This window comes from Trachinotus anak, unplaced genomic scaffold, assembly GCF_046630095.1.
Source record: "Trachinotus anak isolate AG129_WGS33_773 ecotype Australia unplaced genomic scaffold, CSIRO_AGI_Tana_v1 ptg000009l, whole genome shotgun sequence".
Classification (NCBI taxonomy): Eukaryota; Metazoa; Chordata; class Actinopteri; order Carangiformes; family Carangidae; genus Trachinotus; species Trachinotus anak.
In genome coordinates, this window is record NW_027273860.1 from 7,289,710 (window position 1) to 7,361,215 (window position 71,506).

The 71,506-nt window shown below is 39.7% G+C and overlaps 5 protein-coding genes across 5 annotated transcripts in view; 2 read left to right on the plus strand and 3 right to left on the minus strand.

Moving 5' to 3' along the window:
* Positions 1-6,980: 6,980 nt before the first annotated feature.
* sox32 (SRY-box transcription factor 32) lies at positions 6,981-9,005 on the minus strand. Its single transcript, XM_071485893.1, has 2 exons — positions 8,019-9,005; positions 6,981-7,780 (listed from the first exon to the last, which is right to left on the minus strand). Exons 1-2 carry the CDS (start codon positions 8,326-8,328, stop codon positions 7,113-7,115), a joined length of 978 nt encoding a protein of 325 aa, XP_071341994.1. The 5' UTR covers positions 8,329-9,005; the 3' UTR covers positions 6,981-7,112.
* A 5,720-nt stretch (positions 9,006-14,725) lies between these two features.
* Positions 14,726-17,243, minus strand: mrpl15 (mitochondrial ribosomal protein L15). The gene is made up of 5 exons (XM_071484910.1): positions 17,064-17,243; positions 16,772-16,929; positions 15,921-16,086; positions 15,344-15,467; positions 14,726-15,248 (listed from the first exon to the last, which is right to left on the minus strand). Exons 1-5 carry the CDS (start codon positions 17,166-17,168, stop codon positions 14,911-14,913), a joined length of 891 nt encoding a protein of 296 aa, XP_071341011.1. The 5' UTR covers positions 17,169-17,243; the 3' UTR covers positions 14,726-14,910.
* A 451-nt stretch (positions 17,244-17,694) lies between these two features.
* Positions 17,695-23,076, plus strand: lypla1 (lysophospholipase 1). Its single transcript, XM_071484911.1, has 9 exons — positions 17,695-18,042; positions 18,191-18,222; positions 18,695-18,760; positions 18,992-19,039; positions 19,128-19,198; positions 19,308-19,381; positions 20,530-20,631; positions 20,903-21,079; positions 21,159-23,076. The coding sequence occupies exons 1-9, from the start codon at positions 17,974-17,976 to the stop codon at positions 21,216-21,218; spliced, it is 699 nt and encodes a 232-aa protein (XP_071341012.1). The 5' UTR covers positions 17,695-17,973; the 3' UTR covers positions 21,219-23,076.
* Positions 22,472-28,387, minus strand: LOC139625178 (regulator of G-protein signaling 20-like). Its single transcript, XM_071484913.1, has 5 exons — positions 28,253-28,387; positions 26,923-27,083; positions 24,352-24,435; positions 24,001-24,235; positions 22,472-23,395 (listed from the first exon to the last, which is right to left on the minus strand). The coding sequence occupies exons 2-5, from the start codon at positions 27,078-27,080 to the stop codon at positions 23,207-23,209; spliced, it is 666 nt and encodes a 221-aa protein (XP_071341014.1). The 5' UTR covers positions 27,081-27,083; positions 28,253-28,387; the 3' UTR covers positions 22,472-23,206.
* Positions 28,388-69,798: 41,411 nt separating this feature from the next.
* LOC139625180 (delta-type opioid receptor-like) overlaps positions 69,799-71,506 on the plus strand; it is a 6,554-nt gene continuing 4,846 nt past the window's right edge. Inside the window, exons 1-2 of the mRNA XM_071484916.1 lie at positions 69,799-69,994; positions 70,328-70,592. Of these exons, the coding sequence (XP_071341017.1) occupies positions 70,348-70,592 (245 nt within the window). The 5' untranslated portion in view covers positions 69,799-69,994; positions 70,328-70,347. The remainder of the gene's footprint in view (positions 69,995-70,327; positions 70,593-71,506) is intronic.

Here is a 71,506-nt window from a genome sequence, read left to right on the forward strand (position 1 = left end):
GTGGTGGAGAGATTAAAGAAAGAAATTGAAAGTTGTGGAGATTTGTGGCCACCTCAGGCTGCCTGGTGGAGCTTCCTCTCCAGTTTCTCCACAGGAAGAGTGCTGACAGGGCTGCACGGACTCACACAGTTCCTTGCATGGAAGCAGAAGCGAGGCCTTGAGTGAGGAGGGGTGCGCAGCGTCGTCCCCCTGGGACAGCATTATTCAGGCCTGCCCCGGCCCCCACGGGCCCGGGCATGAGGCTGCCAATACCAGGCACAGGCGGGCGCTGCCGTCCTGTAATCACCGATGACATACATGAAGTAGTTTTCCAGATCGGTTTTCCTGTCCTTCCAGCTGCGAGTGGGGCAAACAGCACAGGAAGAATAACACAAGTTGCAGCCAGGCTCAGGGAATGTGGCCTTTACAAACACAGCACAAATAAAAAAGTTAAAAGGCACACTGCTCTCCTCCTGAGAGCCTCTGAGCGAGGGAAGTGAGGCTACGTCCTGAGAGAAGGTCCAACCTTCCCCAACACCCCCACAGACTCAACAATAACCTGCCAATCAAACAAAATAGTGTTTACTCTGGGGTACCTGCCAGAGCTGGGGCTTGAATCAAGACCACTTTTCTGACATGTTGGGCTTGTCTTGTATGTATTTTGTCTGAGATTTATCTTTATCTCAGACATTTCTGAGTGTTGAATCAGCTTTTTCCTGCTCATTTTAATATTTGCAAAGAAAACTTTAACCACCAGTGATGCTATGGGAACAACCATTATAACCAAAGTGATTTTACTGCAGCAGCTTAGCACACAATGCATTACCCTCAGGTGCTACCAGCTTGTTGCATGCACACAGTCCACTGCCTGCTGAGAGGCCTGGTGTGCTGTTATTCTTTGACCAGGCTAAGTCAATCAGCAGAGGTGTTGAAGACACCACGTTGAACTAACAGGTGCCCGCTGACAAGGCAGAGGAAGAGACTGAGGGAATGGTTAAGGCTTCAATACAGTGCCACCAGTGTTGTCATTGTATGGAAATGCTACGTAGATGCAAACACGCACAGGCTCTCGTTACATGTACATTTAAAACAGCTGAATGTAGGTCAGTATGTGTTTTTGCGTGAATAAAAAGCAGCTTTTCTTATTTCACCTTCTCCATAGCAGGAGAGTTAAAGAATGGTGGTGCGTCTTACACAGTAGACTCTCCAACACCAAACAAACACAAGAGCATAAATGTAAGCAATGGATTAAACTTTGTGTTTATCTACTCTAATGTAAATTGCACTTGTTTACACACTAAGCAACCCCATCCAACGTTATCTGAGATTAGTCCTCATCCCAAAAGCCTCATCTCATAATGTTAAAAGTGAGAACAGCTTGAAAATCATTCCTTTAACAATAGGCTCTGCACTGCAATGCTGATTCTTTATTTCCATGTCTTCTACATGAATTATCAACTGTTGAGGATGCAGATTTTTTTGCAGTCTTGTCCTCAGTCCTTTTAGTGTGAAATCATGTATATACATATGTATATGTACTGTATGTATATCAAGTGTATATTTAGAACAATTTTCATTTCAAACAGCAAGATTGGCCGTTGCTGGCTAAATGAGAAGCTGCTTTTGTCTGGCATATGTGTTGTGTGAAACAGAAAGTTTGGCAGGAGGAATTACTTTGCCGACTATTAGCCGACATATCAAGAGTGTATATAAGTATATAAATAGGAAATATAAATAGCACAGTGTTTAATTCCATTGTTGTTTTGTTCCAGTTAAAACAACAAATGTATTTGATATAATATTAAAATACAGTCATGTATTGTACAATCATGTAAGCACTGTGTCTAAAATCTCATTTACTCAGTATATCCAAAAACACACTCATCACGCATAACACACACACACACACACACACTTTGCAGATACAGTCATGAACATACTCATAGACTGACTCATAAAATAGCAGCAGACACTGAGGAAGAAGGTGTGACGTTATTTCCATACTGGTAGGAGTGACACTGAACAACACCACATTACATTCCAGTGAAGGTGTCTGAAGTAAATATCCGTTTTACAAGGTTCATTCGAAGTTAAAATGTGCAGTAGATATATCATCAATATGAATTGTGATATATAGTCGACCTATAGTGAAACAGAAATATGAAAACAGGCCAGACACAAACAAACACACACACTTCCGGCCGGTTTGAGGACCGTGTTTGTGTTAATCATCCTCTGAGTGTTTGTTGACTGTGTCTTTGCTAAGAGACTCTGATGGAGTATTGTATCTTCTCAGCAGGTCGGAGGGACACACCCAGCTGCTCTATTCTCTTCAGTGTGTCTGTCGGACACGTTACAAATCATCTGTCTGGCGGCCACCGACTGTCTTTCTCTTGCCTGGAAACATGACTGAGGTCATAATAAGGGTTGTTCTCCGTGGCTTTTCTGCACACCTCAGTGAAACCTTCTTATCCTCACTTGGGACTTAAATTCATGAGAAGAATAGCACAAATGACTCTTAAACATTTTCTTACCAAACTTATATCATTTTATGCCTTTTTAGGCTGATTACGTATCCATGATAGGACCTAAATAATGTTGGTACTGCATTGTCAGGGGAAAACTCGCTATCTTGGTTTAAAATAATTTCATTATTCATAGTAAATATGGATTCATTGTATCAGTTTTCTAATATTTATTGAATGTACACTAGCCATTAATATTATACATATAGTATATCAAAATCAATAATACATTAATTGAATATGTTGAAATACATGATTTAGAAGCAGCTTAATCACACCAAATAACATGAGTTACACAAGTCAAAAGCTGAAATGCCACTTGTTGCTCCACTAATCTAATGTTACCATTAGCATGAGTTTGTGGTTTTTTTTCCCCATCATGCTTAAATTTAGCTACTGCCTCATTTCGTCACACGGAATAACAAACTAAATTACCAAGATATTTTCTTAAAAGTGGATGTATTCAAATTACATATTATGACTGTATGTAAATTAGTTTTAGTTTTGGTTAGCTAGCTTACACTTGATAGGGTACATCTCTTTAGCTCAATTTTCATGCTGTGTCATGAAAATGATACATTTCTGTTGCTTTTTTAATCCTAAAACAGGTGCCAAAAGGTCATATTCAGGTCTGAACTCTTTTTAACCACACATGTAGCTAGTTAATGCACTTTGTAGCGTGGTTGCTAGTTACTTTGAGGATTATACAAAGCATGACTATCTCATAAAATATGGTGCGATATTCTATCTGCAAACAAACTAGTACGTTTGATTAGCTTCAATATTGAGCAAAAATTCTAACTAACGCAACAGTAAAGTGGAGAAGAGTCTTTAAGTCAGCAAACTTAAGGTGCTGGTGCCAGACCAAGAAAGCTTGTTTAGTAATGAAACTTTTCAAGGACAATTCCTTTTGTAGAAATTAGTTCCAATGCGAGCTGTTCATAGAAATACATGTGGATTATTCAGTGTAACTGGGACTTTGTTTCTGGGGACAGATATTAGTTTTTTGTCCTTTTTTTTGATGCTTTCAGGCCCACAAATCAAATTCATTTTACTTGTGCTGTCATGGGCTGCAGACAGAAATGTCTGACATCTGACGGACTCACATCTCAAGATTTGGACAAATAAAACCAAATACATGCAGCCACAAATGGAGGTGAAAAAAATATGTTCAAACTTGGGTGAACTGATGCGTTAAAGGTTTTAAGACGGCCCTGGCAAGAAAGAATATTTACAAAAAAATGTTTCGGTCAAGATGCAAACATACTGAACACTTTTGTCAGCTGTTGCTTTTGGTGGAGAGCACTGCATGGTTTACTAATCAGACACACTTTTATGTTGTTTTTCATGTTGTTGTGAATGATTCATTCTGTATACTGCAATCAAAGACAGATTTCCACTGTGGTGGCCATTAAAGTTGTTTAGTATTGTATTGTCCTTAATCTACAGACTGCATGAAAGCAGTGTGTTGTTATTATCTGAAGTGACACAACTGTTGAAGACACAAACCTGTGAGGCATAGAGGTGAAAAGCTGCTGAAACTCCAATGCAGGACTGGTCTGATGAGGTTATAGTAATCTGATAGGCCCAATTAGTGCTTGATTAGACTAACACATAATTAAATGAACAGACAGACACTTTAAATTCATCCCAGAAATTTCTGTTCTTATGAGTCTGAGCCTATGGGAACACCTGAAAGTTGCTGAATTACATTTTCCACTTTTCGAGGGGAAATAATGAAGCCCTCTCCTTACTTTATAATTTCTTTAGGAGAAGAAACTGTCAGGTATGTCACTTCAGGGCTCTTCCTGTTTGAGTTTCCTCCTCAGCTCAAGACAGAGCAGTCGTCCCTGCAGGATAATACTCGGATGAGCATTATCTGCAGACAGCAGCCTCGAATTTACCCAAACTGCAGTCAGGACAGGAAACTATTGATGACCTTCATGTGGGAGGTAAGACAAGAAAAACCTCAATATGGCTCACAAAATCTCAAGAATGCTACAGGTTAGTAAACGCAAATCTATTTTTAGGTTTGATATAAACTCCAGTCAATACTGGACACACAGAGCTGGCATATTTATATATTTAATCTCTAACCAGGAAGGTACTCTATGGTTGAGGAATGTTTGTTGCATGTTTGACAGGTTGAGATTTCTCACATACTTCACCGGTGATAAGATCAAATATTTCTCTGTGAGCTGTCCAGCAGTTTTTCTAACACGAGCATCAATTCTTGGAATACTTACGTACAAAAATAACTCCAGATGGAGATGACATAACTGTTTCTATGTCATTTATGAGCAATGTGTCCTCTGCAGGTATTGCCCTTAAAATAACTGGAAAAGAACCTGAGATATGTGGTTTTTTCATCAGTAACAATGAGATCTAAGTAAAATGCAGCTGAAGAATGCTAAATTTACAGCTGAAATTCTGGCGTATTTCATGTGTAAACTTTACATAACAAAATCACAGCCTGTTAAAAACATAACACCGTAAATATTTGACAAATGATAAGTTTCATAAATGAAACAAACATATCTGGTTTGTCCAGTGGCCATTTCCACCACTGTTTATTGTTGATGATATTTTCACCTGAAACAGTGATATCATCCAGTTGTTTTTCCTTCAGGAAGTTCCTGCAACTGCTCATTAATTGTTGCTGAGGGGCCAAAGTTTGAGAAAAACAAGTTGAACTGAAAGGCTTTGAGTTCAAGTTAATAAAACAAGCAAAAAATAAAGACAGAATAGGTTTTATTGTCATATTATTCTACCTCCACTGCACCAAATATTTTGCAGGACATTCTGCATTTCACATTGCATCGTGTTTTGCAATATTGTCCTGGGAGTTGAACTGACGTCAGATTTCTTCCGCTCATTCAGGTGGCGCTGGGTTCCAGCATGTCTTCACTTTCCTAATCAGCTCTTCTGCTCTCTCCTCCAAAGCAAGGTCATCCTTCCCTCAGTCACTGTGCCCGTCCATTTCCTTCCAGCACTTTAAGATCTGCTTTCCATCACTGACTCACAACATTTCCCTCTGCAGACTCATTTCTAAAGGACGCAGGCTGACTCCACTGTAATGTTTGGTGGAGCACATTTTAAGTTGTCACATCTTGTTGTTATAATTAGTTGCGCTTAACCCGACAGAGCCATAGCTGCAGCTCCAGTGAAGAGTGCTGAAGTGTTTTTAGAACCAATGCATTTTCCATGGGTAACAGCAGACAGATCACTCGTTGCATGTGATATGTTTACACTGGAGTTTTCGTATGTATTTATATTTTTTGAATTAGTTTCATTTCAGAGGGTTTACTGGATATAATGATGTAAATGCATACCCTGCTGAAAGCTGAAAATGTCACTGAATGCAAAGCTTTCTGATTATAAATCATCAGTGTGATAAAAACTGATGTGATTCCCCTTTACATTTGTTGAAATGAATACATGTTTCATTTATTGATATTTTTAAGAGGTTTTAATGAAAAATTCAGGGTGATAATTATAATATTAATTAAAAGGCTAAATTACACATTTATCACTGGTCTAGTTCTACAGACATGGCACTGCATATTATATGACATTTTTTTAATGTAATGATTCGTTCTTTTGTTTTTTTCTTTTTCATCAGTCACTATAAATGCCCCACACTTCAGAAAGTCTTATGGACATGTGTCAGATAATAAACTCTGACTTTAAAATAAACAAGTAATCCAACACACTCACTTTATAAATAAGTACAGTTTTGTAAATAAATGTTTCATATTCATATTATATGTGAAGGTGAATACTTATTATTTAGGTGTGCTCTTGTGTGTAAATAAAAAATCTATTTCTCTACAAGTCTGTGCACATTTTTGAAGTGTGTAGCTACTCTTGGGTGGAGGGTCATAATTTAAAAACTGAAAACTGATTGGTCCTTGCAGCACCTGACATTTAGGAGGGTCCCAGTCTTGTGTCTGTCCAGGACACAGAAAAGGCTCTGACACAGAAAATATGGGACATGGAAGTAAACATTTTCCTAAATGGGTAAACATTTGGCAGCCAAAGTCAAATGAGTTTGGAGATATGTCGATTTTTGGGCATATTTTTAGAGCCTTTGTCAAATGTTTTAAAATGAAACAGGAAGTTGGGAAGTTTATGCCCCTGACGCCCTATTTCACTCTCCGAGCCAAGAAAGACGTGTGGATGGAGATAAAAGAGTGTGTCAACAGTTTGGCTTCTGCCAAAGACCCAACAATGATTGATGTAACAGATATTTACAGTCATGTCAAGTCTTGAGCCATTCTAGGACCCAAAAATCGTTCGAGTTTTTTGGCCCTTGATGCATCAGTTTTGACCGTTTAGTATACTGGGGTGCTCTTCTAACACCTACTACTGGTAGATACAGAGCCAATAGGGCTTTTTCATTGTTTGAGTCTATTAATTATCTATTAATCTCACCAGACATAGAGGTTGAATTAGAGTTATTTATTGCTACATTACAATTACATTGGAAGACATCACACTTTTCATTTAAGAACTTGTCAAAAACTAAATGCACAATATACATTTTCAGCAGTCATCATCATGTGATACGCTGAAATAATTTAAATAAATACACCATTTGCGTCAGTTTTATGACAGTGAGCGTCCCTCTCTGTGGCTGCTCTGCTGGTGGTAGCTGCCGGGATCCACTGACTCAGGCCTGTGTGGAGGAGGACCCAGGTACTGTTCGAACTCGCTGCGGTCCAGATCGTACAGCATGTCCAGCTGAACCTGTTCCAAGTAAAACTCCAGGGAGGGCCCAGCAGGACTCAGCAGGCCCCCGTAAACCCTGGACTCCCCCTGCTCTATGTGCGGCCCTGCAGAGAAACTATGCATGTGCCCGTGGTGACTGCCAAAATACAGCTGGTGCTCTGAGGGGTATGAAGGTGGATTTGAATACACAACAGGCTTATTTGTGAAGGCTTCTGCTGCTGCTGCTGCGTCTGGAAACACTGGCGTGTTTTGGTAGCTGCTGTGCAGAGGGGGGAGGTTTGCTGGGAAAGTGGGCATATTTGGGAAGCTCTGCTGCTGGTTCTGGAGCAGGTAGGTGAGGTTGTAGGGCACTGTAAGGCCTGAGCTGCAAAGGGAAGGGAGAGAGGCCTCTGTGGTCTGTGGCTTGGAGCTCTTCTTCAGCTGCTTCCTCCTGCGGGGTCGGTACTTGTAGTTGGGATAATCGATGGTGTGCTGGACCCTCAGACGCTCAGCCTCCTGCATGTAGGGGCGCTTCTCAGCCAAGGACATGGCCTTCCAGGTCTTTCCTGCAGGAACACAGTGAGGTTAATGATCAGATAACAGATAATAAAAACTTAAATCTGAGCCTTACTTATCTATTTGGGGGCTTTGTTTTAAACATACCCTGCTACTGAATCGTTCTTAGACTCATTGAGACATTTTTTAGGAGGGAACACTTAAAAAAAAAAAAGCCCTGGGGCATTTTAAACTTAGCAACTTCTGGTCTTGTCAGTAACATTTTGACACTTTAAATCAAAGTCTTACCGAGTATCTTGCTCAGGTCCGTGTTCTCCAGGTCCGGGTTGAGCTGCGCCAGCCGCCTGCGCTCCTCTTTGGTCCAGATGATGAAGGCGTTCAGGGGCCTCCTGACCCTCTTATCCGTGGACGCAGACTTGGCCTCAGGGCTGGTGCAGCTGGAGTCCGAGTTGACGGACAGCGGGCTGGAGGGCCCTGAACTCGGGCAGCGGATCTCGATCATCTGCTCGGCGTCTGCAGATGAGCCGCAGTCCTCGCTTTCGTACATGGAGCTGTTTGCGCAAAGCTGGAGGGTTGCCTGGTCGTGGCTGAAACGCATGGCTGTACCGACTTGTGATGATGCTTTCGGCTCAGCTGCAGGCCGCTGTCATACTCCTGGTGATGCAGGGTGACGGATATATGCTGCAGCTCCACCAATAGGAGGCCGGGAGGAGTGGATTTAAGGTGTGAATTCCAGGTGTTTTCTCGGGTCGGTGATAGGCCCATCTGACGCCCCAGTCAACAACCTCACGAAACTTCAGATGGGAGTCGTGAGTCTGTTATAAACCACAATTAGGCCATTATGCATATGCCATAATTCTGTCTCCTGATTAAAGATACGGATAAACCCAAAGTCATGAATAAATACATTTTTATCTTTTGCCCTTTTTATGGTCGAATAAATGAAAAACAAAATGCAAAACTGATAAATATGTTTTTAATAGCTTGTGTGTAAATAGAGACACTTCCTGACATGTGGGACTGACATCTTAACTGGAGGAAAAGTACAAGAAACATTTTCCTTCACTCCTCTTGCTGAGGCCATATTAAGAAAATCAAATTACAAAGAAATGGAATCTAATCAATAGGTCCTGAAAGGCGGGCAGAGTATTGATGGGTGAACATCAAAGTTTTCAGGAGGCAGGGCTGGTTACTAATTACATTGTGGCTCTCAGCTCTTATCGCCCATCCACTGTCTCTATCAAAGTACATCTTACACGACTGAAACAAACATGATCAAGGCGCGTTTATTACACGATTACCGCGCACAAATATTTGCCCCACACAAAAACTGATAGGTGTGCACAGAGGGGGCGTGATCAGCTCCCCTCAGGATCCATTTGCTCTGCTGCAGATGTCATTTTTCATTAAAAGATGAGAGGGGGAAATACCAAAATAGACTGGGTGACCTCCCTAAGGGAAACACTGGAGCGGGTCCTGGCGCCAAATCCAAGACACAAAAGTGTATTGAAATCAGTCAAAACTCCAGCAGAAACTGCCAGAGGATGGCTGCAGCGCGCACTTTCTCTTTCAGCCCCGAGTGTGGCCCAGATCTGGGGCATTTCCTGACGTTTTGAAGAATCAAAAAAAAAAAAACAACAACAAAAAGAAAAAAGCATTTAAAAATTTAAGTTAGACTATCAATATGATAAGAAATAAAAGTGAGACAGGCAAGCACCCGCTCTCTACCCACACAGACACACTTTAGGAGGAGTTGCTCATATTATAGGGATGTTTTAGCTGTGGGAAATTGAGAATAAATACAATGCAGATCATAAACTCATCTCTGTAGCACCAATGACACTTTATTATGGTGGCACAGTAGGCTATAAATCCCTCTGACTTCTGTGGCCTGCTTTATAAATATTGTCCATACAGTTTGTGCCTCCACTTGAACATGACTGGACGCCTTCGCAGGTGCTGGCTTCCTCCGTGCGGTTTCAATGACCGTGTGTCTTCAGCACTGACGGCAAACATCATCCAGACAATAGATGCCATTATGCAGACAGCGGCGGCGTTAAACCTGCAATACACGGCCCGGCTGGCCTCCAGTGGTACCTGCACCTGCCCTGCTTTGTCCCGGCGGATGAGTCACTAATGCAGCGTCTTTACACTGTTAATACTGAGCACAGAGGGTTAATGCACAAGGGAAACCAGCCCAATTGGACAAATACTACCAGACACTTGCAGGCAAGATGCAGCCTTTAAAGCGGTGTCCATCTAAACTCATGCACACTTCATGACTGCAGGTCTAATCCTGTTAAGGGAGCATTTTGGACTTTGTCTTAACCCTGCCAAATAAGTAAATCACGCCTAATGGTTCCTGATATGTCAATCAGAGAGCCGGATCAAGACTGTGGCAAATTCGATAACAGGAGTGATTGAGGCATGTTCTTTAAACTGTGCTCCTCACCCCTCTCTGACCACTGTATCACTCCGCGCTGATAAGCAGATATGCGGCTTTTATTGATCTCAGGAGATCAATAAAAGCCTGAGAAATTCATTTCTCTATAAATTCTATAGTTTGTCTATAGTTTGTTGGAATTTGGGTGGTGGGTGTTTTGGGGTGTGTGTGTGTGTGTGTGTGTGGGGGGGGGGGGGGGGGGGGGGCTTTTTTCACAGGTTGTCAGAATTAGAGGTTGAATCCACATCCCCGGTGTCACACGGGACGCACACGCCAACGCGCTGTGAACGGCGTTAATGGATTTAATCAATCAGCTTGAAGGACGCAGCGTGAATACAATAACGTTAGTTTCGGCTGAGCTTCCCTGTGAATTGAGTCGGCTAAATATTAGACAATGTTTGTGTGTGTGTGTGTGTGTGTGTGTGTGTGTGTGTGAGTGGGATTATGTAGTTTTAATCATGTCATTAACTTATTTTTATGTCTTCACTTGTTTCTGTGTGTTGTCTATAGAATATCATTTTGCTCATTTGTGCTTTACTCTGGCCCTCCTAATGAATCCTAATCTGTGAGCTGACAGTAGGGTATCATTGCATTGTCTCATAGCCAAACAAGCAGAGTGCTGCAGCTGAATGGGCACTATGCTTTCTGAATAGGGATTGTTCTCTGTAGCTTTGTGATCACAATGTGCCATTGTATTGGACAGAACTCATATATGGGACACTCCTCTCTGTCTTCACTTTGGATCACTGATGGCCGAGCTGGCACAGGTAGAGCTGTGCACAGAGGACCTGCAGGACTACTTCCTTGTGAGGGGACAACGCAGCAGGATTTACACAGACGCTTGTGGATTCTTGGCTGTTCTGGATGATGTCTGGGTTGAATATTGGCTGGATGTGGAGCACCTTTTCCATGGTCTCACACCGTATGTAAATGTGAAGGATGTTTTGCTCTCGTGGTGGATCCTCATTTTTAGGTGTGACGTGGAACACTGTGCCAGTGAAATGATGCATATTCCCTCGGGGCTGCTGGACACTTGACTTTCCACTTCTGTTGATACGGATGCTGTTTTTGGATGTTTGGTGCAGGATTCACCGACTTGAAGACAGATGTCTACCCCAAGATAAAGTGGAAGAAAAGCAAAGGGTCAGTGTCTTGACCTCTGATAATGAAGCACTGTGTCCCGACCTGCTGTCAGTGCCATCCCGCCAACTTACCTTACAGTGGCTCATCCATATAGAGCTGCATTGTTTCATAGCTGGAAGGTGTGAAGGGGATATAATACTGTTGTCTCAGGTGACCATGATCTTCGCAGCGAGGGACTGTACTGCATTGTGTTGTATTGTATGGGCACAGCAGGCCAGCATCAAGATATACTCTGTCAAGACTCAGACACCATTCTATGCAGTGGTCTGTGACCCCCCCCCAACCCCAACCCCATGCTCCCCCCTCCACCTCCACTTCTTAATCACTTGTTTGAGCAGATTCAGCAGTAGACCGAGGCCCACGGGGTCCTGGGTGCTAGCCTCCACACTTGCCGTGTAAACAGTGCCCTGCCCAGCCCTACGTCAGGCCAGCTGAGAGGATTACATGCCCCCTGGTGTAGACAGGCTTAATGTAGCCTCATTAGCCGAACACAATGATGCCCCCACCTCTGAGCCGAGATAACAGGCCCGGCTCAGCCAGACTTCAAACACAGCTAAGACTCAGACTTACAAGCCCAGGTGGCACAATGTGCAGGGTGCAGCATGGGAACGGGCGAAGCCACAAGAGCCGAGGCAGTGGAGTCCTGAGGATTTATCCATCTTACATCACTCAATTAGCGACTGTAATCAGTTTTGATAATAAATTAATCATTTAAGTTATTCATGAGGCAAAAATGTCAAACACTTGCCATGTCCAGATTTACTGCTTTTCTCAGTTTGACATCACTGTAAAATTCATGTCTGTGTGGTTTTTACTGTTACCAAGACAAAACAAACAATTTGAACAAGTGACCTGTGTTTCTTTGGATGATCTTTTTTTTGTTTGTTTGTATGTATGTATACCCGGGGTAAAATTGGCATCATAAAAGATTATGTTAATTGATTACATTACGACAGAGAACATGATAGATCAAATCAAATAAGATGTAAAATATAGAAAACACATACAAATTACAAAATAACATATAAGATATGGGAGTTACTTAATATACATTTCGAAGGGGCCAGGTAGTTTTAATGACTTTAGAAAGAGGGAAGATTCATAGATCTTTGAACTTGTGATTGGCACTTTTTAAAAATTATTTCTTAACCTGCCACTTCACTGGTTTTAGATCATTTTGTCAAAGGGCTACAGATGAAAATTCAGCAGCCGGCTATTTATAGAAATGCTGATGAATGTGCATTGAGCAAATCACCTCTTCAGCCCGTCTTTCTGTCACTGAAGTGTAATCAAATTCTAACTTTATTTCAATTGTCTACCCCGCAGACTGAGACTGGCTAATGAGGCGAAGCTCCACTCATGCAGAAAAACAGCACTATTCTTTGTAAATTAGGAACTGTATTCCACAGTGGCTGCTGATAAGAGTCTTATCTGAGGAACTGAATAAGTCTTCCAAGTATTTTATTGTCCGGGCAGCTCAGCTTTGGATGTAAGTCAGTCCTTTTGTAACATTCATGTTTTTGGACACGAATTGTCTTCAAGTTCCCTTTCAGGGTATGTGTAAGTCTGACCTTGATCCAGACCTCTGCCACACGTCTCTCCTCAGCAGACAGAAGAGAGAGAGAGGCCTGTATTTAGCTGTAATTAGCCCTAATTATTAACTGGAACTAGACTGAGACCTGTGAGACACCATGATATCTGTGTCTGTCTTAAACGGCTCATTCAAGGCAGCAGATAACCAAAACAATCTGGCCTGCTCAACTCCAGCAGCAATGCTTGAATGTTTAATTAAATAGTGTGAACTGGTTAGACTCAGACATTAGATTATTTGGAGCAGAAACCTGAGATTAAATGCCTGCTTAAAACAGACTAACAAATCTTTTTAGCCAAAGTGAATGACTGATTTCTTCCCTGTAACTGATACCTGATTGAATTGCTTTATTCTTTTATGCCAGCTTTCTGCAGCCACACATTCAAAGAGTTGATGTTTGTGCCTCGCTACAAACTTTCAGCTCCCTCTTTCTCTCTCTTTTGCTGAGACCTGATACAAATTCAAAAGGATCTGCTGCTTTGAAGATAAGCACTGTAGTTCTGCCATAAACAATGATTGTGCTGTTTCTTTCCTGTGGCGTGATTTATTTAAAGTATTATGCTGTAAGGATTTGGGCTGGTTTTCCTGGCAGGGCCGGCTGTGTATGTATCCCCTACTTGTGTAGTTTATTGGATACTTGAGAATAAGGAAAACACTCAGGGAACCACAAGCAAAGTCATCAAAGTGTAACCTTTGACTCAGATGTTAACAAATTATGAAATGTGCAAATGCTGTAAGAAATGTATCTTTGAAGTGTTGCTTTTTAATTGGGTGCAGAAGCTGACTTATTAAAATACATCATATTTAGTTCGGAGTTCGGTGCATCGCTTATTCTTATCACTTTTTTTTTTATTCCTGCGTAATTTAGACCTGCTTACCAGAAACTAACGTGGCAAATGGGACTTTGCATAGAAACACAATGCTCGTGATCTTGCACACACACACACACACACACACACACACACACACACACACAGACACAAACATATGCTTCCTTTGATAAAATGTTTTTATACCAGCACAAATTCTATGGCAGCGTCCCTTAAGACAATATCTGCGTAAAATACCAAGTTATTTATAGTGAGTGTGCCATTTAGACTTCAAAAAATAAACACGAGCATAATGGAGAGTTCAAATAGAGGGGGGGACATTATCCACCCAAAGCCTGTGACACTATATTTTGATGGAGGCAGGGCGTAAATTGCTACAAACAGTTGAGAGTAAAATCATGAAAATCCTAATGAGATTTTGTATTACAAAAAAAACATGGTCTGAAATTTTTTAACCTCACTGTTGAATGATGGGAGCATCCTTCAGTAATAAACACAACATTAAGAATAATTCACAGTAATTTAATTAGCTATCAAAGCATAAACATTTCTTTGTGTCATTTTATGTCCCTAAAGCATAACTGGGCAAAGTTGTATGTGTTTGCCTGTGATTGTATTCCAAGAGGGGGGGTAGAGATCTTTTGAACGTCCACACACCAGGATACAGCTGCCTATGACTAATTTCAAACTCCCCTTCTAGGGCCTAGGCAACCCCTTTCACAAGTAACACACATCACCAGGCATCTGTTTCCTGTTTTCATTCTTTGAGTTATCTTATTTTCCTTATTTCCCCCTCACCTGTTACAGTTCATGTTCCTTCCATCATGCAATATGGGCCGATTATGCTTCGACATGAGGTTGTCAGATGATGTTAGCTACTCAAGATAAAAGGAATACTCACAACTGTGACATTTAACATATTGCAAATATACTGTATAGAACTTATAACGCCAAAATGTAATCCTTTCAAATAACGTATATAGGGAAATGCAGTTTTTAAGATAGAGTTTAATGACAGCACTTCGCTCTCAGACACAGAATGGTTTTTCCACATTTTTTAAAATATAAAATCGGGCTGTATCCCACAGTTTTTTTATACACATTTTTCAACATCAAAGACTTTCCCTTGACTTTTTCCACGTGATAATGTAATTTATTTTTTACACCTCACATCTATGAACTGTAATATTTAAGGAGTTTCTCATCAGTGGGTTTCAGTATCTTCTTCTCCGGCATGTTAACGACCCAGCCTGGAGCAAGGCCAAAGAAGATCTGTCGAACATCCTTCCTCATGGAGAGCATGTGATACAGTTCATCTTTTGAAATGTCTGGCAAAATATATCCATACTTTCGTGCCAGGGCTAGCCGGGCCTGCTGGATTTTCTCTGGGTCTGCCAAGTAACCGCGGTTTTCAGCATCTGTGTAGTACGGTACCATATCCTGTCCTGGTAACATTCGCTTTGGAATCGGCTGCCCACGCAAGAAAAACGGGACTGGCTTGATGACGATCCCTGAAAAAAATGAGAATACATCTTTAAGCTTTTTACTTGAAATGCAAAAGATTAAAAGAGGAGCGAGTGCAGAAGAATGATCATTCATTAATTACCAAGACTTATGGGATCATAGAAACTTGTCGTGATGACGCCTCCGTTCTTCTCAATAGCAGCTATGGCTCCTTCAGAAGCTCTCTGAACCTCAATGTTGATTTTTGCAGCAAAAACATCAGCACCCTGGAACAGAACAAAAAGAAGAAAGGTGAGCTTGAGGCAGAGCAGGGTGAAAAAACAGGGGTCAGCGACAACATTTTGATCTGTCTGTCACAGGAGCAACACTGTCATGTGGTGCCACCTGCTGGTACAAGATGATCAAAGAGCCACACAGTGACATGTTTGTCTGAATCCTGAGTGTTTTACTAGAAAACATAATTATTTCCTCTGACAAAAACTAAAATGTTTCCTTATTCAGTCGATGTCAATATTCACAATGAACTGTTCCAATCATGTTTCTCCCAGTGACACCAAACACACTTTAACAACCTTTTGAGATACAAAGAAAAGATCAAGTGTTTTTCCACTTTCTGAAATGGCAGAAAAAAACTTTATAAAAGTCCTATGATCCATGACAGCTGTGAAAAACGCCATGATCAACAGAAAGAAGTCCATGATCAAGCGTACAGTGATTACCTCATCAACAAGCTGGACTCCGTAGTCCCTCTTCAGAGGCTGGATTGTCACTCCTCTGGCATTAACCAGCTGGGTCAGGTCTATGGGTTGGGTGGTGTCGACTCGTCCTAAATCGATCAGGTACTGCAGTCGTTTCAGAGACAGAGGCTGGTACTGAGGACGGCGACTGGAGAAGAGCACATGAACATGTTGTCACTAGAAAGGCCAGAATGTGGCGCTCATCATAGCATAAACGGACACCTCTTTCCTCTGGGAAGAAATGATCATGTAACTCAAAGCAGTGATCCAAATTAAGTTTTCTCCACAAAAGAAACAGCTCACGCTGCCTATTAAGAGAGTACGAAAAGAAATTCAAATAACACCATGTTTTCCTTCATATTCATCCAGTTTTAAATGTTTTAAATGTAGAAACCTGTTTCTAAAACCTTCTGGAAAGAAATGACAGCTTAAATTGATGCAGTGATTTAAATACATTTTAGGAAACACAAACTAAAGCATGTTTTCCTTCACAAACATCATGTTTCTCCTGTTCACAACTGCAGTATTAATGCAGTACTCAACAACTGCAACACTGTGCTTCATGATATTGGCTGTTTGTTGATAGGCAACTGATGCAATGGAAATATAAAAATGTGCATTAATTAAAAAAAGCAGAACTGACCTATCAGGCTTTACATAAGAACATTTTAGGGACCATGATGCTTTGCATGTATATTAATATTTGTATCACTTCTTCTAACATTTTACAGACGACATGTAATTAATGACAACTTATAACAAACAGAGTTCTTTTTTACTCTACCATACAATCACTGGTTAGTTTAAAGGCGGAGGGTGTGACCTGCTTTTACCTGTGTCCTTCATTGAAGCCATATTTTGGAATAGCCAGATAAAACGGGGTCTGACCCCCCTCAAACCCGAGCCTAGGCCGGTTGCCTCTCTGTCGCTCTCCTTTATGTCCTCGACCGCTTCTGTTGCCACCATACTGTCCTCTGCCCCGCCGTTTGTCCTATAATTTAAGAAAATGGAGCGGGGTGTTTTTAAGTATCCACTGGCTGACAGTGGGTAACAGGCTAACTCGCTATGTTAGCAAGCGCCTGCTGCAGAAGGCAACTATAAAAGAGATGTAAAATAAAGTCTTACCGGTTTTCTGGATCCTGGTTCAGGCCGCAAGTTCGCTAAGGTTATACGCGGTAGGGTCTGCAAAACATCTAACGCTTTACCGCCGGGTTTTTTAGGGAAAGACATGTTTCTGCTGCTCGCATGTCAAAGCTAGCCAAACCAAGGGCATGTGGGTCACATGACGGAGAGCGAGCGGAAGTACTTCTTGTAACCTCGTCCACATTTCAAAATAAAAGCACGTCCTTTAAAATGCAATGGATAAATTGTAGCTGTGAAGCATTTTAGGTCGCATTCCACGGATTTTTTTTTTTTATTATTATTATTATGAATGTCAATGAATATTTATCACAAAGGTAGAAAAGTAAATATAATTTCTTATTTGATAGGTGAACCAGCCAAGTAAAAATTCATTTTGAATCCAAAAATTATGTGTCAAAGATCATGCCACATGTATAAAGCATATATTTGATATCTATTTTTATAATTTAATAATTGTATTGGTATATAATCTCACTGTGGTGCCCAAGTGTGCCTAAGGATTTAAACGTTACTAAACCAGCGCTCATTGACATTTCAACAAACCAATCGCTACTTTGGATTCGTGAGGGACCTCCGAAGGCAGCCAATCACGTAGTGGAAGGGGCGGGACTTTGAGTCGCGTCGGTCCCGCTAGCGAGTATCGGTTTAGGGTGATCCTGCGGTGTGTTGTTTTCCACAAAATTCAACTTCCTCAGAGAAATTCACGACTGCCAGCGGTAATACGACTCCGGTGGACGTCGACTACCCTCTACGGTCGAGATTTGTCCTTCAGCGGTTTTGTATTTGACAGCCAGAGTTGGAGTTAGGACCGACACAGACTGGCAGTTGGGGGTTATCGTTATTAGCTAACAGGAGCTAACTTCTCCCTTCATACCAGCTGCCTCAGCGCTGTATGTGCGGCAATAACATGTCAGCGCCTTTACCTGCCATTGTGCCTGCTGCCCGGAAAGCCACTGCGGCGGTGAGTTCACCGGCACAAACTTGGATTTAAAACCAGTCTGTAATTAGATCAAAAGCAGCTTTTACCTCCAGTGATAACTACTTATACACACACACTTATACACAAATTCTGACACCTTTGTAAATAGGTGTTTTTGTTTTTTTTATAGGTGATATTTCTGCATGGCCTTGGTGATACTGGGTATGTGAAAACATCTTTTTTTCCACTTCTGTTGCAAAAGCTGTCTCAAAGAGTGCCTGTCTCAAAGAGTCATAAAGATTGTTTTCAGTAGTGTACTTAATTACTGCATTTATAACTGAATATTTGCTACTTTGCAGGATCAGATTATTGATACAAAATAAGATTTAAAAATTAATTATGACTTCTTATTATAGTTTAATATAAATGGTTAAGACTTCATTCCAGGGGAAAATTTCACAAGCTTCAGCATCAAACAAAGTAATTCAAATTAACTCCACCTTTACCAGCTGCAACACTGAGGTCATGTACACATTAATTTAATCCTAACACATTATTTTGATGCAATACTTTTACTTGCAACTGAGCATTTAATACACTGTGCTATGGCTACCTTTACTCATATAAAAAAATCAGAGCACTTCTCCAAACACTGACTGCATTTAAAGTTATTTAATGTTTTCTGATTTGACAGGCATGGCTGGGCAGAAGCCTTTGCAGGCATCAGGATACCACATGTGAAATACATCTGTCCTCATGCGTAAGTACTTAGACTATCTGTAACGTTACACAGGGTGTCTGCAAGTCTTGGAAAAGTCTTACATTTTGTAAGCACCTAATTTCAAGGCCTTATATAGTCTTGATTGTGTTGTTTTCTTCTAGAATTGGCATCGGAAAAACTTGTTGACACTCTCTTTATAGTCACAGCAACATTCATATATTTTTTACAGTTAAGCCAAATTGTGAAGTAATGTTTCCTCAATGATTACAGTCCGACCATGCCTGTTTCTTTGAACATGAGAATGTCCATGCCTTCGTGGTAAGTGTCACAGTATTTCTATATATTTGAATAGACTATATGGTTGTTACATACTCATTGACCGTGACATTCGTTTTCTTATTTATAGGTTTGATATCTATGGGTTGAGCCCCGATGCAGATGAAGATGAGACTGGTATTAAAAGAGCATCAGAGAACAGTATGTCTGTAAAATTCATTCAGACTTTGCACACATATGAGAAACATGCAGGATTTTTTGCTTCAGATGCATAAACAGTTTGTCTACAGTTTTTTCTTTGATTTCGCAGTTAAAGCCTTGATAGAACAAGAAGTGAAGAATGGAATACCTTCGCACAGAATTGTCCTGGGTGGATTTTCACAGGCAAGTGTGGCATGCACACACATGTTGTGTTACATAACACTGCTTTTACTCTGATTCACTGCTTATGCACATAGTGTATTTAAATAACAAAATGCAAATTATAGACACATAAGTAATGACATAACACACCTAATCTTAAAATATAAATACATACATTTGAAAAACACAGATTTACTATAGCCCTTCTACTTTGATGTAAGTGAAGTGTTTTTTACTGTGTGTACTGATAAATAATGTGTGTGATAGTGTGATGATTTATTAGCATAATAGTGCAGTAACTTGGATGACAAAACAGTTTAGGCCATATCTTCAGTTACTGGTGAACAAACAAACAGTTGTAGGTAGGATCCGTCTCCCTTAGGAGCCAAATACCCAAGTCCGCAACTCTTACGTTTTTTTTTAAAGGAAAACACATGAATCAAACATAATTTAATGAGTGGATCACAACATGTTGGCGAATGTGCTAATTCGTTTTCTGGCAGAGCGTTAAATGAGAAGGTTGATACCATTCTAACGTTTGTCTTTTAAATGTAATGCCAGCAGCTGGTTAGCTTAGGGTGGAAAGAGGGGGGAACAACTAGACTGGCTCTGTTCAAGGGTAACAAAATCAACCTACCAGCACCTCAAAGCTCACTAATTAATGTGTTATATCTTGTTTGTTTCGTCTGTACAAAAATCAAAGTGTTAAAAAAATGGCAATTAGCCATTTCACCACGGGTTATATGCAGGACTGTTTCTTGCTTCTTAGCAGTTGCTAGACAACCAGCAAAGACTCTATGAAGTTGCTGTTCCTGGCCAAGAAACAGTTTGGCACATAACCCCCTGAGCTATTCCTTTCAGTATAAACCACAAGGTCAACGAGTCAGTTGGCAGTAATGCTTTGTGCAGCACCTGCTCTGCAGTAACACACACAGTGGTCTACAACACTGCACTGAAGTGACCTGCATAGGAGCATTTAATCACATATGCAAATGGACAAATCACAAAGTAGTTTCAAATAATAGAGACTAATAGTTTGGGCATCTTTTTTCATGCAATAGACACCTGAAATTACTGTACCTCCATTCTCTGCTGTTTTGATCTTTTATGGTTTTTGTCTTTGTTAATAATAGTCTTAATAGAGTTGTTGTGTTGGTTTGTTTTTCCAGGGTGGAGCATTGTCTCTTTATACAGCTCTGACAACTCAGCAGAAACTTGCTGGAGTGGTTGCTCTGAGCTGCTGGCTTCCTCTCCGCAAATCCTTCCCTCAGGTAAAAAAACAAACAAAAAGAAAAGAAAAAAAAAATACAGGATGTTGACTGATCTGCACCTGTGCTTTTTTTATGTTCAGTGAATATTAAACCGGAAACCTAAAGGAACAAATCTTTCATCATCTTTCAATTTCTGAAAAGAGGGCCTACAATGTTCATTTCATAGTGAATTATTCCCCTTATTAAATTATGGTTTAGGGATATCCCTTAACCAAGTCATAATCTGTCATAATCAGATGATATGAATAATCCTAATCTCTTCTATTCCCAGGCGTCTGCCAACAGTGCTAACAAGGACATGCATGTCCTGCAATGCCACGGGGATGCCGACCCCCTGGTCCCCTTTGTGTTTGGCAGTCAGACAGCAGAGAAGATGAAAAGTCTCATCAATCCTGCCAACATCACCTTCAAGTCGTATCGAGGTCTACCGCATAGCGCCTGTCCAGAGGTCAGTGTGGAAATAGTGACATTTTGACACTGGATATCTAGCTGTATTCTGTATGATACATGTTTTTGTATCCCTGCAGGAAATGGTGGACATCAAACGGTTCATAGAGAAGCAGCTTCCTCCCATCAGTGATGAATGAACTCCTGAGTATCTGTACAACCACACAGCACCATCAGAGTCCTCTAGGACTGACTCCAGTGTTGACTCCACGGACTCGAGGAACCACTGACTTACTTGACAATAAAACCACGCTGCTATTCATAGAGCCAGACAGGACTGGGGCTGCTTCACGTTAGCCCAGGAGAGGCACGACTGAAACAATGCTGCATCCTGACCTGGAGCCACACATGATCCTCAGTGTTACAGTAGAGTAACATTAGTTGCTTGATTGTAAAGCTATTTGCCATTGAGACAAGCCATTACCTGCAGGAAACGTATGTACTGGAACTAGAATGGCACTCAGTAGAGCGCATACCTCCGCCAAGGCCAAACAATCCTACACATCTGTCTAGTTCTTATAATAGAAAAATAAAAGGAAAAAGAAAGTAGGCTGATCACATAATGCAGATTTAACATTACATAACATTCTAGATTTGCACCAAATTGTACAGACTCATATTTCAACCCCTTAAATATGTCTTTTCTTTCTCTTTTTTAACATCAAGATCCAAAAATAATTTCCTGAGAAATTGCCGAAAACATCAAAACAAGGAAACCTTTCTCTGACCCATGTTACACATGTTACTCCACCAAGTTTGGTGCACATCGGTACAGTAATGGCAGTGTTATCCCGCTAATAAGCAAACACACAGACATGTGAAGACATCTTCCTTGGCGGAGGTAATAACTAGGGCTATACTTTATGGTTTAATTCTTAACTATCTTACAATAAATGGCCTGTTGTTAAATGTTTTTAAATAATGTCTATTTGTAGTAGTACTGAAATGAGTTTATCACTCAATTAATCAGCACAATTATTAAGGCATTTATCAAGCAAAAACATTTGTGGCTTCTCAGATTTGATGAATTCCTGATTTTCTATGTTTTAAATTATTTTAAATTGAATATTCTGGGGCTTTCTGGATTTGTTGTTGAACCAAACAACCAATTTTAGACATTGACTTAGGCTTTTCGTAACATGTGATGGGTATTTTCAGTGTCTTCTGAAATCACAAAACAGTGAATCAAAAAAACAAATCTAATTTGTAGAATATAACATTAGTAAATCAACTCTAAAATTAAAGTATTTGCAAACAAAGCACACATGCAGACACTGAAAATATAATATTAAGGCAGCTTAATATGCAATCCATGTAAGAAACATGTCAATGTGTTTTATCTCAAGAAAGATTAGAATATTTTGTTAATGTTCACAACACACAACAACAAAAACAACATACGATTGTGCTTTATTTGATTTGTGAGAATTTAGCTATTTCACACAAATTCCTTTTTAAATACACAAATATATCAGTGGTCATGGTCATGTGTTCAGTTTATTTTTCCCTGTTTTGTTTAAATTAAATATAGTATGACTAATATCACAGTATTGAAACACACAGACAAGATCTATTTCCGGGTATCAGCTCATTGAGATGTAAAAACGTTTTATCTTTGAGAAGAGCTGAAAGCACCAACATATGAAGTCATTGTTGCACCATTCATGTTAGACCAAAGGTGCTAGTGTAGAAGATCTTATTCCAAGGCACTTTCCTTCTTCTTAAGTTACTGCTAAATATCTACTAGTTTCTACAAGAACTGGATATGCATTAAGGCTCACAATATACCTAAATACAAATGCAGTGCTCACAGATACATGCTTTCCCTCATTAAACAAGGTAGAAAAGTGCAATGTCAAGCGCTAGGGAATATATAAAAATATAGATATGTTTTCGAACAAGTAACTGATGCTGGACCTAGCATTTGTTCTTGCTTGCTCCAAGGATTTTGGTAAGCTAATCATGGGTAAATAAACAGCAGTTACAGCTGGATAAAGACCGGTTTTAAGTAGTGTTCATTTTCCTGTCTGTCTTTCCCTAAATAGCAGGACTCCAACAGGAACACAAAACTCCTTCGGGTGGGACGCATGCGCCGGTTTGAAAAGCTAAGTGTGTGGCAGTGGAGAGTCTATGGCTCAGGCGGAGGCTCCTCCAGGCTCTTGAGCAGATCTGTGTATGCAGATGAGTTTATGAAGCGGGGGTACGAGTCTCTCTGCATCAGCGTGTAGATCTGCTGCTGAGCGTCGTCAAATGTCTGCGAGGTCGGCTCCAGCATGTTGCGGTTTATCACTTCTCGAACGCGAGAATCCAGACTGACCTGGAAAAGATGAACAAAAGTGTGTATTAAATGTGAACACGGCATAGACAGATTAAATGTTGAGTTAATTATGAATTAGTTGATTGACAGAAAAGGGTATGTAAATGCCTAAATGACTCAAAGGGTCCCTTTGCCACTGAAACATGGGAACCAGAGGACCTATTTCAAACAATTGGTTATCTCTTTATGGCTACGTGACCACATACTTTGGCTTAACTCACTGTGTCACTCCAAAGAGATGCATAAAAACTAGTTTATAGCAGTTTTTACATACAATATGTGCGCTGTTGGAAAAAAACGCCAACAAGTATTAACATAATGCACCAAAATGAATGTATGTGATTATGTGAAAAAGGAAAAAAAGAACCTTAATGTGTGGTCAGTCTCAGTGTAAAGACAGGAAATGAGTAACTTGGCTCACTTCAAGGTTTAAGAATATCCATGGATGTATCCATCAGAATATCCTGCTAGCACCTCTAAAAGTCACTAATTAACATGTTATATCTTGTAACATAAACAATGAAATAATCATATCAACTCTATAATCACAGTAACCATGACATCATGAAATCCTCTTAGGCAAATGTCTCGCCTTAGTGGCTCACCTCTTTAGGGGAAAGGATTGAGATGAAGTCTTCATATATTTGACGGACTTTCTCCTCCACCACAGTCTTGTTGGTCTCCTTTTTGAGTTCCTCACAGGCAAGCCAGAACATCATGTTTTCCTCACTGAACTCTGTCCGCAGGAACTGCCTGAAGCAGCCGCGACCTGCCGCACTTTTCATCACCTTCTCAAACGAAATCGTCCAGGAGCGAGCGTCTTCCAGAGTAGGCTTCGGGCTTAAAAACAAAGGTTCGTTGTCATTTAATTCTCCTAATTATGCCACACTGTACATTATGAAATATGGAGATTTGTTAAAATGATCTGTGGAGGATCTACAGTGTTTATCCATTACCTTTCTTCACAGTTAGTTGTTCCCTCTGTCCTGTGTTCAAAAGTGGATCTCTGAATTGTCTCATCCTCACTCCTAACAGTCAAACTGGAAGAAAAAAAAACACACACAGTGAGAGCTGCTTTGCTTTGATCATGTGGCTATTTAAAGTAACTTGTCAACCACGTCTGATTTTCCCACCAGCATTATGTAGCAGAGCATTTAAAATAGAATACTTGAAATGTGAGCGGATCTCCATAAAACAAAGAGCTTAGCTCAAACCATAAAAGTGACACAAGGACAGGGTTGTCCACATACTTTTGACCATGTACCATACGTGTACGTTCTTCCAAATGTATTTAAAGACGTCCTACAACTTTCTTCCTTTTGTCAATTACAATCTAAAAATCAATCACACGCATTGATTTTTTTTGTATCACAGTGTTGCATTTGCCCTGTGTATTATATATGTTGTTTGTTCCACATTCAAACTAACAGAACGCCTACAGTAGATTCAACATGATCCACTGGGAACATTTGCATATTTAGTAAAGTGTGTCAAATGTCCACCTCATCCTGTGGGGATCACAGTGCATAATTAAAATGTTCCCAACACATGATGTAGCAGCTGGCTGTGGACTAATTGGTTCAGGTGAGAGTCCACTGTGAGCCATCCCATCTGGGAATGTGGCTGTTGGAGCTGTGCAACAATTAAATGGAATTGATATAGACGTAGAGACAAAACCTATTACTCATCCCCAGTGGAGTGAATTAACATGGCCATGTTCTGCACACAACAGGTCGGCTGTGCGCAGAGGAAGCTCAAGTAAACGGTTGATAATTCCAAAACAGATTAAAACCCCCGAGGCCTCCACCCAATGAGATCCAACGTGGGTCACAGGACCACTGTGAATCTGTTTTTCTGGGATCATGGCGTGGTCTGCAGCGTTGTTGAATGGGTGTGAGGATGGATTCAAAAGGGAAGTGGCTACCAAATAAGACCAAGAGGGATATCTTCATATTTTATAGTGAAGCAGCAATGCTGCTGTCATTTCATAGATCCCAAGTAGGTGTGTGACTTTCCACCAGCCTTTAAAAAATGCAATACAAACAGACAGGTTACAAATCTGTGCACCATCAATAACCAATTAAATTACTGCTGATTTTTCAAATATCATTTTCAGTACCTGGTGTGTTGTTCTGTGCACTTTAACTGCAGTGAAATTTTTTACCTGTGGTAAAAATATTCCATCCAGCTGCATATTCTCTTCTTGTAACATCCAATTCAGTGCCATAATTTCCCAGTCATTCATGCAAGAATCAAAGGTCTGCTGCACTGCTTTCACAAACTGGCTGTACTCACACGCTGCAAGACACTCAACTCAACTCAAACCTGGTAGCCTATACACGTGGAGTAATATAAAAACAATAGTATGATCCCTTAAAAACCAGTGAAATCTCCAAGCAAAGCAGTATTGCAGGCATGACAGGAAATGGATGTATAGAAACAAAAATTTGTGTGACAGTTTTCTGTGTATTGTTTTAGTAATGGCAAGTTAATGTATTTTTATCTTATATAACTGGAGAAGGAACATGAGAAAATAGATTTGACATTACTGACATTATTATGCATAATGTGTTTTATGGACTCCCATCGGTCATCAAGGACAGTAGGAGATGATGAAAAATGACCTAATATTGATCATGTTAAAGATGTCAAAAACTGTGTTTGTGGTTACATTTCCAATCCAGTCATATTATGTGTAGTCAGAATGGTGCATTGCTATTGTATTTTACATCGCATTTTATAATTGATGCTTTGTTAAATAGAACAGTCTCTAACGATGCAACATTGACTACTCTGAAGTATGTGGGCTCGTACTGCAACAGACAGTTATTTTTGTTTTCATGTAATCTGCAGATTAATTCGATTAATCGGGTTCTTTCTGGATTCATAAAGTGTCAGCAAATCACAACAAATGCCCATTACAAGTTCCCTGAGGCCAAGTTTACACTGTCAAATATCTTGTTTTGTCAGACCAGCAGTCTAAAACCCAAAGATATTTAAATCACATTGATATGAAACAGCGAAAAGAAGCAAATATTCACATTTGAGAAGGTAGACGGTGACATTTTCCCTTATGAAATGACTTCAGATAGTTGCAGAATAATGTCCTGCACATTGACTAATGGATTTATCAACTATTTGTGTTGATTACTAATGTCTCAGACCTACTCTGGACTCACATGCCTGTGTGGGTTGGAAACAGACACAGCACTGTGGTATCCGCACTTCCTGAAGATGCCCTGAACAGGGTAATGCTTGCTCTGTAAGTTTAGCGATGGCGGCGAATGACAGATAAGCAGGCAGATTGGGTAGATGACTGCAAATTAGCATGGCCAAAGCATCCCTGCAACCTAGAAGGTGTCCATTAATCACTCAGTAAATCACTGTGCGGAGGAAGACATGTATTTACCAGGCTACAGAGAATACAGTTAGTGCCCCCCCCCCCCCCCCCCCCCCCCCCCAAGCCTTGGACCACATCTCTCCCATCTCCAGCCCTGCGTGTGTGGGAAGCAGTGGAGTGTTATTACCAGGAGCAGCTACAGCAGCAGCACCAGCAGAAGCAGCAGGCGTTTGAGGCGTTGGTGGGGGTGTTTCCCATTCTGTGGCGCGCTTGGAGGACACTGGCAGCTGCTTCCTGATGAACCTGCATCTGTCTCTTACGCATCTCCACCCGCTCTGAGCCCATGGACTGCAAGGAGGAGGACGAGGGAGAGAGAGAGAGAGAGAGAGAGAGAGCACAGTGAGAGGAGATTATTACCGCATTAAGATGGAGCGTCTCTCTCTCTCTCACACACACACACACACACACATCACGGTCCCGAGAAATCACACGCAATTAGAGATCTGACAGGAAGCGTGTGGATCCGAGGAAAAAAAAAAAAAAAAAAAAAAAGAATTCAACTTGGTTGATAAAGCAAATAAAACCTTGGTCCATCTCATCCTGAAATCCTGTAAATTCCAGTGATGATTTGATCCGATTTAACCACAATCTGAAGCAAGATCCTGCGGAATGCACGACTACTACACCACCATAATACGCGAGGGTCAACTTCTGTGCAATGCAGCCTCGATAATCGACAATTTTATTTTAATTTTTTTTTTTTTTTTTTTTTTTTTTTTTTCCAAATCAAGAAAACAAAAGTGCCGTGCGTTTAAAGCTCGCATATCTCAGTGCAAACAGCTCGGGAAACCAAATGGCAAATGTCCTACCGGTCTGTTGGCTCATGCTGAATGTAACAAAACCAAATTGTGATGAGCAACAACCCTCCTCCTCCTCCTCCTCCTCTCTCCTCCTTTCTCTGTCTGTGAGGGATGAGCAGCAATGATAGCGACAAGGCGTTACTCTTGGACCGCGGCAATCGCATCCATCAGTCGCATCCTCCGGAGGATGCACACACACACACACACACACACACACACACACACACACACACACACGATGGTCGATTCAAGAAATGCAATTACCCTAAAGCAAGCAGCATGCAGCCATTTATAGAAACACAATGACATTATGTGATCGGGGAAGCTGATCATTTACAGTGCAGTCAGATGATTTATTCTCTCAAGGCAAAACCGTGAACGCAGCGGATGAGGAAATATTTAGGCTGCACCGGGCTGATCGACCATTTTTCTCATTTTAATGCAGATCACAATATGCAGAAATGGTTCAGTATGAGTCCTAATATTTCTGGCGCCTGGGATATCCAGAGAAAGATGCTCCAGCCTCACTAGATCCTGAAATTATCCGCCTTATTCACCCCCCCAAAAAAAAAAAAAAAGCAACAACAAAAAACAAACACAAGGTTTTATGGTGATTTCAAGAGGCCTGCGCTGTTCAGAATAAATCCGCGTACTCACTGTGTCACCATGAATGCCAGAATACAGGTGATTTTTTTTTTTTTTTTTTTTTGGCTCGATCACATCCGTCCGCTTCGATTTGACACAAACCAGTTGGTTTCCTCTCCGCGCATGCGCGTCCTGCAAGTGTGAAAAGATTTTTCTGCGCCCAAAGCTTCAGCGGCCAGGACACAATGCGCGCTCCTCCAAGACTGGCTGGAGCTGGCACATGATTGCGTGGCGCAGATAATGCTGAGATTTCGGTCACTGATTATCGATCCGTCTGTAGAGAGGCTGTGGTGTTGATCAATAAACTGACTAAAGGGGAATTTGGATCAGTTCTTCTGAGGCAAATTATGAAGAAATGTATAATATTCTTTGTTTTCGACCCCCTGAAATCCCACCTAGAGTCTTTCATAACAAGGTAAATTCATGAAATGACGCGTTCTCTCCAAACATGGACGCGCACAAAGCTCTGAATGATTCAATCAAACATCTGGAGACGCCAGTTCCCGCATCTGCAGCTTCACCTTTCCGGCTGCGTCCAGGAGGCCCAGGGCCACATGTGTCCACCAGAGGGCAGCGGTGATCTGTGTAAACACGCAAGGACCTCCCAAAGTATGGGGGGGACCAGTGGAGGGCCAGTCTGGAGAGCCAAACCTTGATAAACTATTTTCTTCAGACTGAAAATAAAAAAAAAAACAAAACAAAAAAAAAAAAAACAAACTCTGCACATCTTCTGTTTGGCCTCCAAGACTCTGTCTGTAGAGATGAGCCAGTTTGGTGCAGCTCTCTTAGACATTTCTGACTACACCCACCAAAAATATTTCTGATTTTATTCTTTTTTTTTACATTACTAATTTAGCTATTCAGTTATATTTCTTGTCAGTATTGCCCTTTAAACTGTTCAGTTCAATTTAAATAACATTTTGAGTTGAGAAAAATGTAAACTTTCAAGCAGAACTTTGTTTTCCTCCTTTTCTTTGCTCCATTAATCATCTCACTGCTCCTCAGATTTATCTCGAGACCATTTGGAGGAGCTTGACCCCATATATATATAAAACTAGCTCCACCTTGAGAAGCTAACAAAAAAATCCTACTGCTATAAACCAGTCATGGGGATATATTGTATATCAGTCACATAGACAATTTTTTATTTTTGTTCTTGAATTGGATTTGATTGCAGGACTTGAACTTGTTTATTGCCAGAAACAGCCAAATGTTGAATATATTGGGTCCAAAATATCAGAACCAGCCTTACATAACCCATCATGAGTGATCTGTGTGTATTTGATCTCAGTGTTTTCAGTGTTTTCAGTCCCCTCTACATGCAGAGTGGATGGCAGTAAACCTGGACACCAAATAAAAGGGTTGAATTTGTTTCAGATGCTGTTTGTTTGTATTTATGTGGCAACTGGCCCTAAATATTAGTGCTGGATAATCACACCAAAACAGAACTTACATATCTCACTGCAGCATGGTCACATATATACTGTCCTCCAAACACATGCAGTGGTGGAAAGCTAATCAAACTGAATGCATTTTCTTATTCCTGCTCAATGTCAGTGCACAGCACTTATTGTGGAGTGAAATTATCCACTGCAGCTGAAGCTGCAAATATGACATTGGAAATATGCTAAATGGTGATTGCAGCAGAGGAGGAATATCCATCCCTTTTCACTCTGTATGTGCAAAACAGCTATAAAACAAATTCAATATAGAGAAGTCTCTCAGTCCAAGCCTGATGATAAATCATACATCTTGTAGCTGTAGTAATCTTTGAGGGGAATTGCCTTTTTAATGGACCTTGGTCTCTGGTGAGGTAACTGTTCCTGTGATCTATGGCTGGCACATATAAGCACACGTGTGAATCTTTCAATCTTCTCACATGGGTTTAAGCACCTATAAACTGTCAGCAAATCTACCACTAGTGTAGGTGTATCATTTCTAAATTCAATACAGTATCAGTTTCAGAGCCTTTTACAAAAAAGATCCAGCCCTCCAAAACACATTGAGTAAATCACCCATCCAGCTGCCTGCTGAGGCAGTTCCCAGCAGAGTGGAACGCACCAAATGTGCAGTTACATTCACTCTGGTCATTATGTTTCCTACTTTCCCAGTCTGGAGCTTGATTCTTTACAAGCCATTATTCCTACCATAGCAGTGAGTAAAAATCTTTAATGAGCTGAGGCTCAAAAGTCATTGTTTTTCAATCATTTTTGCTCTGTAATTTAAAGTAGAGCCACGCACTGTGAGGCTTTCTTTGGAGTTATCTCAGAGCCACAGAGGTTTCCTCTACAGTGACTCCTCCTCTTTTTTTATCTGGTTGATTAAATGCCTTTGTTACAAACCTCCACAGCTCGGTTGACTGTGCTGGATTGTTGCATATAAGAGTGAGAGGGTGACAGCAACGGCCTGCAGACTGCTGCAGGGCTCAACGGGGCACAACATGAGTTTTGGAGAGTGAGGACACCTGGACGTGTCCTTGGGAAAATCCCATCATAAATTGAGCTTGAGTGATTTTTTTTTTCCACTGGGGTATCTGGGGTCAAACTGAACTTCCAAACTCACCATATCTTCATGAGTTTTGGACACATTTATCAGCAGTTTTAAAGTTGCCTTTGAATTTTGAATGAATTGAACTTGTACGTAAACAGTGTGGGAAATATGCTTATTTGTTTATCTTTATATGACCCTCATGCCTGTGCGATAAAAGCAAGAAGCTATAGACAGGAGGTGGTTAGCTTATCTTTGCATAAAGACTGGAAACAGGAGGAAACAGCTAGCAAGGCTATGTTCAAATGTAACAAACTCCACCTCCCTGGACATATAAAGCTGATTATCTACACATTATAACTCAATAGTTAAAGCTATAGAAAAACCAACAAAGGCCGTACAATTTGCATTTTAAAGTCACTGGGTGACTATTTCAGTTAGTGGTAATTACTAACAAATAACACCTGAAATGTCTTAATATCTGCTTATATATGTACTTATAATGATCATGTTATCAGTGCTTTTATAAAGTGTTTTTACTTATAAATGCAAAATATCTGGGTTAAATAAAGTGTTACTGGAAATGAAGCCCTGCTGTGTCTCCAGACTCTGAACCAACCTTTTCTCTGCATGTAGAATAGTCAAACCAACCTGAGACTGAAACTGAATTAAACACAGGACTGAGACAAGCCTTATTTAAAATGATTTTAAAAATTAGTTCATAATAATGGTTTATCAATCAGGGGCAGTTGCTTTTCTAATTTAAACTTCAATGCACATACAGGAGCAGTTTCCCCCACCGTCAATGACTTGCAGCTAATTTCCAATTTAACTCAGAGCAAAGCTTTTATACTGGAGGAAATTGGTTTGTCTCAACTTTAACCATCTGCAGGCGACTATAAGGATTGTTATTGCCTGCAGGGGAGAGCATCAGAGAGAAACACAAGGAGCAGAAGCCCTCAGACTGCATGCAGCTCGACCAAGGGGCGTCATCATTCAGCTTGATTCTGACACTTTGCTTCTGATAAAATGACGACTTCACAAATTTGTTTTCTTCAGGGCTCTTCATAGACATCTAAAGTTTTGGATACAGCTGTCATTGTTTGCTTGCAGTATGTTGTGGAAGGCAATAGGCTGTGACAGGCACTCGCAGTGAACATTATGATTCTTTGCAGCAGGGAGGTGGAATCATGATGATGAATATTACCTTTCTAGGATTTGCAGTAGAGCATTAAACTTTTATTTTTTCATTCAGGACTTGAATTAAATATGTATGTTTCCTGACTTCACTCTGTACAACGTGTGCTCTTCCTGCATGCATGGTGAGTAATGCTTCAAAGCTCTACCACATCTCTGTGTGTGTGTGTGTACTGTCTTTCTACATGCATACTGCATGTTTCTCTATACATAACAAGGTATGTTGCTGAGTGTATATGGGCGACCAAACATTACACCCTTATGTGATTACTGAATATTTCATTTACAAACCATGGGCATTAAAATGCTGCCATGACAGGCTTCATTTTTCATCCCCAGAGGAATTAGGTGAGATGGCTGTCAATCAAGTTCTTCCACACCAAACTGGGTAAACCATTTCTTTATGGGCGTCACTTTGTACACAAGAAAACTCTTGTATTGAAACAGAGCCCTCCCCAAACTGTTGCCACACAGGTGGAAGCAAACTATTGTCATAACAGTAAGTAACTGTGGACAAGCACGCTCTTAACGCTGGTTACTTTTACCTACTCAGGCCTAAAAAAAACTCCAAGAAAGGGTAAAGAATCAGTCTCTGGTTGAACTGTTCATATTTCACGTCCAGACTATGGCCATAACCTGTCAGAGAGTTTATGGACAGACATTATTTTGTTTCATTTCTGAAGCCAAAACTGTTTGAAACACTAGTTTAAATTATCATTGTATGGCTGAAAAAAGAAGATTTCCTTTCATTTGAATCAATACTCAGCAAAACCATGACAAACAGCACCACAGCAGAGATACTTCAGGGATGTCCACATATGTTTGACTTTGATAATGTACTCTAGTAGTGGAAGAAGTATTAAGATCAGTTACTTAAGGAAAAGTACTGATACAACAAAAGTCATGCATTGAAAACTTTTCTTAAGTAAATGTATGAAAGTATTGTAGATGTACTTAATGTAGCCTACGTAAAGCATTCATTCTGTGGAAAAAAAAAAAAAAAAGACAATGCATCATTTTTTGTCAATAAGAACCTCAGTATTGTACCTCAAAATTGCACTTGCAACGTTACACAGATTTGAAATATTTGTGCCGTTTATTAGTATTTTCATTGCTGTTGTCTATACACTTTCACAACAAAAGGAAAAAAAAAACATTCATTGCTTTTCCATTGTATAGTATATATGTAAAGTGCCCTTTACCTATCTACACTCGGGGGTAACAATAACAGGAGCACCTGACCGTAGCTTAATGTAATCCAACACAATAGCCCTGCAGTCAGAGTGCATGGATTCCTGAATTCCCAGGGGAAGGCTGTGGTGAGAAGCACAGAGAGCAGGTAATGGAGTGACGAGGATGGAGGTACTTCATATTCACACCTCATTCACTGCTCAATAGCAACATTGTCCGCAAGGTAAACACTTAAAAAAATATTTTGGATTCTTTCATGTGTTTTTCTTCAGTCACCAAGGAAACTGAAATCATTTGGTGGCCCAACCTCTGGTTTCTTTTGGCTCCTGAATTAAAATAAATAAATGTGATACCTCATCCAGTTGTCATGACAAACTGAGGGTTTACATCCGCCTCCTCTCTGTCTCTGACTGCTCATACATCCCGTAGAGATCTATAGTGACACCATATATCAAAACAGGTGTTTTCAGCACAGCCAGTCAGGTGGCTGCTCACTGTCTTCAATATTTGTCTGGTAGCCTGTTAAGATTTAATGTTCCTCCTCCTCTATTACCCTGTTTCAAGGCTTGACTTGTCTCCTGTGGACAGCAATGTGGAAAAATACTGCAACTAATTAGAGACCTCTCAGGAATAAAATCAAGGTTGGGAGAAACGGAATATGTTCCTCCAAAATAATTGGACTGAGACAGCAATGGCTTCCTGCTGATATAGACTCCTGCTGCACTGAGGGAATAAAAAAAGTACCAGTGTCTTTTCTTCCACCTGCTTAATGTCACTTGGTCCAGTATTTTAGGATTTGTCAAGGATCCATCTTATTTGTTCATTACTGGAAATAGACATAGTGGAGGTAAAGCAGCCTCCTGTATTAGCGTGCAATTCTTTCAATTCCCCCGCAGCAATACACAGTAGTTAGCTGTATTATGCATGCTGCACTGCAAAATCAGTAAAAAACGGAAGCAGTACCTAGTTGACAAAAAAGGTGTTAATTTTTTAGGCTGGACTGTAAGTTGTGCCACAGATATAATGCTTGTAATGCTTTTCATTTTTTTCCAGAAGCTGATTATTTTGCGACAAAAATAAAATAATTATCATTATCATTGATAATAATCACCAGAGAACCTAAACTATGCGTAAAAATGCTGTTATTGTATCGATAATATGCACAGAATGCAAGAGAAATACAATATCACTGTGTTATAAATGTGTTATTTCACCTTTCTTGTAAATAATAAAAAATAAAATTTAGTATAACATCCATTCATGTTCATAAATGTCTCATTGTTCTGCTGGGTATCTGTCTGCTACTAATATTCAAATCGATAAAATAAAGTCATTTACAATTTAAAAAATGTGACTCAAAGGCAGCGTAACCAAATTATGAATTTCACAAGAGTCAAAAGTTCAGATAGGTGGTTAATTGCTAATCTAGTTAAGCTAGTTAGCAATAGAAAGCATTTAGATGTTTGTTTCCCTTCATATTGATTGAATTTAACTGCTGTCTCATGTAGGTATATGCACATTATATTGCCAAGATGTCACAAAATACTTAGTTTTCATTTTTAAAGATAACTAAGGAAAAAAGGAAATAAGAGAAATAAGGAAAAAAGTCGCTGAGTAAATTTAGCTTTAGCGCTGGCTAGCCATGGCCATCACAACAGCTGGAGAACACAAGATATCAATGTTACTATGGCTTGGGAATCTGCCTGATTATTCATTGTAGGCTAAACATATCAAAAATGTATAATGGAAAACTGACCCTGGATCTGCCATTAGTAATCCACTCACATCTCTGACATCACTGGTGCGATTATCTTAAAGTTTCTTTTGGTTTATGGTACAAAAATATTTACCTATGATGAACTTGCTATGTTAAAAGGCATATTGTGTGTCATGAAGCTGGATGCACGCCTCAATTCATGCACATAAAAACTCAATCTTTGGCGCTCCCCAGTCTGGATTTTGATTTTTTTTACCATGCCAGAGATGCAACAGAGGTTTGGATTTTAGTTCTATTTTTTAGTCCCCCACAAATTTAATAACCTGTCGTAATGGAAATTATACATATTATATTTCAACTATGTGTAAAACTGGTGTCAGATAACTCAGTTCTGACCAAATATTGTGTTTTGGCTTTGTAGAGTAGTAAACAGTGTGTATTTCCCTGATTCCTTTCCATCCATTTCCTTCCATAATTCTGAAAGCAAACACAGTCCTTCCTGCACTCCAGTGCTGTGTGATCCTTTATCCTGCCGCCTGGAGAGCTGCCTCATTGCATCATCGCGAGCGCCCACAGCCCAGGAGGTAATTCACAGCTAACACCAGTGACATTTTCCTTTTATTTTCAGGAGTTTGTTTATGACAAAAGGAGCAGGATGACTCTGGGTGGCAAATACACACCCACACACATGCATTGGGTCATTTACTCCTTGACGGTGCATCACCTCTACATAACAACAGCAAAGAATGTCTCTAAAGATGCAGATGCAGCTTTTATAAATATATAATTCAAGTAAGAGTGTTTTTTTCCCCTCCCTCTTTAGTTCTTTGCTGAATCTGCAAGCCCCTTTGATTAGCAGATAATAGTTTGGGTCCAAAAATAGAACAAATGGACAAATTATTTGTAAATTTTAGCTCCCTCTGATGTTGTTTGAGCCAGTTTTCCTCCATTAAGTATCCTGAAAGGTAAATTAACAATAAAGAGAGGTAAATACAAGGTGGCTGAGTGAAGTTGGTTGAGTGGAAAAAGACGTTGTGGTGCAGTGTTTTATGATGAGCCAGTAATGTGGCTTACGGGATAACTGTAAAAAAGAGTATTCTATTTATGGGTGCAAAATCTGCTTCAATTTTTTTTGCATGCACAAGTCCAGTGTCAAGTTTGTTTAGTTATTTGTTGTGGTTTTTATCCTCACAGTGAGTCATGGTGATTCATATTCAGTGTAAACGTGTCTTTTTTTGATTGTAATTGCAGAAATGGGATGTTTGTTTCTTGAGGCATGACTTAATTCTCTTGGATGACGAACCTCAAAGACTTAAAGAAATTAAATTTATTCCAAAATGTTGATAATCACAGTTGTAAGAAGGCAGGTTAAAAAACCAAGCCTCAACCATAGGGTCACCATGTGACAGAAAAAAATTATGTTTTCATTGTCTAAAGTAAATAGCACAGGGCCTGATATTGATCCTTGTGGTACACCTTTACCAAATCAACTGGTAATTCTCTAGCATTGCTCTCTGTTGTATTTTGTCTTTACCAATACGTCAAATTTCACACCTTAACCAAGTTTTTATGCACAAATTAAAAATGTATATAAACACAGATGGGTGGAAATGCACTTAGTGATTGCAGGGTTGAAAAAAGACAAGAAAAGTTGAAACATATGCTGATAATTGTTTAGGTCACAAGCACGTTTGTGTTATGGATACCGTTTTTGGACAAAATTGTAGCTAAAGGGCTCCTCTTTTGGTTCAAGCTGAACATGATTGTCCAGGAAAATCAAATGTTGTCATCTTTGAGCTGGGATAACAGGTTTTAAGACCTTTTGTTAACATTATTTACAGAGGTTAATGAAAGGTAGCACTGACCTCATACGGTGGCAGCCACTGATGTGAGACCTCTTTTTGTCTTTTAATCCTCCGTCTCCTCAGTCTCTGTTCACTTGAATCACCCTCTGATTGAGCAATGAGTGAGAGCTTGGCCAGTTTTGTGCACGCTGAAGTCATTTAAGGGGAATCAATGACCTGGAGATGAGTCAGAGCTGGAGATCAGCTCAAGAAATAAATGCTGGGGGGAGTCAAACGAATTGGCACAAGTAGATACTTGAAACGTTTTTCTTTTTGTTTCAGTGGAGGTTAAGAGGGTTACAAATCCTGTCTCGGTGTCAGGCCGTCCAATTAGCTATATTCAAAGCAGTCAAATAAACATGAAACAGGTTTTGACACAGTATTTTATATCTGTAAAATGCAAGACTGCAGGAGCCTGTTTGTCTGTTATTAAAAGTGTTAAGAAGAGAAGATAATTACACGAGTTTGCTATTAGATAAGATGTTTTTTTAATGTTCAGAGCTCAGCTGTGAACTTTGATGGTTCTCTCACTTGATGTTTAATTAACATGAGCTATAAGTATAAGTGAAAAAGTAGATATATAAATGAAGAGTGAACAAACAGAGATGTTGATATATATATATATATATATATATATGCCTGTTTCAAAGTATTTTCTCGTGTTTACAATTGCACAGTGTGACTAAAGCTGAGACACTTTGCCCAGGGAAATGCCACAATCATGTCCAAAAATATGTGCCTCCTGCGACTGACAATAGCAGCCACATTAAATGTCCACTACGATGCTAGTTTGGGCATTTTTCTATGGAACCGCTAGTGAAAATCTGCCTTATTCCATCAGAAATGAAGGTATTTATACATTATGATTGTGTACCTAAACATGCTGATTTCTGTTTCTTAGCAGAAATGTATCCATCTCATTGTTAGCAGTGGTATATTCAGCACACCTGGGAGAGTCTGAGAAACTGTCAGAGCAGATCTGAGCTGGTGCCCGTCAAATCTGTTTTACTGTACACCTGTTAGGACCGAGCGCTCACTGTCTAAAAATACTGAGACAGCCAGGAGAGTGTCAGACCGTTCAAACTATTGTATCCACTCACTGGTTTTACTGCTCTTGGTTTAGCGTGAGCGTTAAAAAAAGAAGAGGAGAATAATCAACTTTAATGAGATTCTCATAGCTATAAGGCACCTTGCTGGTTTTATACAACATCCTGGGAAAAATGTTACAACCATCATCAAATCTGCTTGTGTAAGTATTGTCTTGAAACTACAAGAGTGATGTAGCAAGGGTGTGTGAAATTGAAAACCTCAAGAGATTTACCGGAGCGAAAATGAAGTTGCATGAGTTTCAGAAGTTTTTTTTCCACTGTTCATTTATGGGAATAAATTGTCAAAACTGCCTTATTAGAAAAAAGGTGAAAGAATAAAAAGAAGTAAATGCAGCATAATAACGTATAGCATTCATCATTTACTGACAATTAAAACGGCCTTTTCATATGAGTCACAGTCAAGACATCTTGTGAGGGCAGAGCATAAAAAGAGCAGAGCAGAAATAACATTAGATTTGATCATTTATCATTTATTAGGCAAATCCCATTAAGACCACCCCCATGTTCCCATTGAATATTATGTGAGAGGTGAAAAACAATAGAAAAACATCTATCAAAACAAGCTAATGAGACAAAAAAGAAAGTAAACATTACAATAGAGAAGCTGAGTTTGTTTCAGGTTGAATCTAATGAGAGTTGTTGAAGATTGTTGTGGGACTAAAGACGAAGTTTTTTGTTGCAGACTTGAACTTCTTAAACTTTTTTGGCAGCGTCCTCCACTTTGGTCCAGACTGAAATATCTCAGCAGCTATTGGACGGATTGCTATGAAATTTTGTTCATGGTCCCAGAAAATGAATAGTAGATGAAAGCTAATGACTTTTTAGCTAGCACTATAGTCAAGTCAAATTTTCAATTTGTCCAGCATTTTGGTTTAATACCTACAAAACATTTCCTGTCAACCTCATGTGTATTTTATTCTTAGTGCTAATTAGCATTGTCAAAATTAAGTAGGCCTTTAATTCAAAATAGTCAAGAAGCATTATAATATATTATTTTACCCTGGATGTTTACTTGTTTTGACTTTAATCTCACGTTGTGAGACTTGTGACTCAAATCTGACTTACTTGAGTGAAGTTTACCTTTTCCATTTTTAGTCTGTTATTTAACACAGGTTTCATCTGCGCACAAATATCTCCAGTGGTACTCTAATTCTCATCTTTGATATCTTAAAGCTATAATCAGGATGTCTTTGATCTTGTGTTTTCTTTGTGACTCTGAGTCCTTTCTGTCAGTTGAATCCATTTGATGAGCGGCGCTTTGATGAGCTGTGTCAGGCATCTCTCTTGACTGTGATGTGTTGAATTTTGCCCCACATCATTTCCAGGAGGTGAGTCACATCAAAATGCTCTGTCTGCTCCTGCAGTCTCCACCTTTATGCATGCTTTGTTTGTCACTTAAATCGCTCGTACTGCCTTGTCTTTCTATCAGGTCTAACATTCAGGCAGTCCTGTCATTGTCCTGTCCCGGACAATTTACATCAAAGTGGAAAAATAATTGCTGCCATGTTAGGATTACATCTTTGAAAATCATAACAGGGAGGATGGAAATTGCAGAGTATATTCTGCTCAGTGCAAAAGACATATAGCTGTATCACAATTGCTTTATGACAACCGTGTAACTACAACCCTGGTGATGTTAGTGTTATGTAATATAAAGATTAAACGGGCCTAGAGACTGCTGTCATTTTGCCGTTGTAATAAAATTTTAAACCCTCCTGAATTAAACCAGTGGAAGCTAAAAGTGTTTACTACACTGTTACATTAATCATCCCCCATAAATAAACAAAAACGGGCAACAGACATTTATTTCAATGTTATTTTGTTGTTTTGAGCCGAACAAAATGAATGCATCCCAGCGCGTCTAGGAGCTCCCACAAGCAGATATATCTCACTTGTGGTGGTACGTGGGAGAGTAGGCATGGGGAAAGAGAGGAATTTTGGGAGAGGTATAAATTGCTGAACAGCAGACTTCACACATATTCGCCTCGCCAAAGTGATGGAGTGGGGGAGTGGAGGACGAGTGTGAGCAAGTGGTGCTGTGAGGGGGGAACCGTCTAAAATATTTACCACCTCAAAAAACTGGAACCCAATTTATTAAGCCTGAAATCTAGTCTAAAATTTAATAATGGAGTCTGGAATCACACAGCAGAGGCTCCAGCGCTCTGTTCGTTTTCTTCAGAGCCGAAAGAGCAGGATGGTGTTTACAGTGGTGACGCCAGTTTAACATGCGATGGTGATCCTGATTTAGTCATCTGTTTATCAACTCACTCTAGTAACTTCTTTTTTTTTTAAACGGGCTTTAAACGAGTTTGTTTAATGGATTTATTGAAGACTGGATGAGGAATAAAAACCTGTTGGGTCATTTATTCCAGTGAAAGCTTGTCAAACTGTGTACACAGCAAAAAACTGCAGGGAGAAACAGGTTCCTGTTACCTGCGAGTTCCCATCAAGTGCAGTGCCCACAGTGTAGCCCCAGGAACAGCCAGTAGTTGAGCACAAAATACATCACAAGATAGGGCAACAAGATTATGTAATAATGTGAGACCCAGCTGTTATTATACTCACTGGATGGGGCCCTTGGAGGCCTTGGTCCTTGGGGCAAATCCAGTCTCGCTTTTTGCTCATTTGACTCTGAGGCTATACCTCCACACTAATAAGTTTTAGTTTTAAAATGCAATTATTTTGCTACGTTCACGCTGGTGGTCCACACCACTCTGGAGTTTTCAAGCCCCTAAAATGGAGGCTTTTGGAAACGCTGCTGGCCCGTTTTAGCTTGATAACTCTGGGGTTGTGTTATAGTCTGGACAGGCAGAAATGGAGACCTCTGGAAATGACATAGACGCCCACATTCGCTCCTTGATCAGCCGCCACTACCAGTGGTGAATGCAACATGACCTCGTTGTCTTTGCTGGCAGTTGTGCAATTTCACTGAAAACAAATAGGCAAAAGAATCTCTACAAGAGTGCATTAAAAATATCTGAAAATATTTGTAAAGAGGGATTTACTGTTTGAGCTGAGCACAACTAAAGTAAATTGTTCATGTTTGAATCTTGGCAGAGATTCATGGCTGAACTTCTCCCCTTTGCATTCATGAGCTGACTCCATTGTAAGCTTTTATTTTTAACATACTGCCATTGTTTACATTGTATGTGGTGAGTGTTTGCGTTTTATTTGATTTTAAAATTAGCTCATCAAATCTTTAAAAGGAGCAGCTCCCATCGAATATTGCAGGACTATATGCTCAGTTGACCGATAATCATCAAAGTATCCTCTTCAAAAGGCAATTAAAACAAAAAAGACTTCTAATTAACCTTTGTCAAAGCACTCCTGGGAGATAGGTCCATTGAAGGGACCTCAGTCTCCTCACCAACAAATGTAGTTATCTGATCTGTGTAAAACCTTCCTCTTTCATCCAGCAATGTGGCAGCAGTTTTTTTTTTTCTCGTCCGCTGTGCAAGGGAAAGGGCAATTGGCACGACACACATTGGATGTCTGCTTCACTCACCTCCCAGTGAGCTTACATGACATGACTGACAGTAGCTGACTGTGATCCCATTGAGCCCAAGGCAGGGCGGGATAGAGATGGTATAATTAAACCAGGGGAAAGACAGAATGAAGTTTATTGTTCTGATCTAAACCACCTTCACTGTTATACTTTGCAAAGGGATTTCCTAAAAAGTAGACTCTAGGTCGTTCATCGTATTCTGTAAGAGACAACCAATTACCCAGTGAGGAGCTGTTTCTTCTTCTAGACCACACTCCAAACCAGAGGGCTACCATGGTTCAGAGGGAAAAGGTAAAGTGTAAATAGGATTTTTCTGTATGCTGCACACAACCTCTGGGGCAGCAGAGATAAATGCACAATATCAGAGTGTAGGAAAAAAAATGCAATTTTCAGTAATATTGTAATTCAGCTGTTGCAGTTGCATCTCTGTCAACATCTGATAAGTTTCTGTCCTGGAACCAATAAACTGTTGATTGAAATATTTGACTGGTGAATTTATTTCCAATGACACCAGCAGTGAGAGAATCAGTCAGGCTTTGAATAATTCAGATTTTTGTTTATCTGAGTAATTAAGCTTTGATAGTTTGCACTGGCTATACCTCAAAGACAGAAAATCCATCTGACATTAATGACTTGATTTAAAGACCTGAGGGATGCAGGCCACAGGGGAAAACTCTGCCTGAATGCGCACAAATACTCTGTCTGCAGTTAAGATGGAGGAATATTGTATATTTATGAGAGTTTTCAGACTGAGAGAGATACATATCCTTTTATATATATATATTTATATATATATATATTAAAATATATTTTGACCACACAAACAGAATTATACTGGTTTTATTTATTGCCAGGTGTAACGATTACAGCTAACTGAATATGGCTGTCACTTTTTCCAGAGGTTCAAACAAAGTTAAGATAATATGCAATTGAAGTTGAATGTTGCACTTATAGACTGTAAACTTTGAATTCAAGCAGGTCATTACAGTTTGATTATTACCTTTTCCCCCATCGTCGAATGAATGTTAGAATTTCGCAAAAAAAGTGAGACCCCTGAGCCAACTAACAAAGCTAATGTTAGCCTGCTAATATATAACTCCTTTAACGCTAAGGTAGATAAATGATTAAAAGCAGCATTGAAAAATGAACAAATGATCAACATATCTGACATGAAACTTGATTAAAATTTTGTATGATAATGATGTGAACTGAAGATTTTAAGTTACACGTCACAATATACATAGATTATGTTATGCTAACTTTAGGTAAGCATTACTGGATATTTCCCACTCATTAAACTGGATGAATGTTACCAACTCTTAAAACACAAAGATTCATATAACAAATACAGATTTTAAAAAACTAAACAAAAAACAATACCCAGTTATTTACAAATGAATGGCAGTTAAGCTTAATGCATTGTTTGCAGTTACAACTCATGATTTTTTATGAGTAGCACAGCAAACAAGTTACACGCCTACTGGCTAAGAGAGTTTTTAAAGGTTATATAGTGCCAACTGATTCAGTAAATCACTAGTTTGAAACTAGCTAGTTACTAAGAACTTAGGATTTAACCAGTTATGTCCCAGTTAGAACGAACAGTAAGTGTTGAGCTAAATAGAAACTCACATCATAAATTAAAATGGGTTGCACCACATGGCAAGTTCTACGAAATATCTTTATACTCTGACTGAACAACTGCCAACTAGTAGTGAAGCAAAAGTAGTTCATATATTTGACATGAAATTTGATAAATAAGAATTTAATGATGAAGTAAACCAGGAAGATTTTAAATAACATCTCAGAAAAATATCACAATATACCTCAGTTTACAAAATGTTATGCTAATGCTGGCTTCTAAGTCTTGTTTATGTAGTTGATTGCTTTTGATTGGACAGCACTGCAGAGGTTTTCTGGCTTAACACATTATCAGTCTTTACTATCCAAGACACTTCTTACATTTTGATAGTGCAAACAGATGAAATAAATCACAGCTTTGAAACTAGCAGTGGAAGGAGGTCAGAGTAACAACATAACTCAACCAGCAAATTCAGGGACTTATCCTGCATAATTTCATAGCATGTCCAATAAATACAGTATTGTCACAGATGTTTAGATATGAAACAATAAAAAAAAAAAAAAAAACACTAACAGGGTTGATCTCATTTGTCATGTGTTCCCATGGAAGGAACCTAACTTGATTGGTACTGACACAGACAGTTACAGCACACAGGATTGACACTTTAGCTGCAGGCTGGGTGCCATATGGGGGTGGGTGCAACAATTAGTAGTGTAGAGGAGGGTAAACACATGTAAATGCTGTTTGGCTGCATCTCTCAATCTGAAACTGAGTTCAAGTGTACGCCTCATGGGCTTTATATTAATGCTTTACACATGTTAGTGTACAATTTCTGTTTTTAAAATTCTGCGGTGACTCCAACGGATTACAGCATCCTCATCTGAGCACAGGGCAGTCATCAGCCCACCACTTTGTTCTAGATGGAAGAAAAAAAACAGAAGCCAGCAAAAAGCATTGACAGTGGGACAGATACTGATAGTCCGCTGAATAAATGATCACAAAAGTAAGTTATCAGCCGTCATTTGCAGTGCAGGTAGATTATCATGACCACATACATAACACATACACAAAACATTTGTCACTTGTAAGTGGTCAAATTATACATATAATTGGTGTAATGTAGGTATAATACAGAGCTTTAGAAAAGGAAAAAAAAGCAGAGTAGGTCTGCATCAAGACATTTTTAGAGAAGACAAAACAAATAACCTGAAGCTATAATAGGACCAAAGAAACTTTCAAGTTTTCCTCTGTTAGTAGCACAAATAACCTACATACAGTACTGTGTGATGAGAGTGTTATGGCGTATTTTTTTCCTCCTGTCTGTTTGTTCTGCCTGTTTTGACTTTATCTCACCTGTCAGCACGCTCTCCTTCCAGATCCCATCTGACAGCAGTTGACCCGACTGTTCCCACCGGTTCCAGTCACCTGATCCCAACACCCACCTGTGCACCTGCTTCTTATTCCTCAATATATACAGTATACCTGCTCATTTCCACCTCCTTTGTCAGATTGTCTATTGATCCATCCTCCTAGCCTACCAAATTTTTGTCTGTATTAATCTGCCTTTTTGGACACTTTCCCTGCTACTATTTAACCATCTGGACTTGGCTGCCTGTTGCCAACCATCTCCTGCATCACTGAACAAGTAAACTGTTTTATTCCATGTGCCTGCTCTAAGAGATGTGCCTCTGGGTGCAAAGCTCATATTACTGAATTGTTACAAAGAGATCAGTCATCAAGTGCAGTATTTCTATTTATTTCCTTTGTTGTATTTTTTAGTTTAAGTCCCCTTTGTAACATTTAAACAAATTTTTATTATTTTTTTATAACACACTATATTGTGGACAAGTATTTATTAATGTACAGTATTCTCCAGCAGTAATAAACTTAAGTCTACTTTATGTTGTTATAAATGCTAAAGAGGGGAGTTGGAGTACATTTTTTTTTTCATGGGTCATAGACCTTAGACCACACCTAATGTTTTTATCTTTTTATTTGCGCTGATCAAAGAAGGTGGGCTATTAAAGATCATAGAGACACTTGCACTTCAGTCATAAAGCGCTGGCTTCCTCTGACCCCTGAGGGCAGCTCAGTCTTTGGAAATATATCATTTTCATGTGAAAGGAGACAGCTCCAAGAAACACCTTGGCACAGTAAAGTTAACTAAAGGAATCGTATCACTGTCCTGAAATCAGATCAATAAAGATGTCTTTTTTTTATGATGACTTACACTGGCCTAAACCTATATGTGAGTCTTATGTGTCTGCCTGAGGTTCTGAAGTGTACTATTGGGTGATAAATGTGTTTTTAGGTACTTTGGATAAAATGATAACAGTCCTATAATTGCCTCAGGCATTGTAGTTTAGAGCAAGTCAAGGTATCTGGAGGTCAGCCAGGTATCTGGACGGGTGATACAACCCCCATTAACAGGCCGCCTGTCCAGCTGATGACCATTAGTATGATGGTACTTGTTGGTTGTCACCTCCATTAACCTAAAGACAGTCTAAGGAGCCTCTCCCTAAAAAGGTCTTGAGAAATATGAAACTGGTTGATGGTGAATAATAGCACTGACCCTCATAAATTATTGATAACTTGAGCCACTGCATTATATAGAAGAATCTCCCTGTGTTTAGCTCAGAAATGTTTGACCCATAAATAATAAAATAAATAAACAACTGGGGATGCAAAACTCAGCAGTTTCCACTTGTGGTTTGAATACAGATGAATGCATTTATAGATCCAATCACTGAAGCATGCATCAGCTAGAAGGATATTAGCATCATTATTGATGTTGTTTTTTACTCACAAGACACTGCGCCTCGTCCATCTGCCTGGTTCTGACTGTGTCTTGGATGAATTATTTGCACAATTATTGTTGTTTTCTGTCAGTGGGGGATTTGCATGAATTCGTGCATCTGAAATGGATGTCTACAACTCAATATCTTTTAAAATGACAGGCATCCACATCATATATGCAGCAGCACCAGGGATTTATTGAGGCTTATCACTGATGCTCAATATGAGAGCATTTCAGGTAATATTTCTTATGTAAGAAGAGTGCCTTGCTGTGCGGTTGTTTCAAAGTCTTGAGGGACGGGTGTGTGGAAAAAGTCAAAATGATAAAAAAAAGACCATAAAACAAAATCATAAAGAGAAGCTGTTGTTGTGCACAAATACACTAATAAAACATGGCAACAAAATAATCTAAACTTAAAAAAAATGTCCTTGTATTTTCTGTTAGCTATTTGTTATAGTGTTTTATAAAGCATTTATTTGTACTGCCTAGTACATGACATTTTTCTACTTTCATTTAATAAAAAAAAACTGTTACAACTTCCCTGATTCAATGATTTTGTTATCAAATATGAAATAGTCAACACTGTACCAATGAGGATCAATTCCCCCCCTGAAAAGACAGAATGTGGGGATTTGATGCAGGGATTATGTCATCTTATTTAGGCTTTTTAGTTTTAGTATTTAGGCTTTTTAGACTTGTATGAACACAAATTCAGTGTTTTTCCCCCATTCACGTGTACAACTAAATTCAAATTGAAATTGAAATTAAAATGTCACAGCGTCTCAGCTGACCATTCTTCCTTTGAACTCAACTCAGCTTCCTCTCAGGCAGAGAAACTTAACTTCTCGAAAGACCATTTATTTTGCCTCCGAGTGGTGATTAACAAGCATTGCCCTGTGCATTTAGCCGTTCAAGGTAGACAGTTTTGTTATTGTTTGATGGATGTGTGGTGTGTTCCACTTTGACAGGGCTTATTAGTAAGAGTAATGCCTGCTGTCTTGATGTCACCCCTGGTCCCCGACTGATTGCATGTGTTGCTGTGTGGGATGCTATATTTTGGTTTGCTCGTCATAGTTAAGAATGGGGTCGAGTATGACACGCCTGCTGGTAGACGTGTGAACAGCTCGGTGACAAATCAGAGTAACATCTGTTGTCTCCATTCAGCTTGTTTTACTATTTAAAATGTAACAGAATTATGTTTACCCTCAAATATTACTGAGATAAAAAGTAAATGCATTTTCCAAGAAGTTTGACTCCAACAGCAACAGATCTTCATGCTTTAAAGTTAAAATACAGCTTTAGTCTTTATATTTTAATCCCATCGAAATCCCGTTGCCTTTACTTCCTGCAAACAGTGAGTTTCAGTCTTTATTGAACCACATAAAGCCCAATAAAATCATCACAGATCTTTCAAAAAGCCAGCCCATCTGGCCTTCTTTAGTGAGTGAAATCCCAGTGATTTACACTGAATCCCCCACTGTGCAATGTTCAACCTCATGTGATCCTCCAATTATTCAAAAAAAAAAAACAAAAAAAAAAAAAAACAAAACAAAACCAAAAAAACCCCTGCTTTTTAAAATGTCATGAAAATTAACTTATATGTCGACGTCAGTTGCCTCAGAGGAAATACATTTGTTGGGTAAATCTTTGATTACACTTTAATAGTACAGACCAAAATGTCCTTGTGATTGTCTGGAAAATTTTGTGGAAAGAGCAATGTAATTTTGTATGAATTGTAGGAAAATAAAAACTGAGACAGTTTTGAGTTTAGTTTCACTTCCAAGGGGAATTTCCTTACTTAAACCAAATAAGGATTCATTCATTATCCATCCATTATTGGAAACTATATTCTTATATGCACAATTATACACTTATACAGACCTATTGTGTACCAACTAAAAGACTCTCTAGATAGAAGGTATTGGAATTAATAACTGTAATTGAACACTGTCTCTCCTTTCTTTGTTGTTAGTGTTCCTGACAAAGAAATTACAGGATCCATAAAAGCATTACTTTTTTTTTTTTTGCACCCACCAAGTCAAGGGAATAGTATTTCAAAACGATTGAAGTATCTAATATTTCATGCTTTTACCCAAATATGATAAAGGTAAAGATAAAGATAAAGATAAAGATATCACAATCCCTAGCGAAATTCAAATTGTCTAGTAGCTTACTCATGTATTTAGTTTGGTATGAGAGGAAAGAAAAGCACATGGTAACAGAAATAGTCACCTGACCACAGCACAACGAATCACATTTGTGTGAGGTCATGGTTTAAATTATTTACAAATATTAGTTTAAAGCTAGTTTTGAGTTTTTGTGCAATGAAGTGCTCATTTGGTTAAAACAAGTATTCACCTCACTTCATGTAATTCCATCAAACTTCAATGAAGTTTAATTGCCGGAAACACATTTCAACTGAAATCCAGTCCCATGTCAACCGTAGACTACCTGTGACCTTTAAACCGGGAAATCGGGAGAAAAGTGTCATTCCGGTGTCTGCGCTTCGCTCTTCGCACAAATCAATTAACAAAACAAACCCTGATCTGCTCTGTCGGTGCAACAGTGGCGTCAACAGTGGAGCCACATGCGATGCTTTCAGGGGTGTGATTACGTGTCTTCCTGCCGTCAGTGCTCAGGCTCCTCCACCAGCTAATACACAAAGAGCTTAATTGGCAGCAGGTGTGGCTCGTTATCCTCATGAGCTGCACCTGGCACTCTGCTCAGTCTCCACCTGACCCCCACCACCCCCACCACCCCCACCCCCACCCTCGCTCACATTCAGAGTGAACAAGGGCCCCATATTTTCACAGCAATCTCGGTGCTGTGTGAAACGCGTCTACAATGGTATCTGCATAGTGCCTTAGCTCTTACACTCACTTTATGATTAATGTTGTCCTTGTTAGTGCAAGTGCAGTACATCCTCCTAAGGCTTGTGATGATGCCGTTGGCAAAACATACATTAATATTTCATGTAATTCCCCCCCCCCCCCGTTGCTTTAAGCATGACACTTGTAGTTTAGTGGAATCTATTTCACACACTTAAACTGTGCAGTGTCTTTAAATATCTAAAGGCGCGTGTTTCTTTGGTAAACAGAATGAAAACGTTGTCAAAAATAAGGAGGCGATAACATCACCCCATGGTTCATTATCGTTGACTAACGACAAAATGAGCACAAATCACTACATCCTCACAGGCCACTGCTTTACAAGCGTTATCTGTGGATGTCCTGATTTTTATGTCAAATTAGCTGCTGCAGAAAACACATATTCACACTGTCGTTGCTTGTCAGGCTTCAGTCTAAATATAGCACACATTTTAACGGAATATGTAAATTAATATGTGTTTCTATAGACAAGTTACCTGCTTGCAAACAAATCGAGTATGTGTGCGAATGATTGGGGTAGGAAACTCATTTCCGTAATAATAATATGAACATTTGCACTATTTAGAAATAAAGTTACTAACTGGAAACCTGTGAAATTACCTGCATCTGGTGCAACTCCTGCAGCTTACATGATACATATTCCAGTGAGAAATAAGATGAGGTTGCTTGGAAACCTGTCTATCCATTTCAGCTGTGTGCATATTAGGAGAATAACCAGTGGCTCTAATTCTCCAAATGGATGCCATTAAACCATTGCAGAAGAAGAGGATGCAACAAGACGATCCAATCAAAAGAGCACCAGTCAAACCCCAAATGGTGAAAAATGGTGTAAAAAATGTGATGGAAATATGATATTTGTGTTAGATTCACCAGGTCTGCTTCCACTGCACTGTGTAGCATTTTGTTCTTAGCGATACACTCTCCACCTCAGCAAAGCATTAAAACCTTTTTTGCAAATGCACTCTGTTATATCTTCCATGCCGCATTACACTGTTGTAGATCATTTTTCAGTGCGTTTAATGAGGTTATAATATATTCTATTTAGATATAATTTGGACATGAAACAATGACAATGAGAGAAAAGCTCAGACAGCAGAAGTAAAGAGTGTCCTGTCATGGCTCTCAGCATGGCGTCCTCCTTTGAAAACAGATTAATTACATCATTGTGATGCAGCTGTGAGAAATAGGATTTGTAGCTTGTTCACAGTGATGGATTAAGCACAAGAAGTCTCACAGAAAAATCTCCACCTAGTTTAGTGTTCAGAACCAATTGGGGATGAATGAACTGTAGAGCCACCATATGGCAAAAACAAGTCAAAAATATCTTAATTGTGGTGCAATTAACAGAATTAAAGGAATGTTAAATGTAAAGACAGGTTTAAATGTCCTACTATTTCTTTACTAACAGCCTTGAAACCCCACACAGATGTTTACAGTCACTGGTTGAAGAATTACTGCCTCGTGGTTGTATGCTTCAGCCACTCAGACTAGTTTTAGGTTACATCTCTGCGTCATTTAAAATGTTAACCATCTGTGTAAAACTTTGGTTGTGTGAATTCTTGAGTTATGACTAAAAATGTATTTGGTGTGAGCATAGTGACCTTGACCTTTGACCTTTGTAAAAATGTAATCAGTTCCAAAATCACTCATTCACCACTCCCTACTCACTACCCAGGGAGTCCTATGTAGAGGACTACATAGTGAGCTCATCTGAAAAATGGGAAAACACTTTCAGACGCTACGCAGGTCATTTTCTCCTCGCCATCAACTAGAGAGCTTTCGAATATCAGTCATAATACTTTGGACCAAACAGCAGCTTAACACACTGGATTCTGTTTATTTTCTAACACCTTGACGACAATAGGGGTTATTCATCAGCCCAATGAAGTTCCCCAGGAAGGTTCTGCCTGTCTTCGATAATGATTTCAAGTGTGGCCATAATGAAACGTGACAAGCAGACGAGGGTGTGGGGACCTTTGGGGTTAAAAAGAGACCTTTTCCTGATCTCTCCCGGCTTGCGATGAAAACAGACCGTCACCATACGACAAGCACCAGCCAGGTCCTCGGTTATTTCAGGTTTCTCATTATCCAAAATGTCGATTCTGTGACACGTTCAATGACTCTGACGTGCTTTACCGTATACACTGACAGACTATTGTGTAAGACAGAGCAGGATTTCAGATGCTAAGACGCCCAGTTATTTAAAAGAACCCTGCAAATGAATCCGCTGTAATGTTTGCCTTTTGGCATGAACAGTACAGTTTTTCTCATTTATGACCACACACACAGGTGCATAAATGAGGTAACAGCAAGAGCCAGAGAGAGACTTAATATTGCTTCAGGTTGAGTCATTCTGAAATATTTCCTGCCTTACAGTCCATGACCAGCATATGTTTTACAGTATAAAATACACTCGGCTGTATGGAAAAGTAAATAAGATGCTCTGCAATAAAATGGAAGCATAGATGCAACCACACGAGGATCACTCTTTAGACTTTGAACATTTTATCACAAACTATTTTCTGACATCTGGTTTGAATCTCAAGTTTTAATGTCACATTTTCAGATCTTTCAACTGCTGCATTCAGGTTCTCTGATGCATTCAGCCTTCCTGCTCACAGTGGCTCAGTATCCTATCATTATTCCTCCACAAGCACTCTCTGGTCATTTACAGCTCCCAGCAGCATTTCAGATGAGAGCCAGGACTATTGGAGCCAGAGTCCTGACTGCTCTGCAGCAGATGCAGCTGATGTGTTAAATCCATGTTTAGATTTAATTGTTGGAGCAGCTGGGCTTTTAGAAAGAAACACTGTGCAGAAAATGACTCCAAATATTCCAGACTAGATTGAAATAAACACTATACAGCCTCCAAAAAGCCATCAAGCCTGGAAGTTTTTCTGTGGCACACACACAGAAAGAGAGAGAGAGAGAGAGAGATGACAATCCCTCTGTTTGCCTTCGGAATATGACTTATCACATCGTGACTGTCCATTATGGTGCGAGGTTGAAGTTTGCTGCCAGGAGCAAAAATAACACCTCAACCTGAAAACCTAGAGGAGTCATGAAGTTAAAAAATGAACAGGGTATCGTTCAGTGAAAAAAAAAAAAAAGGGGCAATGTTTCACTCTCATCCTCTCTATGCTCTCAGATGAAAAGTGAAAGAAATTAATGTGTAGGACACTGCAGTGGGGATTCCCAGGAGGTCTGTGCTTCATCCTTTTGTTGAGACATCAAAGAATATTTCACAGGGGAATGATCTTTCCTCCCCACCCGAGATCAGACAGCTGTGAGGCTGCCGTGTGTTTCTTTTATGGACTGGAGCAGTAATGTATTTCCGCGGCTGCTTTCTTAATCAACCTGCTAAACAGATAGATGATAAGACAGGGTGATCAGTTCTAGCTGACAGTTTGAATCACCGTTATATTACTTAGAAACTCATTTCCTGTATGAAAAACAAGATGTGATGGTTTTTAAATTAAGAAGATGTCATACACCACTCCACCAGTCTCTATGCCTAAATGCCTAAAGTATCTGTCTATCTATCTATCTATCTATCTATCTATCTATCTAAACACTTAAGCAGGAGGTTGTGGTGAACAGTTAGTGTATGACTTAAACACCAGAGACTGTTTGCTTCATGTCTCCTAGTGTCAATGTTAGATTCTTTTAGTTGTGACCACAATCTGTCCCTAACCTCGTAGTTTTAGTTGACTTAATTTACCAAGGCCTTGGACATTGATATTGATCTGTATTGAAACGGCCATTTGTAACGTTTTTCAAAAGGCGGTAACAAACAATGTCGTCCTGCTGATACTGGTCGTCAGAAGACACTCATATTGGTCATTTTGGAAGGTGATAACAAAAATCATTTTTCTTCTTCAGTTTGGATCACTTGTTTAACAGTGGACAATTATGCTTGGATTGCTTAATTAGTAAAAATACTTACTGTGAGAATATACGACCATGTTTGAGCCATGTGAGCAGGAACAGTGTAGGGCTGTGAGGCCATTCTTTTGAAGCTGAAATACGGTACTGGGTGTTTTCTGTGTCTATTTAAATCTGAATGTATATCTGCCACTACTAACAACATCAAATTTTACTCATCTTTTCCCATTTTAACCAAGGTAAAGCTTTAAACAAAAACTCAACTCAGATTAGGTTTTGACAACACTAGAGTCACTTGAATCACTTTGTTCAGCTCAGTTCAAAGATTCTCTGACTGTGTGGGTAATTTACTTTTCTAAGCGGTCACATCACCATTCAAATGCAAATGGATATGTGCAACAGGTGAACGCCTCACCAGTCGGTGACTCTCTTTGACTCACATTCATGGACAGTTGCGCTGTTCTCAGTTGCAATAATGACCATCTCTGTATTGTCTTGGATTGCATTGGGTGTGTTTTGAGCTGCACTTTGAATCTTTGAGTCTTTTTGTTTTGACTTCCTGTCCCTTTTCTCCATTATGCATGAATCAGATATTCCAGGCAGGTAAATATTGAGTCTCTCCACACTGACATTGCCATCATTCATTCCAGCCGTACGCCTTGTCACATTGACAGACATGTACAGTATACAGCGTGTGTTATGAATAATTTAACAGAAAAATGGCTCTTCCATATCCTGCTGGTCCTGATTACTTCAAAATCATTCCCACTCCTGAAATCCATTTTACACAGAGCATTCCCATTCTTTCTCCAACACCTCTCCTACAGGCTAATCTCCTGATAATTTAAACGCATCAGTTATTCAGCAGTTTTCTAACCAAAACACCTTAGAGAACATAAAATATCTGCCCGAGCTAACACTGCAAAAAGACCAGAGGGAAGAATGAAGGTAGACATCAAATATCCTTAATTTAGCTTCTGTTTGTCAGTTAATTTCAGTTCTCATCAAACTGTGCATATGTGACCTTTGAGTGCTGGTGTCTTTTATTCTGGCTGATGATCCGAGCAGATAGTGAGGTCAGAGGAAATGTTGTCTTGACAATGTACATTTCGCAATACCTTCACCTTCATTTGTCTCTCTTGGGCTTAAGCAGTTTGGTCTGATTTATCAATTTCATATACAGAGCTGAGGTAGAGGATTATGAGGATGTAGGAGGGTTACAAATGACAGAAATGGGGCTCAAATTGGGTTTTGGCAATGACAGCCCTGCGGGGAGAGTCTTAAAGGCAGCAGGTTGAATCTTTCACCCGTATAGCTCTGGTTCAAGCCGTGCTTCAACAAGACACTGAATGCCAAAAAGCCCCCCCACCCCCCCCGCACAGAGGCGAATAAAGAGAGATCCAAAAGGGGCAAAACAACAGCTAACAACATGCTTAAAGAATGGTTACAATATTTTTTTAAATATTTATTTCTCCTGGTTATTTTTCAGGTCTCCTGCTGAGCAGCTGCATACAGAGTTTGCAGTGTTTTTAATGAGCTTGTCATTTGCAGAGCTTTTACGATCAAAACATTCAGGTACCGGGGTGAAAGGCTTGCTCATGATCAAACTTCACACAACACCTCTACACACTATGCAGGCTATTTGCTCTACACTACCTACTTCATTAAGCTGTAGCTCAAGGTACATTTTAATTAGTAAGAGTATGGAAAGAGCTTTCTTTGACTGCATTCTGCTATTACCAGTGATTTTTTTCATTTATTATTCACCATTTCAACCAGATATAGTGCTCTCTCTCTCTCTCTCTCTGTCTCTCTCTCTCTCTCTCTCTCTTTTTTTCTATATAGAAATCAATGAGGTTCTATCTCTCTGCTCTGATTTTAGTGGTGTGTGGATCTATAGCTACATGCCAAACCAGCACTCACAGTGCTCTACAACCCATCTTTATGCTCTGATGATTTAGGTCCCACTGACAGGACTTAATAGAAATACGTTTCCCACATCTTTAACGTCCATCTCTGCCTGATAAATTCATTAATATTTGCCTGCTCAGTTCCCTGCAATTTCCCCAGACACAGCTGTCTAAGGAGAGTCACATTCAGAAATGTTAGTTTCCAGCCATGTAAGCTCCTGGAGAAATGTAAGAAAAAAAAAATGCATTGGACTCAATCATTAGTGATCCACATGGAGAAATGGATCCTTAGGTTTGCATCATCATGTGTTTTAACTCGCAGCGTTGATGGTGGCGAACACAGAGATCATTAACGTAAGTCTGTCTGAAAAACATCCTGTATTTTATAGTGCAGTTAAGGAACTTTGGTATGTTCAAAATTAGCAAGTTGGGAGCAACTTTGCACAAGTGCACCATTTACAAAATGACTAGGAAGCATCATTAAAGGAAGATGTTGTTGTTGTTGTTGGCATTGATGGTGTGGTTGGTGGTGGTGTCCTGCTGATCTGACTAGTGGGAAGAGACTAACAGGGCTCTGTGAGGCTGTACTTAGACACAGCAGTGCTTTGAGCTAAATGCTAACGTCAGCATGATCACAATGACGATACTAACATGCTGACGTTCAGCAGATATACCATTAACATGCTCTTAGTCTAGTGTGTTAGCATGTTAGCATTAAACACAAGTACAAGTACAACTGAGGCAAATGTCATTCGGGTAGATATATCATTAAAGAAAGTGTAGTACCAGAGTATAAAGCTGTAAGTTGTTGCTGGTTCTTGAAGTGTGTTTCCTTGTTCTGTTTTCCAAATACAAATTTATCAAAATAATGTAGCAATTCTATAGCATATGTTAAGATTATTTCAACTTTGTGTCGCATGGCAGATGGTATGGTGGGACTTCAATACCCATGAGCCTTGGCTACCATATGGAAAAGACGACAGTCGGTGGGAAGAATCAGAGTGGTAACAAATTCAAAACTCTTCATCATAGCATTTGGGAACAAAGCCCGTCACCATTGTTATTAAATTCATTCATAACTGACTCAGAATCACATAATCATTTTAAATTGGTGATTCAACCAGAGTAGTTTCATACCAATCCAAGCTGTAGAAGAGATCCATCTGAGAGTCACATAACATTGTCCACTGGAGAAATGAATGGGACTTTTACTTCCAGAACCAGGGGCATTATGAAATAGCTCCTCTCACTTCACAACGCTATTAGACAATTTAAGATTATGCACCATAAGAAAGCTCGCTTACTTGGATTCCTCCTCTGGGCACCGTAGAAATCTGTACGAATGTCACTTCAACCCATTCAACAGCTGTTGAGACATTTCACTGAAAAACAAACCTCATTGTGGAGTTCAGGGAGTTACCAAACTCAGTAGGCCTTTGGGGATCACAAATGTCTTCACTTCCAAGGCATCTATCCAGTGTAGCTACTGTGATATTTCTGGTGGACCAACCAACAGATCTACATTGACTTCCCTACAGCCACATAATCACTTACAATGTAACCTGTAGTGCAGCTACAGTACTTAAGCTTTTTTGAATTTTAACAAGTTGTAAACAACTCTGCTTGAGTCCATAATTTCCAAAGTAACTAGAAAGTCTTATTAAAAGAATATCTCAATGTTGGCAGCGCTATCCTGGTGACTAAACTGGCAAATGAATATGTTGTACAAAAAAAAGCCAAAAATAATCAAATACTTTATTGGACTTTTCTGATTAAGCTCTTCCCGTCAGTTTTGAGGACATTTCAGGAAATATATTAACAGTGCGTTCATTTTCTCTGAGATGACTGATCTAATGAAATGAGACCATTAACATACTCAGCAGCACAATGTCAATATGACAGTATGTGTACCCATAATGCCCCAGAACCCTGAGTGCATCAGCAGTGGTGTTGATGAAACCATGTTAATAATGTGGTAGCACTGAGGCTTTTCAGGCTGATCACTTATTCTCTTGGCCTAATGCACAGCAGCATTAGCCTCAGTGCTGCTATTATAAAATGCAAAGTCAAATCAGTTGTACTCCAGCCGTATGTTATTAAGTGCAGATTGGAAAAACAGCCTGCAGCCTCACAGCTCAGCAACAGGGTGATTTATCACATTAATTCCTCTGACGGGGGCAATTCATTTAATGATGAACTACGAACCACCGCCGACAAACACACACTTATTTTTAAGGCATGTGTAAGCCCACGTAATAGAGCATTAATTATTAAGCAGCCCACATTATGAAGGCATAATTATGGTGCAGTCATAATAAACAGCACTTATCTCATTTTCATGTTTGAGTGTCATTTGTTGACGTTTGTTTCTGATGTGTGAGGCTTGTTTAGCTGAGACACAATTGATGATTTCTTTATTTGGTTCGTTTGATTTACAGTTCACATACTTTCCTCATGAGCTCCCCAAACTTTACTGAAACGATGTAACACATAAATCCCGTCTAAAGGTCACCACTCGCTCCGGCATGACCGCTGCCAATGGTTGCTGTGGAAACATGGACGCAACCGAGCAGCAAGTGATTCACCCCACGCTCAACAAACCACATCACTGCCTCCATCTGTCTGATGTGTTGGTGACTGTGTGCACCCATCTGCAGACGAGGGAGGGAGTTGATCTGATGCAGACATGCACCCTGTAAAAACATTAATAAATATAACACACTGACCTGGATGCACGCTGTCTGACCTATAAGGAAAGTAGTTCAAAAAGGGCGGAAGTATGACAATTATAAAACACTGTGGGAAATTCCAAGCAGTTAAGGTTTTATGACACTTATTATTAAGTGATATGGTCCAATACCAGGTGGTTAATAACAGTCACTTCTGGCCCCTAAAGCTAGAGCCTCTCTATGAAGTGACTCTTATTAATATTTAATGTTGACAGTGAAAGGTTGTCCCCATCATGGTTTCTGCTCCTCATCCTAACCCAAGCCCTACCCGCATTGAGTCAGATGCAATATTTATTTTTCATATTCTTTATTTCATTTATTCTCTGTACAGCTTAAAAACAGCTACATCACATCTAAAAGCACGAGTGTTTACAGCTGCTCCCTAGAGTCATACAACAAGGTGGCATGCCTACAATGAATAATAATTTGTCTGTTTTACAAGAAGAATCATCATAAAATCCCAGAGACTTGTTCTGTTTACAAGAGCTATCATTACTCGTCTCAGAGTCCTTATCAAACGGGTCATGAGGAACTAGTTTAATACAGAGAACAGTATCGTGCAGTGGTGTCATGGCCGTCAATATTTGGTTTTCTGACTGCAGGACCTAATGAAACACATTTTAATAAAATCTAAAGATTGTATCAGTTTTCATGCAGAAATGAAGATAAATGCATGATTTGGATTGAACCGAGATTAAACGTTGGGATATTGCAGAAGAGAGCAAACTATTCCCCATATTAATTTGTGAATAAGAGAGGGAAGTTTGTTTTATTAGTATAGGCTGTACTGGATAGGCTACTATAAGTTATCATTGCTTTTTTGGGGGGATTTTGCTTGGACAATTTTCACTGGTGAATACATTTATATGACCCAAAGGAGGAGTACTCATCTTTCTACAATATCTAAATTAAGAATATAATAACAACAGTATTCTTTTACAGGGGCTTGGTCCATAAAATTAATGGCTGTCTATGCCACTCTGTCTTGATTGTACATTTAATACTAGGAAAAGAAATCAGCTGAGGGTGGTAAAACATCAGCAGCCTTGTAACTAATAAAAATCCATTCTACAAGTCACTAGGAGCCAGTTGTAATTGGTGTCATCCTTCTTACAGAAATACTTAAGATTTTTTTTTCCTGCATGTGTTAATGTCTGGGAAAGGAAATTCACAGTCATGTATCAATGCTGTTTGTCAAAACAACAATAAATGTAATAAATGCAAAGAGCCACTGTTACTACTCTGTAGTGTGGGGGAGGCATCTGTACATAAAATAGGTGACTGTTGTTTGCACTTGTTTTAACCATCTGTTCCCATTACTGACCTCATTATCGAAGCCGAAACAGAGCACAGATATACACCTGATGCCAAATGCAAACTTCACATTATGTGTTACAGTATGTCACATAAAACATATATATATGTTAACAGTCAGCTCTGGGTTGTGATAGAATTTTTTTGATGTATGTATTTGGTCAAAATTGTCACTACCACAAAAAATGTAAATTTTAATTATTTTTCTGCAGTGACAGAGCCCTGCAGCTATCCAGGTGGTGTGCTTTTGATAGTGATTGACTGATGCTGCAATTTATTTTGTGAAATATCTCTAACAGACACAAAATTATTCACCCTATTATTTCATTTGCATCCCTTTCCACTAGTGAGTTTTGATGATCTGGACATTTGCCATCACCACATCTGGACCCGTGAAAGGAAGGCGTGACTAGCAAGACACCCTGTCTATAATCAAGGATTGTGTGAAAGGAGTGTGTACAGTAGTTTGCCAGTGACACTCAGCTGTTGAAATAACATAATACAAGAAGTGATGTTTGTTGGGAATTGATACTAACATAAAACATGACTAAATAGGTTCTACTTTACCAGTGGATTGCAGGGAAATAAATGCAACAGCACCAACAAAACTAATTTATCATAATGAAAAACAATTTCGCACAAAAAAAAAAGTGTCCTAAAGCCACATATTTAGCTAGCTAATTACATATGCTAGCTGGGCTGGGTAATAATAAATAAATAATTCAGAAATTTGTAGTTGTAAACCACCCTTTGTAAACTTAGAAAATAAATCTGCAAAGTACAAATTTTGATGCTGTGTGGGAAGTTTTGAGTCAGAGTTTACAAAGTTTTCTGTTCTGTAATCAGTACATAGATGGTGATGGAACCATTTCTTCTTTTACTGTGGCTTTGTTTAACCTCAACACCGATCATCTGTGCATAGTTCGATTCAGTCCTGAGCCCACACAGGCATCCCCTCCTTCAACGTGGCCCAGTTCACACTGCAAAAAGAAGGTGGCCCCATGTGGCCCCAGTCACCTCTGAAGGTGATCGAATTTCAAATGTGTCCTGAATGCCTCTTGGGTGCGTTCACACCTGTACTTAGAGCTGTCCACTCGTAATCAGATCACCCAAGATGGATGCAAAATTGAGAAACTGTTGATAAAAAAAATGGATCTCCACACCGAGGTTACATAACCTGCCTGCTGCAAGTTCAGGCCCCCTCCTTGGGGGATGTTCAATGTCATTGCAAGAAATATTGGAAATTGCTGCCTGTCTCAAAAAGCAGTTTGAAGCAAAAACGTTAATTACAACACCTCATTGTAAAATACAGCCCTGATATGCATAGAAGTAGCAGTGTGAAAATCAGCTGTGAATTCCAGTTTTCAGTAGGGCGTGTTTGCTGTGGTATCAAGGTCAAGTCTGCTGAGAGCTCTGTATGATTATGAATGCAAGTATGTGTGTATGGGGGGTAGTGCTGCAAGGACCTGAATTGAGAGTGAAAGTGCGTGCCTATTGATCCTTCCTATTGACAGCTCTCACTTCCCATTAAGTCGCAGGCATCCATAAAGAAAGCCAGCGGTTCCCCTCGTGACTGCTGGTGGAAGATCACAGCGAGAAGCTTCTATGTACTTTGGCTCTCATGCAGAGGCTGGGAGGCAAAGACACCTGGCACTGTGGGACACAGGCAGAATAGATCAGGATTATATCTGAGAGAATGCATAAAGGTTTTGTGGATGAGTGTGTGCTTGCCTTTGTGTGTGTGAATTTATGAAACACACAATAAACATAGCTGTGCCTGCAGGGAGCTTCCATACTGGCCACTGATGCTTGACAAGTTTTAAGACCCAGGGGCAAATCATTCAGCGCAGAGAGCAAGTCTGACGCTGTGAGACAGGGAGATTTCTACAGTGTTGGTGTTTTCTATGGGTAATATCAGGCACCAGTGGCTTTGTGATCTGTGTCTTGATTTGATTTTTATATGACATTGTGTTATATTTATATTAAAAAAGTCATGTTCAGCTCAATCCATGGGTCAGAGAGAGATTGACCTGGAATTTCTCACATAAAAAAAAAATAAATGCAAGGTTGAGCTTTAAATAACAAATTCTCACAAAGAACTATTTCTGCGAAATTATCCAATTTATTACAATTTAATTTTGCAGTTTTGGTCATTAACATTTATGATAACCTAATCACCAAAGTAATTACTGAAATCTGGGAGCACAGCAATATCGCTCCAACAAAATCCAATGCGTCTGACGATCAAACAGCCAAACAGCCATGGAAGCTCATTAGGCCCAAGCTAAATCACCAAATCTGTCCGTAAATTGTGACTGATGTTTTTCTCTTCCAGATAAGAGTAATTAATCTGGGTGTTTGTTTAAAACTTGTATGGCTGTCATACATTTTCTGCTTCTTGCCCTGTCAGATGTCTTTTTAATGGTGTTGCCCTGTTCCCAGATCTAAATTAACTTGGAGTACAATGTTCTCATTACTAACAGGAATGATTATGAAAGCTATGGATTTAAGACCAAAGTTGAAAGCAGCCAGAATGACCCTTTACTGTAAGTTCAGTTTAGAAAAAGTTTTCATCATAACTGTGTAACATTGGCAAGATTCAGTCTAAACAAACTGTATACTGAAATATTGAACATGATGCTTTCAGTAACAATAAATAAGAGTTTTTCAGCATCATTTTACAAATATATTCAGATGTAGACTGTTATATTTAAGTGAAATATCACAGCAACATAATTACATATAGTTCACATCAGGACACATCAATCATGAGTAATGATTTTTCCTCCGTCAGTAAAACTCCCTTGTCCTCACCTGCCTCATCATTTCTGGCCTCTTTCACCAACTTTTCCACCACATCAACCCCTAAATTTTCCAACTTTCTCGCTCCCTGTCTTTGATGTAGAGGACCCTCTGTGTGCAGTCCAATCCCTCGGCCATTGATTGTAAATGTCCCGCTCCCTCAATGTGCACATTCAGCATTTTTGGAGATGATCAGCTGTTCCTCTGGGTCGTAGATCAAAAGCAGTGCTCCCTGCTGGCTCCACGCCTCAAGGTGGATCACATAAACAACAACGGTATGGATGTGCATTATGGGGACTTTTTCTTGCATTCACATATCTGTCCCTCCACTGCCTTACAGTAAACTTCTCTTATTCTATGTTTATACACAGCAAGTTAACCAAATTTTATTCTTGTTACTTTGGCTTTAGGTGTGAATTTTCAATGACTACACCTATGCTATAGTCTATTTAATGTACTATTTATTTGTTGTTCAGGGCTGTAGTTACCACAGAGGAATCCAAGGTCATGTCCTCAGCATTGTTTCTGAAAGTTTAGGATTTAGTTTAGGGCTGCTATCAATGATTTTAATTGACAAGTCTGCAAAATATTATAAAGTTGGAAAAAAAAAGACACCCCTAAACTCTGAGTGGCATCGTTAGATTGGTTGTTTTGTCTGATCAACAGTCAAAACCTCAAAGAAATGTTATTTAGTATCGTACATGACAAAGAAAAAGTGTTTGGACCTTTTGCTTGAAAAACGAATGAAATGATTAATCATTTATCTAAATAGTTTTTGACTAATAGTTTACAGTCTATAGATACCCACAAATTCTGCCTCGTAAGGTTTTTAAGGCTGAGTAAGAATATATTTGGAACAGTGAATATGTTTTAAAGGAAATGTGATAAAGCTCATATCATATCAGTGAGTTTGTGTTGTGGTAAATAGGACTCATGGCCTCAGTATTTCTAAAATCCTAGCTACGTACAGCCTGCTGCAGCTGGAGATTCTTGGCTTTACCATTGAACTATACACGAATGAATGGCAGTGATCGATGCATGTGGCCGGCCCGCTATGAGCTGAACACCACCGTTAATCCTTGTTTAGTTCCACTCATTGCCCTATTTGTATTTTTAGATTAATTTTTTGCTACTTGTGATAATTGTTTATGTTTTCTTTTGCTTGCATCAAATTGCCTCCTAAGGGATGATGAATAAAGTATTTTGAATTGAACTGGATTGACTTTACAGCCTTATTAGGATGATAACGGATCAGAAAATTGACACAGGTTGACACAAACAAACAGGTTTGGAGCGGCTCACCTTCTTGGGAATGATCACACATTGTCTGAGTCAAGTTCTAACCCAATACACGGCTGGCAGCAACATTTTCGAGGCATTTCAGTCGACTCAATGACAAATCGCTGTTGTTTATCTCGTAATCGGTTCTCCTTGGTGAGTTTTACTGCAACCTCAGGGATGGGAACAGATTTTTTCAATAACACAAAAAATGCATTACTACTGTACACTCCATGTTAGGAGGAAGACTCAGAACAGCAGAACAACACATTCAATTTTCCACATACGCTGTAGGCATCCAGCAGGGAAAACCTGTAGCCTGAAATAGCTGCTTTCTCCTATGAACCTACACATTTTCCATCTGTGCCTGGAGTGAAGCACTCTTGGTAGACGTTTAGTTGTACCAAACAATATACACACACACACACACAGAGAAAGAAAGAACTGATTTATTATCAGCCATCACAGTGATGGCCTCTATTACAGTTACTGCTGAGAGCAGGTGGCAAAAGAAAGCAGCAGCCACAGGTACTGATGCCCGAGGAGTCTGGAAATCAAAGAAGAAAAATGATTCACATGCAGCACATAATGTCCACTTCTTCTTAACTTCAGCATGGTGAGATTTTGATTAAAATGAGATGAAGTAGTTTGTGGGTATGAGAGCAATACATTTTTGATCGACTTTGAGTGACTGGGACTTTTTTGCAAACAACTAATTGCATTTTTTTTTCAGTTATGCTGAATTTGAGTCTCTTCTCGGGAAGGGGGTTTTCATACTTTAATTGGCCTGTCTCAGGAATCCTTTCACACTGAAAAACAAACAAACAAAAAAAAACATACTGAGCGAGATATGAATTCGTCACTTCGCTTTTTTATAATTTCAAGGACTGAACTTAAATTAGATGCAAGATTCCTCTCTGACCCGCTCACATCTCTGCGCGGGCGGTCGAAATGCAAACATGTTATGGCATCCATCTGTCCTCTCACGCCTGTGAGTTCAGACAAAGCTGTGAAAGATACTCCACCGGCCTCCCACACGTCTTCACAAAAGCTGCAAATTATGAGCAAACTGTGAACGCCATTGTCAGTGTTGCACATTAGTAAACAGCAAGACCAACCGACCCTCCTGTCAGAAGCGGAGCAAAGTGTTTTCACACCAAGTTTCACTGGGCTGAAAATGATAAGTTGGAGCTGTGATGCTGAAAATAGCTATTAGAGGATGGATATGGTCAGTAACAATCCTTACTACGCTGTGTGTTTAGTTTGAGAATTATATTGTAGTGTCTGTCTTAAATATGTTGGATGTTGGAATTTACTGTTTTGATCTGGCACTGACCAAAGCATCAACACATTTAAATAAAGATAAAGTTTAAAAAACAAACTTTATTAATCCCTCGGGAAATTCAAGTTGTCCAGTAGCTTATGCATGCATTCAGGTTAGATTTGAGTATGCGTCATGATCCCCTGCCTTTGGCTGAGGTGTTGAACAGTCAGATGGCAGTGGGAACGAAGGATCTCCCGAACTTCTCAGTCCTGCAGCGCAGCGAGATGAGACGTTGGCCGCTGCTGTAGCTGCTTCTCTGGCCTGCAAGGATGTTGTGGAGAGGATGGTTGGTTTTTGTGAGAGAAGGAGCAACAAATCCCACGTTTCTGCATTGGCTCTCAAAATAGCACAAAGCACGAGTCACATCTGACGCTGGTGTTGGTGAGCACAGCCACAGACTTTCAAAGTAATCTTCTTTTAAATCTATTTAATCCTTCACTGCGGATATACACTTGAAATTCTTAGAGAAGCTCTGACAGAATTGTGTCCATTCACATGTACAGTAGTATTGTCTTTAAGCCCAGCAGAGTCTCTGTGGTGATAGGAGGGGATTTAATTAGAATATTAATGTGATGTTGTATTGATTCCTGTAAGGAAATAGTCTTGAGGCTAGGGTCAGAGCTATTTGCAGAGGCTTGGAGGTTGTACAGAGTGAATGATTCACTCAAGGACACTTCAGCAGGATGTTTGCCAGCGCAGCTTGACCCGGATTTGTTTTGATGGATGAGGTCTCCTTACCCCATCTTGTGACAGATGTGCACAGATGTTTACAGCGGCAGTCTACAGTAGATTAAAGCAAAGATCTACTTTTACAGCAGCGACGTCTAAGGTTTAAAAATTAACTTCACGTGTTTATCTGTTATATAAATGACACCAATACAAGCAAATTCCAAAGTAAGTACCTCTTTGCCTCAGACCTCCCTGAGGATGAGGACGATCGTCTGACTTTTCATACAGCGCCACCCCGAGGTTGACGTTTGTGCTTAGTAGCAAAATGTCTCAACAAATAATAAATTTATTGTCACGAAATTTACAAACAACCAAATTCCCTTGAGTTGAACTGTAACCACTTCACTTTTTTTCAGTGGATTACCATCATCATCAGGACAAATATTTATTTGACCTGATGATAGATGATAGATGCACACATACCTCAGCACACACGCTCAATACAGAAGTGTCAGCATCACATCACACCATCCCATGACACTCCTTTCTGACCTGTGTTGTTAGTGTTGTTATGCCTCCACGCAATCAACCGCCGCGGCCAGAGGCATTATGTTTCCGGGTTGTCAGTCCTGTTCTTGTGAAGCTGATATCCCTGGAGGGAATCTTCAAATTTGCTACAAACATTTACTCAGACTCAAGAATGAATTAGATTTTGGTGGTCAAAGGTCAATATCACTGTGACCTAACAAAATATTCTTTTGGCCTTGTAAATGCGATCTGCCCAGTTCATTATGCAACCTGTGTGATGACAGGTGGACCCTTGAAAATGTAATTCTCAATAATCTTCAATACAGGGTCTACTGTTTGTACACAGCAGATTAACAATTAATCCCACACAACTGATTTATCTCCAGACTTACTATGTGATGTAACCGTTTCTTTCCTCTGGATAGAACAGTTTTCATATTTCTCTTCTTTGTTTTTATACCAACTTATTTCTACTCAAGCTGCAGCCTGTCCCAGCATGCACTGGGTGGGAAGCAGATTTGTGTGGGGACATGTTCCTACCAATGTCAAGGTGCTCCTGAATTGCCCCTGCTAATAATTTAACAAAACTCAAATGATCAGAAACCAGTGAGATCTCAGCAGAGTTGGCAGGTTTGTCCGTTTTCTGCAAAAACATTGGTTATTATGATAGAGAGTGTTATAAAGTCTACGGTCTGGCAACCCTCAATTTCAGACTGTTTTAGTCTATCAATCAAAACATTTATAGTCTTTGACCATGAATCTAGAGCAGAGTTATTATTGAATATGTGTCAACATCATTTGTAAGGTAAATTAGCTACAGCTTTTCCAGCTGATTTGTTTGCTGAAGGGCCTATTTGTCAGTTTTCTCTAACACTGAACATGGTTTCTTGCTCGGAGCGGGTGGTGGTGATTGTGGTGGTGATTGAGCTTCAGCCATCGTTGTTATAATACGCCCTGTGAGCAGCGCTACATCTTCAGGGCAGATTGGACGCTACAGTGAGCCGCTATTGGAAAGTGAGAGATGGGCCTTGGCTAGCTGGTTAGCATGCTAACTTCAGTAGACGAAACAACGAGAAAGAGTTAATGTTGGCGCTGCTTTCAACCGCAGGAGACAGCTCTTGGTGAGTAAAAGAATAAAGTTTGAGGCTGAGCACACAGTTTCTTCTAAGTAAACAGCTATTAATGCTAATGCTGACTGTTGCTGTTGCAAAACTTACAAATAGCTTCTTCAATGTCAGGCACCATTTTATTCTGAAAATCCCGACAGCAGCAGGCTGAGCAATAGAGACACAGACAGATGAGCTGTCCCAGAGGAAAGGAAAATACAAGAATAAGATCTCTTCTTCGTCTAGTCTATTTTTCCTAGCCACAATTGAGCTCAATTTAAGATCAATATAAGATTTACCATTTTTTGTATTGCTTTATCTCAGCTCCTAAGATCTCTTTTTCTCTCACCGCTCTGATCTTTATGTGTCTGAAATATACAGCTCTTAAGGAAAAGTAAGATCTTAAAGAAAGCTTGGAGGCTGGTAAGCACAGCATAAGATCTCACAAACATCAAAATCTTCCTCTGGGGTGGGGGCTCTCAGTTCAAGAGCTGAATAAAAGCTCTTGAACTGAAAATTTTATATATTATAATACCAGTTTAAAATCAGAGAAAAACTGGCTTCAAGCAAGTTATATCAGCAAATACATATTCAATAAAGGAAATGTTTTGCAGTGTCAGGGTCTTTATGTGTGGATGTGTGTGCATATGAATGAGAAAAGCGAGAAAGCAAGTGCATGTACTCAATTGTTTTTTGTGGCTGTCCGCCAAAAGATATTCATGCCAAAGATGAAATGAAACTAATGCCCCTGGGATGTTGTGTCACTGTTTACCAGTGGGGCTTTTACAAGAACTGACCTGTTGCTTCTGAGCCATAAGACAGTTCAGTCACTGTGTAAACTGTAAGCAGTGTAACCTGAAGCTGGAAATCAAAGAGAAAGTTGGCAAATTTGATATAAAACCAGACACTCTACAAGACAAATGAATTATTGACTGGTGGATCCACAAGGTGCAAATTGAGCTGTCACTCCAAAATTAAGTTGTCCAATTGTGTTATCTCAATAAAAGGTGAGCTCTTTCAAACTTTTTACCAGCATCTCTGAGTCATGCTATTGATTCCTCCTAAGCCTGAGCCGTGACAGTAATTATCATTCACCACATTCAAAACTCATTTCTCCACTCTCTACTGCCAGGAAAATTTGCTGAATGTTTGCGCTGACTGAGTTTTGCTTCCACACATTTAAAATTCAACACTCACAAACAGCACACAAGATTGTACAAAATACTCAACAGTTTTGTTAAAAGTTGTAATTGTTATAATTTATATGTTTAAAAACTATATGCTTCTTAAAATCAGCAATTAGTGTGGGTACATAAGAAAATATATCTGTTCGCACTTTTTTATTTGAACTTGAATAACTTGACCCTGAGGTCATTGACCCGATTGCTACTCAGAGAAATTCCTGACTATAAAGAAATGTAATGGAAGCAGATACCCGGAGCAGAAATGAGCTCATTCATTACTTAGTTTGAGTCAGCAGCCAAACTGTTCAAATTATTCTTTTTCTGCAATAATGACTTCTGACTTTTCATTGGATTTTTTCCCCTTATATTCACCATAATTACTGACAAAAGCTCACAGATCCATGGCTTCTGAGAGCCTTGAGGACTCAACAAATGAGACCTTTTTACATCCTCAGATATCAGCTCGATTGGCCACTTTGCCCACCGATGACTCACATTATGATCCACTGTAAATCCCTGTCCCATAATATTCACACACAGCATCGCCCTAAAGCATCGGATGTAAACATCTATAGGTTTCTTATTTTTCATCTGATGTGGTCCATGAGTCAGTGCAGTCTTAATTTGATAGAATGGAAGAATGTGATATAATGTAATGTAGTGCAATATATAGGCTTCTAAAAGAGGAAAAGATGAAATGAAGATGAGCAAAATTACAAGTGAGGGGAAAAAAACCCTGGCTTTCAAAAAACAAATCATTATATCAGTATTTATACTATGAAGACAAATAGACCCCCCCCCCCCCCCCCCCCCATAATCAGATACTGTCATTACAAAACTATAAACGTAAACTGACACTGACATTTGCTTTGCAGCAGGAGCTCAATGAGCTGAGCTAGTGGAAGAGCGTTGAAGCAACAGGTGGCGAGCGAGGTGTGGGCTTATTGAGGGCGGGTACAGAGGGTCTGCGGGGTAAATCCGTCTGCAGGGCCTACAACATAATGGGCATCACAGGGGCCTGTTGGTGAAGGGCACAGAGGCAGCAGAAGTTGCTTCAAGGCAGCTGTGGGATCAGGAGAGGAGAGCCATGGGTGGGGTAGGGGTGGGAGACCTGGACACAAGCAACTCCGACTGGATCGTCTGACGTCGAAAAACCCGAATCACCCGAAGACCCCCTGAAACATCACTGGTGATGTGTCCGGGTGCATGTCAGCTGATTGCAAAAATCAATCGGTTTTATTTCTTTAAATATTTTTTCTTTGCTAATGACCTTATCGAAACCAATTTTGTACCAAATAGTAAATATAGAGATCCGTCCTCCAGACAGAAACTGAGCTTGCACATTTGACACAACAAAGAAGAGATGAACATTATTTTACCCTGTGTAGTGATATTACTTGTGTTTTGGGTCCATTTTTAGTTTATTGTATTCATGTTTTTTTTTTTTTGCCTTTCATTTGTTTCATTTATGCTTGTGCTCTTAGATGCTCCTCACACATTTGTGCAACTCTGCCGTCCACCATACTTCACCAGCTATCATAATACTTAGCTCACTCACAGCCTGTGGTGCTAGTCTTGCAGGATGAAAGAGAGCTGCCTCTTGGCACCACACTGCAGGGGATCCTTTAAAACAGAGAGCCAAGCTTGATACATTGGGCTGCAGGTGCTTCAGAGTTTAAGACACCACTAATGCAGTAGGTATTTGAAAATATTTTTCTGCTCTTATTTTAGTACAAAATAACCCGTAAACAGAATCTGTATGCTTTAAAAACCAAAGATAAAACATCCAACTCTTTGCTCTTTAAGTGATGTTGATAAAGCAGCAAAATCTTGAGATCCATGACTGAAGTGTGTCAGTATTTACCTTTATAAAAAATGACTTCAAAGGTGAAATGGTGGGTCATCCTGCTTGCTGGTTGGGTGGTTTGAATCCTGCCTGTGTTGGACCTCAGCCATATATCATGTCCCTCTTCCTGTCCCTGCATTGTACTCTGTCCACTAAAGCAGAAATGCCCTGAAATGTGCAGTGCTGTGTTCAGTGAAAGTAGTTATGACCCTGTGGCTGAATATCATGTCTTTTCTCACCTCTGTTTCACTCCCAGGTTTTAATAGAAAGGGAGAATAACAAAAAAAAAAAAAAACAAACAAAAACAAAAAAAGAGCCAGATTTCATTTAAGATTTGCACAAGAAAAAAGACCATGGAGAGCTGCTGAGACGTGGATGTTACTAGATTTGGGGGGATAATTTCATTAAAATGTCATTTTAATCATGGGTTTCCCCCTTAAAACATATCCAATACACAATAATCAGGGACCTCTTTGTTAATGACGCCCAACGATTTATATTCCACTGTGAGACTGTGGGGAGCCGTTTGCCTGCCTGCGGGTTATTGTCATCGCTCTGTCATTTCATATTGTGGGTGAAGCCTGGCCGTGTGCGTGTGTGTGTGTGTGTGTGTGTGCGTATGTGTGTGCGCTGGGGTCTAGCCTGATTGCGCGCCGCCTCCCCATCAGTGCGTGTGCATGAGAGTCCGCAAAGCTGCTGGCTGCTCCTCTCCAGGCGCGCAGTAGCATCCACAAACTTTGACGAGCTGTAAGCTTCACCAAGGCAACAAAAACGAGGCGGGCTGAATGATAACTGCGAGGGCACGTTTTTAAAAGCATACACAGGCTGTCTTACAGGGAGTGCCCGCTAATTCGGGTTGATAAAGGTGAGTAAACACGTTACTGTGATATGTTTGCAGTGCGCATTTTCCCAGAGTGGCTGCAGCGCTGTGTGTTTATTTCCGACTGTTTTGCACGACCAAGTGGCTCCAGGACCAAAGTGAAGTTTGTGCATGTCTCACGTTTTTCCATCATCATGCTCATGCATATATATATATTTTTCTTTCTCCATTTTACTTGGGAATGAAGTGTTGCTTTACACGCGTTTTTGTGGCACAGTCGCACCGATGTCAGCGAACTTCCCCCGCCTTTTTCAATCTCTGAATGCATTTCTTCCCCCCAGTTATCCACTTTTTTTTTTTTTTTTTTTTTTTTTGCAGCCTAACAAACAGGTGTGAAAATGGAAAGCACTCCGGTTGAAATTTTCAAAGAAGACAATAAGTGCCTCTCTACGCTGCTGGAGGATTGTCCGGTCAATTCTTCAACCTGGGTGCCCGGATACTCCGAGAGCCGCAATGTGACCCATGATGAGAGCTGGGAGCAGGAGAGCATGTCTCCTATCATCCCCATCATCACCGCAGTCTACTCCGTGGTGTTTGTGGTCGGCCTGTTGGGCAACTGCCTCGTCATGTATGTTATTGTTAGGTAAGTTTGTTTTTTTTTACATGTTATTTATGATATAGGCTACTGGAAATACATTGTAAATAGATATTAGTAGGCTCATGTTACAGTGATTTAAAGTAGCAAATGAAGAGGCAGTTTGAACTTTGACAGGAACTGTTCTGGAAAATGAGAGAAGATAAGATTATCTATCAGGAAACTATCTAAGGCACATGCAGAAAAGTCTAATTGTGCATGATAAAAAAAACAAAACAAACACAAACAGAGGTCCAGGCATTTCTCCACAGCCATTGTAAATGTTATTTCTTGTGGAGGAGGCGCTGGCACCAAACATTTGACTTTTCCAATGACCTGCAGGCCATCTGGTCTATGTCTGGTCTGAGTTCTCTGGTCTAAGTGCCTGCCGTCTGTTCTTGGATGCACTCTAGAGACTGGTACTTCACGGAAACAAGGGACGTTGCTCTGATAGCCACTTATGCAGTCTGTTTATTGGAAATATTAGAATACAATGTGCATGTTCATGATTGGAACAGTCTTTTGGCTTGTAAGTAACATGAGACAAAACTGGAGTTGCAAGGGTTAAGATTAATGCTGTCATTTCTCACCCAGCATTAAATGTGTACAGCATGACAGAATGGGTATATAAGATATATAGAGATATAAATATAGAATTGATTTCTGTCTCCTTCACTGGTTAAGAAGTGCCCAAAACCTTCAAAGTTGCCCATTTTATGAATCCAATAACCCTCAAGACCTCCAATAAAATATAATAACAATAAACTATAAATCAGACCCATAGTCTGGTGGACATGATATTAATTATAGTTGAAACCAGTGGTGCTTTATCAAGCTTGATAGCCTGCTTGCACCTCATTGGGTATTATTTATGGTGTGTGAGAGAGCAGCAAATCTCCTTTGATGTAATGTGAAATGCAGCC

Bases quoted from the DNA above. Each gene is read 5' to 3' on its own strand.
- lypla1 (XM_071484911.1), top strand. From the start codon at position 17,974: ATGTGCGGCAATAACATGTCAGCGCCTTTACCTGCCATTGTGCCTGCT. The intron at 18,043-18,190 runs GTGAGTTCACCG...TTTTTTTTATAG, and splicing joins CCCGGAAAGCCACTGCGGCG to GTGATATTTCTGCATGGCCT. The intron at 18,223-18,694 runs GTATGTGAAAAC...CTGATTTGACAG, and splicing joins CATGGCCTTGGTGATACTGG to GCATGGCTGGGCAGAAGCCT.
- sox32 (XM_071485893.1), bottom strand. From the start codon at position 8,328: ATGCGTTTCAGCCACGACCAGGCAACCCTCCAGCTTTGCGCAAACAGC. The intron at 7,781-8,018 runs GTAAGACTTTGA...GTGTTCCTGCAG, and splicing joins GGACCTGAGCAAGATACTCG to GAAAGACCTGGAAGGCCATG.
- mrpl15 (XM_071484910.1), bottom strand. From the start codon at position 17,168: ATGTCTTTCCCTAAAAAACCCGGCGGTAAAGCGTTAGATGTTTTGCAG. The intron at 16,087-16,771 runs GTAAAAGCAGGT...GCTCTTCTCCAG, and splicing joins GGCTTCAATGAAGGACACAG to TCGCCGTCCTCAGTACCAGC. The intron at 15,468-15,920 runs GTAATCACTGTA...GTTCTGTTCCAG, and splicing joins GAGTCCAGCTTGTTGATGAG to GGTGCTGATGTTTTTGCTGC.
- LOC139625178 (XM_071484913.1), bottom strand. From the start codon at position 27,080: ATGGGCTCAGAGCGGGTGGAGATGCGTAAGAGACAGATGCAGGTTCAT. The intron at 24,436-26,922 runs GTAATAACACTC...TTTTTCTTCCAG, and splicing joins TGCTGCTGTAGCTGCTCCTG to TTTGACTGTTAGGAGTGAGG. The intron at 24,236-24,351 runs GTAATGGATAAA...TTTGTTTTTAAG, and splicing joins ACAACTAACTGTGAAGAAAG to CCCGAAGCCTACTCTGGAAG.